Source organism: Eptesicus fuscus, chromosome 13 (assembly GCF_027574615.1).
Source record: "Eptesicus fuscus isolate TK198812 chromosome 13, DD_ASM_mEF_20220401, whole genome shotgun sequence".
Lineage (NCBI taxonomy): Eukaryota > Metazoa > Chordata > Mammalia > Chiroptera > Vespertilionidae > Eptesicus > Eptesicus fuscus.
Genome location: NC_072485.1, coordinates 55207458 through 55270491, shown reverse-complemented (window position 1 = coordinate 55270491; position 63034 = coordinate 55207458). Strand labels below are relative to the sequence as shown.

The following is a 63034-nucleotide window of genomic DNA, read 5'->3' as shown; positions in this document are numbered from 1 at the left end:
CAGTAGAGGGTATGCAGCAGGCAGCCTATAGTTATTTCTCTCTCTCCCTCTCCCTTTCTCTCTAAAATCAATAAAAACATATTTTTAAAAATTGATAAAAATCATGAAGCACTCAACTAAACAATGGGCTTTTCTATGCTCAAGTCCCAAGAACGCTTTCTTTAAAATGAGCAGTTATTCAGGGCTGCTTACATGCTGTCATGGTCAAGGCCCTGCACTGCATTTATTATTTACTTTTTGATGCTTAAAATGCAATCACACCTGATCACTTTCTGCATTTGACTGGCATTAATAGAATGGCATTAATAATAGAAAGAAAAAATCGCTAGCAGAGGTTGTTTCCCATTCCACTTTCAAAGAGAAAATGCAACCCTAGCCAGTGTGGCTCAATGGGTTGGAGTGTTAGCCCATAAACCAAAAGTTCATGGGTTCAATGCCTGGTCAGGGCACATGCCTAGGTTGTGGGTTTGATCCCTGGTCAGGGAGTGTTTAGGAGACAAACTATCGATAATTCTCTCACATCGATGTATGCTTCACTTGTCCAGGGACTCTCACTGGGGTCATTCAGCCATTGAATTCCATCACAACAGCCTGAGGATGTACATTTTACTTTCTCTTCAGAAGTAAGCACAGGACCATCTAGTGTTAATTTGTTAACTTTTTTTGTCAGAGACTAGAGGCCAGATGCACGAAATTCATGCAAGGGGCTTGGCCCTCGCAGCCCCAGCCTCATCCGGAAGGATGTCCAGAAGGACGTCCAGAAGGTCGTTCGGCTGTCTGGTCTAATTAGCATATTACCCTTTTATTATTATAGATTCCCATCATTGTCATTAATTAATAATACCAGCGATTAATTGAACTAAATCCAGTCCCCTTTAACCTGCCTGACTTTGAAAGCAGTACACTACCCTGGCCCTTTAGGAGGAAGTCCCCACACTAGAGACTTGCAGGCTGAAGCTAAAAACTTGTCACCCTTAGCATTACTCTCACCCTTACCCTTCCTTGCCTCACTCTCTAAGCCTCCCTGATTCTGACTCCAAAACAACTCTAGAACATACCCCTCCATTCCTATTCTTTGGTATGTGTTTCAGTCTGCTAGGCTCCCATAGCAAAGTACCATGGATTGGGTGACTTACACAACAGAAATGACATTTTCAGTTTCAGCAGCTAGAAGTCTGAGACCAAGGTGTTGGCAGAGCTGATTTCTTCTGAGGCCTCTCTCCTTGGCTTGTAGATGACCATCTTCTCCCTGTAGTCTTATGTGCATGTGTGTCCTGATAGTTTTTTCTTCTGAGAACACCAGTCAGATAGGATTAGGGAGAACTTGAATGACCTCATTTTAATATAATTAACCTCTGTAAAGACCCTATATCCAAACACAATCACATTCTGAGGAGTGGTGTCAGCGTGGAAGGAGCAAGGAGGAGTTAGAACTTCAACATATAAATTTGGGGGGATGGGTACAATTTGGCCCATAACAGCATGTCATATAAGGATTTTCATGAATTGGCCTTGCATTTTCCTCCTCAACTTACTTTAGACACTGTTCCATATAAGTAAGCTCCACCTGGACTTGAAGACTTGAAGCTTTCCAAATATGCCAAATAGCCTCACGCCGTCATGCTTTTGCCAATGCTGTTCCTGTTGCCTGGAATGTCTGGAAGATGGAACCCCCTCCATCTTAACCCCCTCACCCAACTCCTGAGCCTGGTGAACTCAAAATCACAGGTCCAATGCCATCTCCTCTGCAAAACCTCTGCTAAACTACTTGAGAATTAATCCAGCTCTGATTCCACAGCCAGATATAATACGGCACTTGAAGCCTTGAATTCTCACCTGTCTTCTTGTTAGAATGTGGCAGGCTTGCCTTCACAGTGCTTGACAAATAGCAGGCACTTCACAAACATTTGTTGAGTGAGTGAAATGGAAGAGTGCAGGCAGGACTAAATGCAAATGCTGCAAGAATTTCAGAAGAGTTTACTAGTACTATCTACTGGAGTGAAGGGCCTTGGTATTGGAAAACAAAACAAAACAAAACAAAACAAAACAAAACAAAACAAAACAAAACAAAGACAGAACGTTATTGTGGATCAGCAGTCTTCCTATTTCTCCTCTGCCTCAGGGCACACTGTTCTATTCCGTCTCCCATGCTCCCCTGCCAGAGACTGGGACTTGGGGCTCAGTTGGCTAATGGAGGTCTGACCTCCAAGACCTCCGGGGGAGTCTTCATTCTCTCCAGACTTGTGGATGTTGAAGGCCAGTGGGCACTGAGGCCCTGGGCAATGGTGGAGCCACTAGGTTGGGAAGGAGCCTGGGTCCCTGCATGGAAGAACACCTGCTAACAGCTAAATGGACTGATGTAAAAGGGAGAAATACGCCTTGTGTTAAGCCACTGAGATTTAGGGGATGTATATTATAGCATTAACTCCCTTGACTAACACCCACCTGAAACACTGGATGTTTTATACCTGAGATGTGTATATCTCACTGCTCAGTGTCCATCCTGTCCATTTAAATCACAGGGAGCAGCATCAGGATTTTGCCCAATATTTGTGAAGCTGATTCAAATGTGCTATTTCTGATGTGGCTATACAGACATTTGGGAAAAGAAATGAAGTTAGGGCAAAAGAATCTAACAGTCGCATTCCTCAGGCCCCAAATAACATGATCAGATTTCTTAGCTTAAAAAAAAAATTAAAACAAAACCTTTCTATCCACCTCCAAGCTATGGCCTTCTCCCCACCTTTCAGAGTCCACTTAGTTCGTAGCATCTCAGCATCTCCCCAACCCAGCCCACCCCATCTTCTAACCATAAATTCTCTGGTCTTTCTTTAGTTGTTTTTCTCAACTCTCCTTCGCTCCTGACCACTGAGTGTTTCCTCTTTGAAATTAATTCTTCTCCTTGAATTCCATGACATTGTACTCTCTTAATTATCCTCTTACCCAACCTCCTCCCAGACCTTTCTTCCTCCTCCAGTTCTCCAAATCCATATTCCTCCATGAGGTCCCATTCCTGCCCTTCTCTCTCACACATTTTTTGTTTGCGTTGTCACCTTTGGTCTCCTTTTCAAATCGATGTTCTCATTTCAGGAGGGCAGCTCTCTTTTTCATTCTCATCCCATTTCTCTGCTTCTCCCTTGTGACAATCTCATTATCTGTGCAGATGATGCTGGCCTCTTTCTGGATGCCTTCTAGACTTTTCTACTGGATAACCTGCAAGTATCTCAAACAGCAGGCACCAACCACCAAACTCATCCCCTAGTCTCTCCACCTGTTTTCCTTACCTCTTAGAATATCACTGCCAGCCTCTCATTCACTGGGTTCAACACCTCAAAGTCACCTGTGATTCCTTCCCCTCTCCCCCACATTCACTCAGTAATCTGGGTATGCCGATTGCTTCTGTGCCTTCATTACTTCTAGCCTCGACAGTTATTATAAGCTTATCTCTAACATACTTTACCGGTTTGGGTCCAGTCAGAAAAACAGAAACCACACCAGTTGTTGTTGTTGTGTATAAGAGAAAGAAAATAATAGAGGGAATTGGCTAAACAACAGCTAATATTTTTGAAAATGTAAGGAGGAACACACTGACTTAACACAGAGATAACTGCAGGAAGCAGCTACCACCTCTGGGTGGGGAGACAGAAAACAGGTGGGGGAATCCTAGTTTGGATGCCTCGAGGAGAAGTCTCCCAGGGACTAGGAGTCAGACCTCTGAGGTGAGAGCCCTGCCTGGTTACTGCTTTGGTGCTTCTAAGGATATAACGGACGGCTTTGGGGAGGAAAGCTAGACACTGATTTTCAGCTGTCACTGTCAGGGTGAAGGGCCATTGTTCGAACAACACTGAGAGGAACAGCGGCAAGTACAATGGAATAACTACTTTCTCCCCCTTTTTCTTCCAGTTCACTGTCAGAATTTAATAGAAAGTCAGCTGGCAAGGAGATAGTTTTCAGCATTCTCTCTCTCTCTCTCTCTCTCTCTCTCTCTCTCTCCTCTCCCCTTTCCCAAAGATTTCTAAATAGTCAGCATTTATCGATCATTTATTATGTGCCTGTTATAATTCCAACCACTTTACATGTATTAACACATTCAATCCTCTTAACCACATTTGGAGGTATCTACTATTAGTATCCACATAATACAAATGAAGATACCAAGGCACGAGGATATTAAGTCATTTGCCCAGAGTACAAGTAGCTTGTAACCAGTAGATCCGGGAGTCAAACCCAAGGTGTCTAACTATAAAACACTGATTCTCATACTTTTTTTTTTTTTAACTTTCACACTGTGTACCTGAGGGAAAAGCCAAAATAGAATGGTGGAAAGTAAGATTCCTTAAGTAAAATTAGTTCTCAAACTACAGCATGTGCACATAAGAACCACCAAGGAACTTTGAGAAAATTTGGATTCCAGAATTCACTTCTCAGACACTAATTTGGGAGGTCTGAGATGAGGAATTTAAACTCTGAACACTTGATCCTGGATGTCACACCCCAACCCATGCCCAGCCTGTAATTCTAATGTAAACTGTCTATGGACCACAAGTTGAGAAGACTTACCTGGCAGCGGTTGATAAGAGAAAAAGAGAAGATATAACTTGAAAAAATCCTTCCACAGGTTCCCATTGCTCTTGGGGTAAAAGGTAAGGTGAGAATCAGTCTTCAACTCTTGATCACATCATGTCCTGCTTAAAAACCCTTCAATTCATTCAACAAGCTTATTCCACAGATTAACTCAAATATTTAATGAACACATATGTGTCAGGCAGTATTCTAAGTGACTGGGCCTCTAGAGTGGCCATCCCACTTAGTATCTATGTAACCTTGGAAAAGATACAACTTCTTTAGATTTTGATTTCCTTACCTGCAAAGGCTCTGTGGGAGAAAGAATGAATCTGGTTAGAGTACAAAGCTTGGTCTAGAGTGAGTACAGTAAACAAAATAATGTTCTGTTGTTTATTCAGAGCCTCAGAGGTTACATGAGGATTTTAGCTTTTACCCTAAGAGCAATGGGAACCTATGGAAGGGTTTTCAGCAGGAAAGTGACATGCCCAAGGGTATGTATGTAGCATACAATACCAAGAATTAAAGTCAGTATTTCCTCCAGGACAAGGGAAATTGGCGATTATAATCACACCAGTCTAATATTTTCAGGTTACTAAGTGAAAATAATAATTCATCCTTAAGACTTCTTATGTTCAATTTTCTAAGTAAGATGGAAAACTAAATTAAATCTTGCTTATTAGTGTTAACAGTGATCTCAACTCATGACTAGACTCATGAATCAGTTTGTTTTATACGTATCTTTCCTCAATTTAAGATTTGAGAAATGTTAAGTGTCAGAAACTACAAAAGAACTACAAAAAATTTTTTTATTAAGTGTGAAGCAAAACAGTATATCTATTTAAATATTTTTACATATTTATAGATAAAACAAAGACAAATAATTTATCAAAAATTACAAGTTTAAAGAACAGACTATTTGAAAGAGCCAATAAAGTATCTGAAAATAACACATTTTATCCATAATTAAGTGAATATTATCCCCCCTAAAAGTAACTTGCATTTGTAAAAAATATAAAAGTTTTTTGTTTTTTTTTTAGATGTCAGCCAAGACTGCTCTTGCTAAATCTAAAAAAGTATAATGCCTTTATCGATAACTTCTGTTTTCACCAAATGGCTTTAAAAACCACCTGTGTTTCCTCTGGGCTTAGGTGAACTCTAAATCTTCACTTTTACACCACAGGGCATGAACATAAACCCAAACACATCAGAGTGAGAGCTCTGGGCTGCTGTGCTTCATACTGAGCGAAGAACTTTCTCCTTGGCTGGGTGAAAGACCATGGTGTATTGTGACGTCCAATCTACTGCATAGGGCTTCAGCAAGCCAAAGCAGCCACACTGGAAGAAATCTGCGAGGTTCTGTGTGAACCCAAGGCTGACAAGACAGGAAGAGAACATGTCTTACTACATTTCCTATGCAGCTCTTGACAAACATTCATTCACACCATAAACATTCACTGAGATTGTACAATGTATAATGTCCTTTGGAGATCCTACAGGAATCCAGAGGTGAATCAGTTACTGGGCTTATGGGACCTTAAAACAGAAGCCTAGTTCCAGTTCTGGAACTGAATCCCTAATATCGAGAGTCCCTGGCTTCTGCCCAGCAACTAAATAACTTCACTTTGGGTCTCCCACTCACTGGAATGGTCACTGCCATCAATAAGTTTCTTTCTTTCCATTCCCACTGCCCTAATTCTCTTCGATTATCTCAAAGGCCAGAAAAAATACAATCAACAAGATGGTTTTTTTCTAAACCTATATAGCTCTCTAAATGATGCCCATCTCAATTCCTTCCAATTCATTTTACATACTGGAGATGGTCTAGTCCTCCAAAACTCTGATGTACTAGTAGTCATAGCCCTTCATCTCCCAAGAAAAACCCTTAAATATTCCCCTCTACTCAAACCCAGTTCTGCATCTTTGTATTGCAGGCCCTACAAAAGGAAGTCCCCAGGTTCCTCAGGTGTCAGCTCCTAAGCTCTCTTGATAAACCACCCACTGCAGCTACTCCAGCTCTGTTTTTCCCATTATCATAACTTCGTGGGCCATTCTTCTACCCTGGAACCCGCACACCTCCACCTTTCCACAGGTAACCCCTCACCCTCTGAAGTCCTACCAGTTCTCAGGGCCTGGGTCAAGGCCCACTTCCCCTTTGGACCCATCCTGTCTCCAAGTTTTCAGCATCACTTTTCCTCCCTTAGTTCCTGAATACTACTATCTGATCTAGTTGTGAGGAATGTGGGACTTATGCACATGCCCTACCTTTCAAGCCTAACCCAACCCCCTACACACATCAAAACACCTCTGTGCGTGAGGATGACTGTGCCGCTGCTGCGGTTCAGTGACAGTGGTCAGGAAAGTCCCGTCGCTATGCAGAAAGCAGATTCCTAGGCAGAGAGCTGCCTATGTGGAATGGACGGGGTGGAGAGACATGCTGGGAATTTAATAGGCTGAGTTAGTGAGTAAAAGTCACCTACAGAAGGCAATCCTTTTGTCTGGGCAGGATTTGAAAGCTAGATTCAAAGTGGCTTAAAGGCCTTACTGTCAGTTCCTCCAGCTCATGTTGCCATTACTCAGCAATTCTGAAAAAGACCCAGCTCTCACCTCTGTGAGACGCTTTTCCAGGGCGGGCATGCCCTTCCTTCCATCTCCATCATGCTCACCCCACAACTTTCAAGGCTCAGCTGAAAATTCCACCTCTACCACAGAGGCTTCCATACTTAGTAAATATTTATTCCTCTGGTTAAACCACTGAGAAAGGGACTTTATTATTATCACTGCCAGTCTGAAACAATCATCACCAGCTTAACACTGCTCTCCGCTCTTCATCACTTTAGCCACCTCTTCCCAATAAAGTCATTTTCTTTCCTCTTTAAATACATATCAGAGTCACATCCCAGGCTCTGATTTCCTTGTCTAACAGCCTAACAGTTTCATCTTGTACCACAAATGTGCTTTAAAATAGACTGCTCATGAGATATGCAGTGAGTGCTCAAATCCCTGGAGGACTCTGGGTCACCTCCACAGCATTCCCAGCCTCCAAGACCCCTATACATGTGACAGGGAGATAAGCTTCAAAGCCTGATCCTTCATATCTTAAGATGACGACCTTCCTATACAAACATTCTCATTTTCAACTGAGGACAAGTTTTATACAACCAACATTCTATGAAGAACATACCCCAACCTCAAAAGCTGGCTTCTCCCAGACACAGGTGGGCACCTTAAACATAGGGCTGAAATAATTCCTGGTGATAGAAAGCCAAGTTGAAAATCTTGGCAAAGCTCACAATCTAACGCTTTGTACAGACAGCCTTATGGCTGGCTTTCTCAGCCACATGCTTAATTATCTCACATTGACTTCATGCCAGCAATATGCAACCTTGTGACCATGTGGCTTGACTGCAGAGATTCCCCATCTTGGCAAAACTTCACAGTCACTTATTATTTGTGCTGAGTCCAATAGACTAAATCCCAAATTCTTACCACCTTGGGGCTCACGACCTTACCACTCATCTCCTGTCACTGAGGCTTCCAAGAAAAAGAGGGTCAACTCTATTGATAGCAAGTCAGAGGACAGCAGCATGGCCAAGGGTGGTGACACTGGATTGGACAACCAATGGCTAGGCTAGCATCTTCCTTAGGATTCAGTAGAAAGAATAGATCTCACTTACTTGTATGGTGTCCTCCTGAGGGACAATGGCTGCTTCATATGCCTGCTCTGCTTCAGCAGGCTGTTTCTCTCATGGGAGGTCAGGCCCAGAAAAGCAATCTGAAAAAGGTTGGGTGGTACATGAAAACTACCACATCAGGGCTCCATCACTCTTAGCAGTGCATCATGGGAAACTGGGAAATATGCAGTACTCCCCTTCCCCCAAAACAATATCACCTACTAGCAGCCTGTTTGCACAAAGATTCGTGCAATAGACCTTCATTCACCTGGCTGCCTGCACCAGTTTTCTGCCAGCACCAGGGACCCAGGCCTTGGCTGTGGCCACTGCCTTCTGCCTTCTTTCAGGGTCGGGGCTTGGCCCCGGGTGGCGGCCTTGGGCTCGGCCGCACCCAGCGTCCCTGCTACCGATCTTAGGAGCCGACCCCCAGTGGTTGCCTGCGATCCCTGCAGGCTCCCCGCTGGTGCTCAAGGCCACACCCCATTGTCCCTGCGATGGTTTCCTGGTGGGCGTGGCTGGTGGGCGTGGCTGGTGGGTGTAGTGAAGGTACGGTCAATTTGCATATTACTCTACTATTAGGTAGGATACTTCTAACCAAGGATCAAGGTGAAGGCAAAAATTCAGCAGCTCTAAGTAGACTCTCCTATGTAAATCTAATAGCTGGGCTTTTTAAAATTATTATTATTATTATTATTATTATTGTCTTATTTTGTTAACCTTCAGGAAAGCACAGTGCATTGACTTAATAAGATCATGAAATAATTACTTTAGTAATTACTTCAAGCCAGGTCTTATGGCCATGTTTAGATTCTCAATAAATTCAGCATGCAACTTTTAGATAAATAATATAAGGTCCATATCAGTGCAATTATTTCGACTTGTATATTCTTCTTAGTATCTCTTTGAAAATAGCCAAATGAAAAAGTTAATAATCTTAAGTAAAGAATATTTAAATCCATATATTTGGGGAGAGGTAAGAATTAAGGTAACTTGAAAACTCCCATGTCATTAAAAACACTACTATTGCCCAGCCGGTGTGGCTCAGTGGTTGAGCATCGACCTAGGAACCAGGAGCTCACTGTTTGATTCCCAGTCGGGGCACATGCCCAGGTTGTGGGCTCAATACCCAGGGGGGGCGTGCAGGAGGCAGCCTATCAATGATTCTCTCTCATAATTGGTGTTTCTATCTCTCTTCTTTCCTCTCTGAAATCAATAAAAATATATATATTTTAAAATACTACTATTTACTGAGTTATCTCATTAATTTCCCAAAACAACCCAAACATCAAGTTCCTGATCTTTAAAACAGATTACCATCTTCATTAGATTGTTTAAGGGTTTGAGATAATATATTTAAAATACCTAGTGCAGAGGCTTACAGGGGTGAAGCAACTGGTCCAAGGTCCCACAGCTTAGAAAGTGGCAGAACTGGGACTGACACCTTGGTTAGTGTGAGAACAGAGCCCATGGTCCTAGCCAGCAGTCAATAGTCTCAGTGTGACTGGCCACAGTCAAAACCATAACTCACCAGAGCCCTCAGGAAATGAAAGGCTTCGAATAACTGAGTTGTTTTGTTTATTAAGAAAACTTTGCTCTGAATTCCTATACTTGAAACTACCTAAAGCATTGAGTCCATTTTCTTACCTTAGAAAATATATGCAAAACATATTAACCTTTTCTTTAAATTTAAGATTATGGTCTCCCATACTTGTACTTGTTCTAAGAGTCCAGAAAAGGAAGATGAGAATGAGCATTGATACCTCAAGTTTTGGATTCTACATCTAACTCTCTTTCTAGCCCTAAGGCCACAAGCAAGGCATTCAACATCTTTAGGTTTAGTTTGCTCATCCATATAATGGAGAAGATACTACTTTGACACAGTCTGCATCTCAATTGTTTGTGAGGAAACAGATGAGAAGGTGCTTTGGAATATATAAAGCAAGTATAAACATTAGGTATTATAAATGACAGTAATTACTGTTAATAATCGCTGATGCTGATAACCATTCTTAGCGCCGAAGTCTATAGATATTGGAGTGATAGGAATTTAAGATGAATGTTCAGAAACTTTAGTTCAGTCAGTATTATTAGCTTAATTCCCTTCCTTAGCAATTTTCCCTTTTAAATTTTTCTTTATTATTATTGTAGAATTGATTACTTCCCCATAAAAATGGAAAGTATTTTGCTTTCGTTGAATAATGCTCTAATTATCTCAAGTCTTGCAATAAATGGCGCAGACTGATCATGGCTGTCCATTCCATACGGGCAGCCATAACAACAACGAGAACCAGGTTTTGCTCAAGGGAAAGGCAGGCTCCAGCGAAGGGATAGAAACGCCACAGAAAGCTGAAGATGACTACTGCCCTTAATGGCCATGAACTTCTCTGGAAGTGCAATTACCATGTCCATTGGTTAGTGGTGTGTATTTCATTTCTCCCCACTTAAGCATTGCATAATAATGACAACAAACAGGGTTGGAAAAGTGAGGGAGAATAATCGCCTCACATTTGCATGCTTTACGGTTTATACCATGCTTTCACACACCATGTATTTTAATTGCATGATGGACAAAGCCCTTAAATGGGACTGTCAGAAGACCTAAGTTTCCCATTCTGATTTTCCTACTCATTGGATGATCTTGAACAATTCAATTCACCTCTGTACCTCTGTAAAATAAAAGGTTAGATTAGATAATTCCTAGGGCCAACACTAACAATTTATCATTCTAACATTTAAATCCTGCTGTGAGAGTAGACAGGCATTATTATCCCCATTTCACAGACAAGGAAACTGAAATTCATGAGTCAAATAACATGCCTACACCCACAGAGAAAGTGACAGTCACTAGAAACGAAGTCTTCTGATTTGAAATTTAAGTCTTTCTACCCTAATACAGGTTATTGGAAATATTACCCAAAGGCATTATAAGAAGAGAAATAAATACCTGAAAGAGTTGATTTACTAATACAAATGTTGACCATGAGTAATGGAAAGTTGCCAGCAGGAAGATATATAAAACCCAAGGGGAACAAGCCACAATCTGATTGAGGTAGGTCCATAGTCCATCTTCTCTGAATGTTGTGGCACAATGACTTGACCAATCTGTGAATTCGCAAAAAGGAACCCATTATTTAAAAAGGCAATAAATCAGTGATCATTATGCAGGAAGATTAAAATCACTGAAGTTTTTTTTAGGGAAAAAAAAGGAAAGGAAGACATGATGGCCCAGATCAGAACCTGACTTCAAGATTTTATCTTCCAAATGCCAGCTCTCCTAACACAGATGAAAACGTACCTCACTGTTAATTGCGGCTATGATAACAATGCATTGGTAGTCAGCAGAGAAGAATAAAAGCAAAAAAGGTCCACGAAGCCATCATTAAGATCAGCATATTCAGCATAAAATGCACTAGCCAGAGAAGTTAATTGTTCAAGAACTCAAGAATGATTATATTTAATAAATATTTGTCTTAGAGAATTCTCTATCTTATCCATGTTATAGCAAGATATGGGCCATCACAGAACTAAATATAAACTCTTATTAAGGGTTCAGATCAACAGGCCATTGCTGTGGGCACAAGAAATCCTGTAAGCACCTAGACACCACTGGAATACACACTAAGGGCATGCAGTTTCCGAGCGTACTTCTGCATTGGCACCGTAATTGATCCTGCGAAGGGAGAAAGGTCAGGTGAGGAAATTCACGAGAAAGATACCCCAGGAAAAGTACAAAGAGAGAGCAAGACTCATATGATCACAGCTCAGTTTCTCCCCAGGAGAATTTATTCATATGCCAATTAAAAGAGAAGACTTCACTATGGTCTTCAGAAAACTAACCCCTAACCCATATAGCTAAGACAGCAGTGAGGTGAATGTAGGTAGGGAGCAGGAGAAACAAGGGAACAGACCTTCAAGGTTATATACTGAGTGGCCAGATTATTATGATCTCTGAACGCATAATAATCTGGCCACTCAGAGTGTGTGTGTGTGTGTGTGTGTGTGTGTGTGTGTGTGTGTGTGTGTGTGTGTATTAGAGGCCCGATGCATGAATTCGTGCATGGGTGGGGTCCAGCCAGCCTGGCCAGGGGGAGGGGACATGGGTGGTTGGCCGGCCTGCTGCTGGTCGAACTCCTGGTCAAGGGGACAATTTGCATATTAGCCTTTTATTATATAGGATATACAATGAGTGGCCAGATTATTATGCGTTCAGGGATCATAGTAATCTGACCACTCAGTGTATAAAGCCAATGACTTTTTTACAGGTACCATGACTGTTAATAAAGGGCAAACTATTTTTGAAATGAGAATTCTGTAGACTTATACCCTGAGGTTTCATAAATGCTTCTGACAATTTGATCAGCATTTAGACAGTTTCCCAAAGCAATACTTAAGAGCTCCTGGGACAGGAAGGATATATGAGTCCATGACTTCACTATCAACCAACTCTCCATTTTTGTCCCAAATATCTATATATATTTTTTGTATCACTTAAGTCCCAGCTATCTTTCATGGATATATGCCAGAAGCATTCTAACAGCAATCATCACAGAGCAACAATCAAGGTAACAAGGCAAATTACACTCTTCAGAGCTTCTCATTGGGACAGCACAGAAAGAAGCATCCCAGGCACCTGGTATGACATAAGAGAGTGTAATTTCCACCAGCAGGCAGCAAAGACAGTTGAGTAGAAAGAGTATTGACTTTCTTTCAGCTTATGGATTTCCACTGCTCTCCTCTGGGAATTATTTCAATAACACAGCATGACCTCAAACTGAAGTTTCCATAGAACTGATTTCAGATTTAATACCAAAGATATGCTGTAAGTGGCCAAGTACATTATCTTATATGCAATATAATACTTTAATATGTACTAATACATTCACTGGGTAATGTTAGGGAACTCCTACTGTGGTTCCAAGCCAATTGTTTTCATCGTTAGATAGCTCAGATAGTTAGAATGTTCTTTCTAGCAATAATCTAAGATCTTTCTCCCTGTAACTTGTACAATGCTGACATGTTGAGTTACTGTCCACCCTGAAAACAGACCTCACAAGACGCAATGGATGGTGCCTGTACAGAGCCAGAGGTAGCTGCAACTGGATCACATGAAAGAGGATGCACAGCAACAGGAGTGTTAATGGTAAACAAAAAAGGTGGGAAGACAGGGAGGACGCATTAGAAAAATGGAGCACTTTTTTTTTAAATTCATTTTTCCAGTATGTGAAATAATGATAAAAGATACAATGTTCTCATTCATTGTAAAAAAAAAAAAAAAGAACTGTCAAAATATAAATGGGATAAAAGTAACCAAATATGTTCAGCTAGTTGTAAGTGAATGTAAAGGTGAGACTGTTCCTAAGAAACAAAACATTATATACAAATTCGTTCAGAGCCAGAGGATACAGACAAAGAGGAGGGAAGAACTAATGCATGTCATAAGAAAACAACTTGGAAAGAATGAATGTAATGGAAAATCACTTCTATCCTTATCAATACAGTCTTATGCTGGACAGACACACCAAACAAAGGGGACTATTTTTAGTGACGAGAGAGAAGGGGGGAGAGACAAGAGTGGTGTAAAATCTGGCTCCTTTTCCCTAGGATCAAGTCCAAGGCACAAGCTGATCCATGGGCCAGCTTTAAAAGGTTTTCCAGGAACATGCTTTAATGTCAGGCCTTCAAAGGGCAGCCCTTTCAACAGAAAGAAGCACTGAAAAGGTCTTTTATTTTCTACACCATAGGACATAATCTAAGAAGTTTCAAATTCCAATGTACAGGATTACTGATGGCCTTTGGCAAGAACTGAGATCAGGGATCACAACCTTCTGACTATTAGATCCATTTGAGAAGGTGACAGTTACACTGAGCTACAAAAGCATTCCCTAGTGATGTCAGGTGGGAAAAGGGCTGGCAAGGTAATTGAAGTCCTCTCCATGCCTACAGCCAGGCAAAAAACAAACCATTTCATGTAGATATTAGCAACCTCTAAAAATGAAACCCCAGACCAAACAAAACTTGTAATACTGAATGTTTCTGGGGAGGGGAGCTGGGAGGCTGGGGAACAGTGTAGAAGAAACTGTCTTTCAAAAACTAAAAATTTAAACTAAAGAAAACCAGAGGGCAGGGGGGACTCAGAGAGGGGTGGAGCATGGGATGATAAACGAAAAAGAAAAAAAGGTAGGAAAAAACTTTCCTAATATCTTCCTGAATCATTCCAGATTTTAACTCAAGCAACAAATTAGTATTTTATTGGCAAAATACAAGACTTGAGCATAAAGATAATAGGAGGGGGGATGGAAATAGAAGCTTTAGAGCCAAACTCTCCCAAAGTTTTCACAATAAGTAAACAACAGAGTGAAAATAAACTATAATAATAAACAATAAACAAATAATAAACAAAGTCAAAATAAACTACAAGCACTATAGGTTTTTCCAGTAAGGTAACCTATTCCAAGGTTTGAAAAGCAGAGTCATGCATTCTTAGGAGATACCAAAATCCTTGCTATAATTTAAATGCTATTCTTAGTTGATCACCTTGCAACAGCTGGCTGTCACTCGCTACATGAAATGCCCAGAGATAGCTTTTACACTGCTACTAAAAAGTCATTTTCCTTGCTCAGGAATGCAAAATAAGTGATTTAATATTTTCTTCCAAGTTATTATTTCCAATCTTTCAATGATTGATACAGTTATAAGTTGTGACCTGAGATATATCAAGGAAATGAGCTTTGAGTTTTGTTTCAATGTGACAACCTTCTAAGTCTCCCAACCTCTCTACCTCCAATCTCCCCCTGCCTCCTTTTATTTCCTTACCACTCCACTTGCTTTTGTACCTGAGCAGCTGATTTTTCCTCCTTTCACTGGGTGATAAATCTGTACTTGCCTTAAATTTATATTTTTGACCACTTTTCTAATTTATCAAGGTCATTTTAGAGTAAAATCTTTTCAAAGGTATTGACAACTAACCTCTTGTAGCATTTCCTGCAGCTTCCCAATGCCAAGAATCTTACCGGCATCCATTTAGTTTTTATTAGGGTTTAGTTTATAGTCACGTAGCCCAAATGTGATATAGAAGAGTTCACAAGGAAAAGTGTATGTAGATGTGGGTTCGTGAGCTTGCTGTAAGAAAAATTTATACTTACACATGAAAGATTCATATATAATCCAGTTACACACAACGGAAAGGAAAAATAAGAAGAATACGTAATAGCGATGGTTGCCGAAACCTATATAAAAGAGAAAAGCAACATATTTAATACTTTCCTTACAATTATGTTCCAGACCAAGAGCCTATTAACCACTTTCTGTCCAAAGTAAAGAAATAAGCTGTTGCTTTGCTGTTAAGTACCATTAAACCAAAACCAAACACTCTAATATGTCATGGTCAATTGTCCATGTTAACTGAACTAATATTTATTCAATACTTAAAAGAGGTGTGCTTTTTGTTTTTAATACAACAAAGTTTACTAAACATATACAGCTCTAGGATGGCTTATACTGTGCTGGAAGGAGAAGCAGGCAGGAATTGGGGAAAATCATACCCTGTTTCTTCCTTCCTTCCTTCCATGTGATAAGCTTATGCAGGTATACCTTCTGGACATCAAGGATTGACTTGATCAGGGAACAGAGAAAATGAATTTGAGGAGCAGCACTAAATAGATATGTTGCAGGAGACTGGACATAGCAAAAGAGGGGCAACCTGCAGCCCGGGAAAGGCTTACTAGTATAGAAGCAAAGAGGGGGTGAGGCTGCCAGGAAACCAAGCTCCACTCTTCTATGTGCTGCCCTCTGATGTTGGAGATGGGAGCATCTGTTATGCTAATGCCACAGAAGTTCCTCAGGTACCATCGCATTCCCATCTTCTCCACAGGCAGCAAAGCCCAGAAGGAGCAACACCCATTGGAATGAGACCTAGGTTTATGAATGACTAGTTGCATGACTATAGGTACAACATTCCACCTCCCTAATCCAGTGTTCTTACTTGTAATATGGGGATAATCTCTCTTTTGGGAAAGGGGGTAGGGATACTCTCTTGTACTTTACAGGCCCGAGGCAATCAAAGAGGATGATGCATGTGAAAACACCATGTTAAATGTAATGTGATAAAAAATATATGGACTCATTACTATTGTTTTTCCACTGCCATTCAAAGCTGCCTGTTATAGTGCCAATCATCTCATCTTTAAGGTGGGATGGGGTCCATGAAGTTTGGGACCCCAGAAATTATCTCTTACCTGTTCTCTAGGAAAAGTAAAGAGCATCAAAATGCACCAAGGAAACCTGAGTGAGCGGAGGCATCCTTTTGTTTATCAAGACCATGGAAGCATATCTTCTCCTAAAAACCCATGACCACAGTTCCTCATAATAAACCCCTGGCTTTTACTGTGATGGCTTGGAGGAAACCCAGGGCTGCAGATCAGGAAAACGAATGTTCCCTGGGTGGAAGGCAATCCCAGATCTCCACCATCTCTTACCTGAGCCTTTAAGAAGGCAGGTGAAGAAGGTGAACAAGAGAGACAAGACACAAAATATAGAAAGAACATGGTATTTGGAGGAGAAAACTAATACTACTAAAATGACTTCAGGCAAATAATTTTTTACCTTTTATATTTTTCAACTCTAAAATGGAGATAATAATACCAACCTCATAGCAGTGGTGTTTGATGATCAAATAGGATATGATATATGAAAGTGCATTACAAATGCTAAAATTCTATATAATGATACTAGAGGCCCGGTGCACAAAAATTTGTGCACTTGGGGGGCGGGGGAGTGTTTCCCTCAGCCCAGCCTGCACCCTCTTGCAGTCTGGGAGCCCTTGGGAGATGTCCACCTGCCAGCTTAGGCCCACTCCCTGGGGGATTGGGCCTAAGCTGGCAGTCAGATATCCCTCTGGCAGCCCAGGAGTCCTCAGGGGATGTCCTAAGCCATTAGTCGAACATCTTTAGCACTGCCATGGAGGCACCACTGATGCGCTGCCCAGCCATGAGCCAACCTCTGGCTGAGTGGCACTCCCCCTGTGGAAGCGCACTGACTACCAGGGGGCAGCTCCTGCATTGAGTATCTGCCACCTGGTGGTCAGTGAGTATCATAGCAACCAGTTGTTCCACAGTTGGGGTCAATTTGCATATTACCCTTTTATTATATAGGAGGATTATCATCAACATCAAAAACAGATTTCCAAAAGTGTTATATACCACAGAGATGATTCTCTGACAAGGAAAAGCTACAAAATGGATCCCTTCTACTTTTTCTATGAGTCACACACATAACTAAATATAAGCTTAACTTCATGTGGTAATTGAAAAATTCTCACCTATGCACCGTCCAGTCCACAGGCAGTGTTGATCATATCGAGCCACACAGGAGTTGCACACAGGGCAGTGGAGTGACCTTAATGGCTTCCTTACCTAAGTGAGCAATTAAGAGAGGCCCAAGCAAAAATCAGTCTCTCAAACTGGTAACAAATGGCAAACAAAGTCTTATTCCTAAATCATAAAGACAGTGGCACAAATCATCCTAAATATCAGACCATCAATTCACAGAGAGGCTCTGGAATGCCTTAGTAATATTTACAACTGCATGACCATTTTGTCGAAGCCATCACTAAAGGGGACCTGAATTCCGGGGCTACCAGCACTGACTAACGGGATGAGGCAGTACCATACAGCACAGTGAGTACTGAACTGAGGAGAAGGAAACCTGAGGTACATTTCTGGCTCTGCCAATAATTTGGGAAAAGTTACTTGCCCCTTTAGGCTATGATTCCTCAACTGCAAAATGAGAAGTTTCACTACGTGGTTCTTGGGTCACCATGAGCCTCTGGCTCCAAGTTAGTTTTAACATATGCTTCGTGGCAGGAAAAACCAAATAAAACATACAAATAGATTTTTAATCACAGGCAACGTCAAGAGATCATAAATATCATTCCCCATATGTTCAAGGCAGAAAATTATCCTGACAGTAATGCAAAATTAGAACCTGGTAGAAACAAAGGTGTATAAATATACTGCAAAGATTTGATAAATGTTTACATGAGCAATGTAACCAAGAATTTGCTTTTACTATGGGAAAAAATTATAAAGAAAAGGCTCACTCACAAGACACGATGTACAAAATGTTCTGAAGTCCAGACAACCAGTCTCTGCGAGGGTGATGATATTCTGAAAGATATGCAGTTTGACCTTGCGTTTGCATTTAATAGGGAATGTATAATGCATGGTCATATACCATAATCACAGCTCTCTCTCCAAACTGAGGTAGCTAGCAGAGCAATTTGAAAGATTTGCCAACACATCATTCTGTGCCTGAAATAATGTGATTTTTTTCAAGGCTGCGTTTTCAACCACAGCCAATAAATTAGAATGCACAAAAATTATACCCCCTTCTCTCCATCAATGGCAATGACCTCCCAGTTATAATCTGCTGGAGAAAAATAAACACAGACACTCCTAAAAAGAAACAAAAAGTACCAGCATACAACAGAACTGATGGTTATAAGCACCAAGAGCTCAGTCTTTGAGGAACAAGGGCTTTAGGTAACAAAGATGACACTCTCCCCAATTTCTAAACATTCACAGGCAATGGAAGACACGCCATGTCATCTGACAACTTCACATCTTAGTCAATAAGGAGGAGGACCCTCCTGCCTGCTGGCCGCGCTTACCTACTCCATGTATTAAATGAGGGATTTTAAGTTATATGATCATTTTCTAAGTGTTACTGTAAAAAAGCAGAAGACCATATATGCTAACAGGAATTACATCTGAAAAAGTCTTGGTGAGGTATTACTTTAAAGAAATTTAAAATATTTTTAAAATTTTTCATATAAACAAATGAAAAAGTATGACAGTAGAGAGATCTCATTTTGCTGATTCATACATTCCACATTTAATATTATTAGGTGCCAGGCACTAGAGACACAGTCATGACAGAAACCAACATGGCTATGATCGTCTGAAGTTCACCCTCCTATTTTAAAATCAGTAACATTACAAAGAAAGCTCACCGTTTTCCTTTCTTCTTCAGAAGCCTTAGTGAAGCCTGGATCCGTTGCCCAAGTCTTATAGAAAAAGTAGAGGAAGCCTATTATGCTGAAAATAAAAGCAAAATAGAAAGGAGTGCCTGCTAGATGTTAAAGCCAAGTTAAGGAACATATCATACCTCCCATAATTACGACACAAGCAAATCTCATCATTGGTGCCTAAGAATCTCTCTGCATTCTATCCTCACCTTCCCTGATGTAACACATCCTGCCCCCATACCTGGCCCCATCCTATGTTCTAATCCTATGGGAATTTGGTCATGGTTGACAAATTAATCCCTCCTCAATAGTTGAAACCCACATGAAATACTGATAGGAAGAGTTGCAATACATGAAGAGCAGCCTGAAGAATGAAAAAGATTCAAGATCCAAATGAATTAATCTCCAATGGTATAATGTGGTTCTCCTGAGAGCATTCAGAAAAATATTTTCTGATCATTCTAACCAAACCATTCAAAGAAAAAAGCCACTTGGTTCAGAGATTTCAACTAAAATTATTTTTTATATATTAAATGCTTGCAAAAATTTCCTACTGCAAAGTTTAGTACCTAGTCATAACGGACTTAGGCTGAGTTAATTTAGAAATGAAAGAAACTGCTCTCCCTAAAAGTGATTATAAATCAAATATTATTTGGGAAAGGCACATGATACAAACTGAGATAAAAATTGTTTCAAGGATAAATGAACAGTTCCCACTACAAATTCTTTGTATAAAAGGTAAAATTTTAAAATTTTGTGCAGTAATAAATCAATACGCCAGTAATAAACCAATGTCCTTGCCCAATTTAAATCATTATTGACACTAACTGTATTTGCCTTCCAGGGTGTTGCCAAGATGTCTGGTGCCAAACTCCAGAGTAGAAAAGGTGGCCATAACATAAGACTCTAAACACTTGTTGCTCAAATTGTGAGCCATGGACCCACAGCAGTGGCTTTCTTTACCTGGGAGCTTGTTAGAGGCAAGAACCACACACCTCACCCCAGACCAGCAGAGTCACTCTGCTATAACTCACAGAAACCAGCACAACCACATCTGGTTCAGGTTTATCTGCAGATGGGCCTGGCTTTAAGAAATAAATAGGGTCCAGAAAATTGTGTGAAATTGAATTTTAACAAATATGCTTACTTAGAATTAATTAAGAACACTATTAAAAGGTACACAAGACAGAGCTTTTGTTAAAGAATCACATCCTTTTCCTCCCCCTCTTCTCCAGAAAATCGTGATCAACATATATGACACATTCTAAAAAACACACCAATGAATCATGTGATGATCCCTCATGTTAAGCTGACTTTCTGCTCTGAATAACTTACAACTCCTCTCCCTCTAAGCAAAGTGAATTGCACTCTATCCCCTCACATAAAAGCCAAACATTCCTTGCTTCCACGCCCTTGCTTTGTGTGGTTCACTGACCTCAAATGCTCCCCATCTCCACCACCGCCCCCTTCCCCGTCTAATTATAAAACCACACTTTTAGCATGTCCAGGTTCTAAACACCTTCCAGACCTAACTTATATCCCCTTCCCTTTGTAGATCATTCCCTACAGAGGATTCTCCTCTCTTATCTGAATCTAAGGATGCTTATTCTATGGCACTTATACCTCCAATTATAGTTATTTATAGACATCTCAACCTTTCCAGTTAGCTTGTGACTCCTGCAGTCAAAAAGTTTCTCAACTTGGACTAACTGGACTTTATTTCCTTAAGTATTCTTTAGATATTTCAGCTCTACACGATAGATCTACACAATAGCTGTCCTTTAGATCTACCCTACAGAAGCCTATTCCTCATTTGTTCAGTAAGCCTTTCCTGAGTGCCCATTCTACACAATGCACTGGCTTCCAAATGTCAGACTTCCAAACACTTAAAATGGGAAGGTAGTGCTCAGGCTAAGCAGCAACATTATTCTTCATACAACACTGTTCCTTAAACAACATTGTTCCTGGTCAAGTTCCTCTGTTTATGCTCCTGCCTGCCCTTGTCTCTTTTAAAAGAACAGAATTCAAAACAGAACAAACACACTTCAGGTGTGTACTGAACAGTGCAGAGGACAGTAGATTGCTGCTGTCCTTTGCTTGGACACTCAAAGCCTTGTAACCCTATTGGAGAATACACTGGCTTCCGTGACAGCCGCATCACTACCCAGACCAGGCTTTTAGTCAAAGCTCCTGTTTTTTTCTTTCACTTGACCTGAAACTATGTCATTTTCACATGTGCTTGTACATATTCTCTGAAACCCAGTACAGGACTTCACATGAGTTTATACCTCTTAAACTTAACTCAGCTATAGCCAGAATTTTTAATCATTAGTCTTTAATCTTACTTCCCAACTTATCAGTATGATCTTACCTCCTTTACTTGATACTGTCTCATAAAAACCATTATTTGCTGAACCAAAATAAATTGATCATCTGAGGAGCTAACCTAGAGGTGCCCTTAAAATTAATTTCAACATGCAGCCTTCTACATAGATTTTATTTATAAGACTAATTAATTAATAATAATAGGTATTATTTACAGAATTCCAATTATGTAATGGGGACCATGTTCAGCAATTTGCAAACATCATAGCACAGTAATCCTTGCAGCCACCCCACTATTATCCCCAATTTATAGAAAAACTGAGACTCAGTGAAATTAAATAACTTGCCCAATGGTATTTAATAAGGAAAAGCGTCAAAACTTAAATTCATGCTGGTTCCAAAGACGGTCCTCTTTCCACAGTGCCCCCAGACCCTCTTCCTATATGGCAGCTGTAGAAGCAGAAACCCCCACACAATCCAGACTTGGCAACCTGAGACGAAACTAGTATAAACACTCAGGATGGGCCTTCACAGGGTAGCGCTTTAGTTCATACCCAAGGCAGTTCAAACAGCATTTACCATTCAGCTTGAAAAACACCGATCCGATGGCAAAGTGTGCCACCTACTGACTGACATTCCCTCACCAGTAACATGCTCATATGGATCTAGATCAAATGGCTTTATGCTGTACATGTGAGTAAAATATCCCATCTCGTCAACTCCAACATCTTAAGATTCTGCCTGGCTATGGAAATCAGTTCTGATATAATGACATCTTCACAAACAGTGGACAGTTTGTAATTAAACTCAGCTGCACACTAAATTCTGCAATTCAGGTTTTCAAATTATAGTGGAATTATAGTGTTGTTAATATTGATTCTATAAAGCTGAAATAATTGTATATAATAACTACAATACTTTTTTGCGCAAAATTTAAAATAATGTTAGTTGCTCACATTTTAAAAATTCATCAGGAATCACAATTTTAAAACTGTTTACTCCAATGCCTCATGGGTTGGTAAACAAACAAACAAAATCAGCCATCCCTTTTCAATATCATATCAATTACCCTAGAATTTACCAGCCTTGGGATCTCACAAAAGATTTTTATGTATCTTGTGCTGTTACTTGATGGTTACGTGTAAATTTAATTATTTTTATATCACATAATGGTATCATCCAAGCTTTCATTAAATGGTGGTAATAAGGTTAGTGCTTAAAAAGCTGCCCCTAAATCAGTAATTAAGAGACAAAGGTTAAATGTAATAAAGTCAAATGAACTCCATGGTATGCTGTACCATTCATTTAGATTAAAGGCATCTAAAAATATTAGTAATAATGCTCAGAAATAAGAAGTGCCATTAAAGTAGAAACATGCTATAATGAAAGCAGATGTATACACTTTAAGAGTTCGTATGCCTCTCACTTTACATTTACTCCTATGAAAAAATGTTCTTACATTTGAGTGTATGAATCTCTCCCATAAATACTACACTTCCTTTTTAAAATGCCATTACCAGAAATAGAAATAATAGACAAGTTAAAGGAATATGCTTAAAGGTGCATTTCTATCCACCACATTCCTTCTTCTCCTACCTGTAAGGAAAACAAGTTTATAATGGCTTTCTAGAATCCTTGGAAGGGAAAAAGGGATCCTGGAAAGAGGTCGGAAGATGGAAAATTGGAGGAAATGCCTCTCCCCTACTGGTAGCTATAAATAACTATAAACTACGAAGTAACCCCTGTTCCCACTTCTAGGTGACTAGATTTGGTCAACCCTAAAAGCACAGCACACCCCTATGCTGGACTTGGTCTGAGCCCTGCTCCTCAAGTGATAAACCTACTAATTAGGTGAGTTTTGTTGTTGTTGTTGTTGTTTTTAAACCATGGGCTGCCATCCATTAGTAAGCCATGAAAGAATTAAGTGGGCTGTGACCAGCATGTTTTTAAAAAAGAAATACAATAGGATAAAATAAAATTTCAGAGTACTGGTAAAGCACATGTTAAGAATACCATTTTCTGAAATGTTTGCTTCACATGTTTTGGGTAGCAATGTGTACTTATTTTTATTGTGAACTGAGAATCACCACCTAGGATAATAACACTGAATTGACCACTGCTGAGGAGGCCACATTTCCCCCAAACCCCTCCATGTAAGTCTCCTTGGTACCCAGATATATTAATCAACCATAACTGCTGACCAAATTAAAAGATCCATCTGCCCTTGAAAAGAAACTCAAGGCAACACAAGAAATTTTTATGGATCCAAATAAAATAGTATTTCATTCTACTGTTTCCTTCCAATGAGTAATAAATACTAGACACCTACTATTTCCACTGTGTGCTCTGAGATTATTTTCAAAGTTGAACAGATTTTCAACACTAAACATCTTTAACCAAAATCACTAACTGAATACAAATGTGAGTTGCATTCCCTGGATCTCTTCTAATATCTAAATTTCTAACAATGGCATTACTATTTTTTAAAGGCAAAAAGAGACAGACATTTAAATTTAAGCTTGAAGGATATGAGGGAAGAATAAGATGAACCAAGTCACAAATATCCAAAAAATGGAACTTAGCAGGAAGACGGTTGGTAAGTACACAAGGCTCTTATACCCAAACAAGAACCTAAAAGATAAAAAGATAAACATGAGGTATTAGTGAAAACAAGTATGACTCACATTAATTTTAGTTCTAAATTCCATTAAATAGTAATAGTGATAATGATTCCCTTAAATACCAACAACAGCTTTCACTGCTTACCATGTGCCACTTTCCACCTGGTAATGAGCTACGCATCAGCATCACTCTGTTCTACTCATGAGAAAACTGAAGCACAGGGCTCTCAAGAAGTAAATGTTCTCCTTCTTACAGCTAACTTATACATTGCTTCATTCCCAATCACTTTATATTTTCAATGACTCTTTTATTTCTATTGAGACATATCATATTTGTATTTCTTTTGGGGGGTCACATACTTCAAAATGCAAAATTTTAAATACTTGGAGATTCACCTTCCCATCTAACAAGCTTTCTTCTAGAGGCTTGCAGGCTATTTCTGAAACATACAGATGCACATAACCTGAAGCCCTTTCATCCCACAACAGCTTGAGAAGCAGCCACTGGACATAAAAAGATACATAAAGGTTAAAAGTGGCAATAGTCATCAGAACACCAACCATCTCACTTGGATATAACAAGAAGCTTGGAAGTCCACACAAAACTTACTCAAATTTTAATATTGTAGTTTCAAAATAAAAAAAATAAATAAATCTGTCTTTCACATTAAATACTCAATATTGTAAATCTATGCATGAATATAGTTTACCTGGATCTGTTTTTAAATTTATATCAGGAAAAGACAACAGTTGATGATAGGCATGAAAAGGGTTTTTAAAAAGCTATCAAGATCATTAGGATATTATGATAAAATATTTGAGAACTAAAATCCCAAACATAATATGCTGCCAGAATAGGCCATATGGAGCCCATGTAACCTCCAGGGCATGACGTGACTGAGATTTTGCAGCAAAAATGTGTTTGAACTAATTAAGTAGTACAGTGAACTACCTCATTTGTAAGAGACTGTTTAGTTCTGACAGGCATCACATAGCAGCCTAGATCAATAAGGAGCTGCCCCTGGAGCCTAATAATGGAAGTTTGCAGCTGCTTACCTCCACGAAATTGGGCTCTACAGAGGAGTGTGAGAGAAATAAAAGCAGTATGGATAAAGTGGCCATATGCATTTGTCTCCCATTTGAATTGTGTTAATATGTCAAGCCTGACATATGAAGCCCTCAACCCACTGTTACCAAAAACAAAGGCTTTCATATACATTTTTTTATGATGTAGGCTTTTATTAAAATAAACAAAATCTCAAATACCCCTATCCAAGATCAGTAAATACTGCCCTTGCCTTCTCTCTGGAAAAAAACAAAAAAAGTGATGATTATGATACCTGGTGATTTGGCTTAAATTTTGTTTGGAGACTGAGTCAATCCACTTAGTGAAAAATGCATGACTATCTCTAAGTTATAAGTTTTCTGAATAGCAGACAATTTAGACACTTTGCTTGTTATTTTCCAGAAATTTGAGCTTTTACTTTATTGCTTAAATTCTAATTCATTTCCAGTCAACTGTCCTGCTCTTGAGTGACTACATGGTAAGATTCCTCTAATACTTTGGTTTTTCTTGTGACAAAAGTAGCATATGCTTATTCTAGAAAATGCTGGCAGGCATAAGAAGGGCACAGGAATCTCATAATCACACCCTGAAGAGAGCAACACTCTTTCCTTTTAGGTCTTTTCCTATGGATCATCATTACAGTTTTCTTTCACTCAGGAGAGGTTTCCTACTGGTATGGGCCTTACATTCCAGGAAACAGTGATTAAGTGCTATGAAGAAAACAAAATGGGGTATGCGGGAAGGCCTCACTGAGGAGGTAGTATAGGAACTTGAGCCTGAATGAGACATCTCCAGCTATGCAACAATCAGAACATGTCAGACAGAGACACAAGTGAAAGCCAAGGCCCAGGGTGGGAGGAGTTTGATGTGTTCTAAAACCAGAAAGAAGGTTAGAGAACAATGAAGGAAGGAGATGAAGTCAGAAGGGAGGAAGTGAATCACATATTACCTCCTAGGCAAGGAGTTTTGATTTTATTCTGAGTACAAGGAAAGCCCATGGAGGGCTTTAAGCAGGGGAAAAAGACAGAACCTGATTTGCCTTTTTAAAAGACTATACTGATCGCTAAGTGGGGATGAGCTGGGTGGGGGTAAGAGTTGGAGTCAGGAGGCCAGTTAGGTTTGATGTAGGGTGCCAGTTGTGGAGATGCAGAGAACAGACCCGATGTAGGCTGAGCAAGAAGGACTTGGTAATGAGCTGGATGTGGAAAGTGAAGAGAAGGAAAGAATCAAGAATGGCATTACTCCAAGGATGATACCCATTCTTCAACGTGAGAAACTGGAAAGGGAAGAAGAGATGAGGGTGTGACAAAATTATTGAGCATTGTGTGTAAGCCATGGTTCTAACCATTGAATGCGTGTTGACCAGGAGACAGGCATTGTCACAATTATTATCCTCATTTTATACACGGAAAAATTAAGGCACAGAAAGGTAAAGCAGCTTGTTATATGAATCTAGGCAATCTGACTCTTAACCAATGACTATATGGAACCATGTATAAATATTTTCCTAAAAATAGAACCACACCATAGTTACTATTTTATAACCTCCTGTGATTTAACTAGGTTGTTGCTACTAAATAACATTAAGAACAAAAATAATTAGTTCAAAATGAATTTCGATTTAGAAAAGGAAAAAGCAAAATTTCTGAAAAACAGGCAAAAATGCTTCAGGATGCAAATTAGTTACAAAAATCTCCCCATTATTCACCAAAATTATCATTTCAAAAAGTGAGCTAGGATATTTATTTTCAACCAGCTGCCAATTCAATTAAATTACTGTGTTGACCAATTAGCTTTCAGTCCAATCATGTGCTACCAAAGCCCTTCCTTCCCAGCAACCCTGAGGATGTTTCTATGTGGTAACAGAGCTCAATAAAAATCTGTAATTTCAGCCAATCAATAATAGAAACAAGCAATCAAATTGGAATGCAATAATCAGCCTTGCAAAGACTAATATACACACCTTGGAAACAAAGATGCCAGAAAAAGCAATGTTATTAGAAGACATCCTTTTAAAAGCCAAGAATCTGAATTGAAGTCCAGTATGTATCCAACAGCCCACATGGTAATCACAGAAAGCATCAGCAGCAGGAAGAGCTATTAAGAGATTCAGAGTTTTAGAACTTTATGGATTTTACCTCCTAAATATCTAATAATAATTAGTTCATTAGAAGAACTACTTCCTAAACATATAATAATAAGTAATACAATAGCAGAACACAGAGTTTTCCTTCAAAGTTGCTGATTGATAAATCTGATGTTTGAGAAATTACATATCTTGGAAACAATCTTGTAAAAGCCTTACATTTTATAAAATGTTACTTACACATATTTTGTTTTGCTTTCCTCCCTGTCAAGAAATGTTGGTCGTTTAGAAAAGTGTTAATGATAACTGACATTTAGAAAAACAATAATTTCTTTCAAACAATATATGCCAGAAAGCATAAACCAAGACAAAAAGGCCACACAAAAATCAATACACCCAAGATTTAATGAGGAGAGTATAAGAGTTCCAATCTGGGCACCAGATGGTGCCATTCCCTAATACAGAGGGTGAGAAGGAACAAGTTTTCAGAAAAGATGAGTTTAGCTTAGCACGTGGAATTTTAGATGAATGTGGACATCTAGTGGATATCCAGGAGGCAATCAGAAAAGCAGGTTTTCCAGTCAGGAGGAAACCTGGATACATCAGCATATAGGTGGTAAAGCCATGAATGAACAACATCCCAAGGAATGCGTTCATGTAAAAGGGGCAGAATCTTGGCCAACACAAACAATTAAGGAAAAAAAGCTAAGTCCTCAGAGGTAACTAAGAAAGAGTGATCAGTGCAACCAGAAATGCAGGATGAGAACCAGGAGAAAGAAAGGTTCCCCAGAAGCTAGGGAGGAGTTTCAAGACTGGAGTCATTCTTGGTGTCAATGTCACACGGAGGCCAGAGACTAAAACATGTCCTCGCAAAGTTAAAAGAATGAAAGCCTATGAACCAACAGTGTGACTACCTGCACTGAAGCTGGCACCACATTTTTACAATGCATCATACATCAACATACATGACCTTGGAAGCAAACGGAGAAAAAAAATATATATATATATATATATATCGTCTTTAATTTTTACTTCTCTGAGCTATATTCTAAGGATGGATAATTTCAAATGGTATCAAATCTTTAAAATTTTTCCAAATTAGATTGCATAACACAAAATGAGCAAGTTTAATTTTTAAACAAAAAAAGGTAAACTTAGAATCTACAAGCAATTTAACTTCAGAACAGAAATAAGTATTAAATATGGAGCTCAATATTTTAACTCCAGGTGTAATACTCATACATGAGCCACACTATTCACTTATTCAACAATTATTCCAGCGCATATACAGGGTGGGGCAAAAGTAGATTTACAGTTGTGAATACACAAAACAGTTTACTTTTGTATTATTTATTATTGTATTTTCCATACAAACAACTGTAAACCTACTTTTGCCCCACCCTGTGTATGTAGGCACTATCCTAAGCACCTCAGATTAATCAATGAATTTAGTATCTTTCTCTCATGAAGCTTAAATTCTAGCAGGGGGAGACAGACAATGTACTAAGAGAATTTTATAAAACATAAAAAGCTCCAGCCCTTGTAAGGACTTTGGGGCCTTGTAAGGACTTTGATTTTTTTCTGGGAGAAAGGAAGAAACCTAGGATTCTGAGTGGTGAATGATAGGATCTGATAAACGTTTTAAAAGATTCATCTGGCTGCTTTGTTGAGAATAGACTAGAGGTGAGTCAGACAACTGCAATAATTTATATGAAAGATAATGCTGGCTGGACCAAAATGCCATTGGTGGAACGGTGAGTTGGCATTAATGGATGTAAACTGAGGGCAGACTCGCCTATACTTTTTTCTAATGGCCTAGATACATGGTATGACTGAGAAAAGACAAGGTGATTGGAAAGCTGGAGTTACCACGTATAGAGATGTGGAAGGCTATAAATTGAATAGTTAGGGAGGGGTGGGGAGAAGAGGAGGAGTTCAGTTTTGGATGTTGTATTGGAGATGCCTATCAGACACTGAACTGGGTAAGTTATACAGGTAACTGGGAGATAGGAGTCTGGAAAGGTCTGAACTAGTGAAAACTTTGGGAGTTACCAATAAATATATAGATGGCATTTAAAGCCATGTAAGTGCATGATCTCACCAAGGGAATGAATGAATACAAATAAAAGAAGTCCAAGGACAAAATCCTGGGACACCCTACTATATGAGGTGGGGGAGAAGCAAAGGAGTTGGCAAAGGAGACTGAGGAGTAACCATTATTTATCTCTCTCCCTCTAAATGCAAAATAGTGTAGTATTCATGATGACCCTCTCCACGGAAATCTGGTGTTAGTTAATTTAGAATCATTCTGAAAGTATAGTTACCTCGAATTTCTGCAGCCACCTCCAAAGTCTGAATTTTTTGTTAGCTCTCATTTTGGCTTCTGTTTTTAGCATGTGAATAATGAGTCGATTTTTATTTTGTAGAGCCATTTCAAGAGGTGTTTCTCCCTAAAAAAAAGAAAGAAAAAGCTTAATCACATTTTTTATATAGTATGGGTACTAGACTTTTTTTTTTTTTTTACTGTATAATTCCATTTTTTAAAAAATTGAATTTATTGGGGTGACAATGGTTCACAAAACCATACAGGTTTCAAATGTACAACTCAATAAAACATCAGCAGCACACTGCATCATGTGCCCTAAGCCAAATCTCTTCCCATCCCCATTCCCCACTCCTTACCCATCTCCACCTGGCCTCCACCCCACTGGCTATCACCACCCTGTGGCCTGTGTCTCTGTGTTATATATACGTTTTTTTGGCTAATCCCTTCACCTTTTTTCATCCAGTTCCCCCACCCCACTTCCCCCTAACAGCTGTCAGTCTGTTCCATGTATATCCATGCTTCTGTTTCATATATATATGTGTGTGTGTGTGTATATATATACACACATTTTATGTATATATATATGTATATGTGTGTATATGTGTATGTGTGTATATATATATGTATGTATGTATGTATGTATGTGTGTGTGTGTGTGTGTGTATACACATTTTTTATTGATTTCAGAGAAGAAGGGAGACGGAGAGAGAGAAACATCAACAATGAGAGAGAATCATTGGTTGGCTGCCTCCTGCATGCTCCCCACTGGGGATCGAGCCCGCAATCCGGACCGGAACCGAACCTGGGACCCTTCAGTCTGCAGGCTGATACTCTATCCACCGAGCCAAACCGGCTAGTGCCATGCCTCTGTTTCTATTTTGTTTATCAGTTTATTTTGTTCATAAGATTCCACATATAAGTGAAATCATATGCTATTTATCTTTCTCTGACTGGCTCATTTCACTTAGCCTAATAATCTCCAGATCCATCCATGCTGTCACAAAAGGTAAGAGTTTCTTCTTTCCCATGGCTGCACAGTACTCCATTGTATAAATGTACCACAGCTTTTTTATCCATTCATCTACTGATGGGCACTTGGGCTGTTTCCAGATCTTGGCTATTGTAAATAATACTGCAATGAACACAGAGGTACATTTATTCTTTTAAATTCATTTTTCAGATTCTTAGGTTATATTCCCAGAAGTGCGATCTTAAAATATATTCCCAGAAGTGAGATCACTGGGTCAAAAATCAGTTCCATTTTTCATTATTTGAGGAAACTCCCTACTGTTTTCCACAGTGGCTGTACCAATCTGCATTCCCACCAACAATGCAAGAGGGCTCCCTTTTCTCCACATCCTTGCCAACACTTGTTGTTTGTTGATTTATTGATGATAGCCATTCTGGCAGCTGTGAAGTGATATTCATTGTGGTTTTAATTTGCATGTCTCTGATGATTAGTGATGTAGAGCAATTTTTTAAAACCTCATCAGAATCATAGACTTAACATATTTGTTCTGAGAGTAGCCAACTATTATTGTTTACATCTATCCTGTAATAACTGAAGTCATAAGTACAGCTTACCTTTATGTTAATTTATTAATCTTCTAACTGAAGATATAATAAACTAATGAAGATAAATACCTGGTCATACCTTAACATTTCGGATATCCAGGCTAGAACCAGCTTCCAAAAGTTTAGCAACTGCAGTAACATTTCCTGCTGCCACTGCCCAGTGAAGTGGGGTGTTTTGGTGTATTTTATCAACCACATTGAGAGAAGGATTAAACTTTAAAAGAAATCCAGTTGGTTCTGGCCTGTTTCAAAACAATAAAATACCAAAGGGTATTAGAGAGATGAATGATTTGAGGGGAAAATGTAAATAACCTATCTTTAAAACTAATATATCAATTAACAAATCCAAATTCTGAAAACTAAGAACTTCTTTGTGCAGAGTTCTATTGTAGTTGCTAATAAGAGAGATGCACACTCCCCCAAAAAAGATATCTATTATGTGACAATATAAAAAATATAATTTTCACATCAATACAGTGAAATAACTACTTGTTTCAAACTTTTACTTTCATGTTGTTATTTTATTAACATTTTCTTTTAAATTATACATTTAACTTTGGCCAATATTAAATTCTATCTTATTCATCTAATTAAAAATTAAATGTACAATATTATATTTGAGGAGATAAACCAAAAGCTAACTTCACATTTTCCTTCTAACCTATTATTAAATAAAGCTGGGTGTAAATAATATCCTAAAATATGTGTTTATCTTAGAAAGTTATGGACTAGAAGGCAGAATTCAATAAAATATTGTTTTATCATCAATACCTCCCTGTCCTTCATGACTACTTGAGATTCTTTTAATAAAATAATATTCTCCTTAACTTATTCTACCGAGATCTTTAAACACTGTATCTGACTTCAGAGTTATCAGCATATAACTTCAGAGTTACATGACAAAAAGCTTTCTAATAAAATTCTACCCCTACCCCACCATTCCATGAACGAAAAGGAAATGACATCAGAACTAACTCAGTTCCTAGGAGAGAAGTCTAAAGTAAAATCAAAATCAGAAATTAAGTATAACCTTGGAAATAAACTGACAAAGGGAAAACTAAAGCATATATTTGAGAGAAGAAACATAGAACTTGGACTATATGCTGGTCATTAATCATCTATACTAATAAAAGGGTAATATGCAAATTGGTTACGACACCCTCACAGTAACAACCAAACAGCAAGCTGCGTGGGGTGACAAGGCTGGCAGGGGGGTTAGCAAGGGACGACCGAACGACTGACCAGCAGGCTGCGTGGGGTGACCAGGTCGGCAGGGGGGTTAGCGAGGGACGACCAAACAGCTGACCAGCAGGCTGCGTGGGGCAACCAGGTCGGCAGGGGGGTTAGTGAGGGACGACCAAACAGCTGACCAGCAGGCTGCGTGGGGTGACCAGGCTGGCAGGGGGGGCAGTGAGAGGTAACCAGGCTGGCAGGGGTGGGGGGGCAGTGAGAGGTGACCAGGCCGGCAGGGGGGACAGTTGGGGGCGACCAGGCTGGCAGGGGGGGCAGTGAGAGGTAACCAGGCCGGCAGAGGGGGAACTAAGGGGCACCAGGCCGGAGGGAGGGGGGCAGTTAGGGGCAACCAGGCTGGCAGGCAAAGGCAATTAGGGGTGATTTGGCTGGCAGGAGGGGCAGTTAGGGGTGATCAGGCAGTCAGGCAGGTGAGCAGTTAGGAGCCAGCAGTCCCGAGTTTGTGAGAGGGATGTCCCCCAAGGGGTCCCAGTTTGGAGAGGGTGCAGGCTGGGCTGAGGGGACTCCCTCCCCCCATGCACAAATTTCATGCACTGGGCCTCTAGTGTGTTTATAAAAGAAATACACAGAAAAACTTAAATATGCAAGTACTTGATGTGAACATATACACTATTTCCACAGGTCAGTTACAACTAACATTTTCTGAGCAGTCATCAATGTTGGAGATCCTCAACATTTACTGTGTTTATCATCTAGATTTCAAATTATGAGAACATTTAAACATGTCTTTTTTATGCACATATATATTTTTATTGTTAACAGTATTACAGATGTCCTGAATTTTCCCCCCACTGCCATTTTAAAAACATGCAAACTAAGAAACATAAGTCATTTTAATACATATATGCTATCAGGGGAGGTGGGAGGTGGGGAAGAGATCAACCAATGAACTCATATGCATATATGCATAACTCATAGACACAGACAGTGGTTGAAGGCCTGTGGGGGAGAGGGATTGAAGAGGGCAATGGAGAAAAAAAAAGGTACATATGTAGTACTTTCAATAATAAAGATTTATTTAAAAAATAATAAATATATGCTATGGAATCTCTACCTGTTTTATAAAGAAATTATCCTATATAATAAAAGGCTAATATGCAAATTGTCCCTTCAGGAGTTTGACCAACCGGGAGTTCAACCACTTGATATGACGTGCACTGACCACCAGGGGCAGCACGGAACAAAGGAAGGCCCCAGCCAGCAGCCGGCAGCTGGGGAAGGAAGACCCCTTTTGGCCCTGATTGCCGGCCAGGACTAGGGACCCTACCCGTGCACAAATTTCGTGCACCTTGCCTCTAGTTTTCTTACAGTAGCTTTCAAACTCTTCCCCTGGTCTATCAGAAAAGAGAAAATTATTTCAATGGTGCTTTTCTAAATATAACTACATGAAAAGTCCATATCACAATCACAGGGTGGAAAATCTTATTTTTATTCTCCAGAATATAGTATAATTTCATATAGATTAAGATACTTAAAATTATATACACAAAAAAAGAAATTGTCAGAAGCAAGAATCAGAATGAGACAATTCAATTAAACTCACTTACCCAAGTACTTTGTGAGCTGATAACATGAGAGGTGTCTGCCCATTTAAATCTGTCATATTCACACTCTGTTCAAAAAGAAGTCAATCAGCTTAATTGTAGACACAGTCAAAATTCTCTTTTTTTTCTTAATAGAGGTAGCTCTTCAATACATTAGCACTACCATTGTGTCTACAAGGAGGGTTCAAGTATCATTTAATAAAAGAATGTTCTGCTTCACAGCTATAGGATAAAAGTTCATTGATTTATAGAAAATATTTTTAAAATGTATATCTGAATATATGATTCAAAGTGTTATATAATATGAATGGAAGAGAGCTAAGGGAAAGAGAAAAATGATAATCACCATCAAATATAAAAGACTTTAGAAGCAGAGACCCTAGAAGTCATCTAGTTTTAGACCTTAACTGATAGTACATGCATTGGTACTATCATTTTTTACACAAGGTCATTCAGTCTCTAGTGAACAACTATCTTCTGAGGCAACTCATTGTATTTTCTTTTATTTATCATATTATGTTTTAAAAGGTAACACATGAAAAATTCTTTTCTATTTTTCTAGAATATAAGAAAAAAGAAATCATACCTCCTTTTAATAAAATGGGCCCAGGTTCGAGGTATACAATAATGGTTCCAACCAAGCCAAAGAAAGAGTTTCAATTATTTAAGATTCTTATGGGCCTTGGAGGAGTACAACATGGGAAGGAACCCAAAGAGAAGCAGGAAGGATTCCTCCTCAAACATCTTTCCCAAGGAGGGAAAGTGAGCCCAAGGAGGTTATAATTATTCTACTTCGATTGGCTAAGTCTGAGAGAAAGTGCTTATTTACAGAGTACACAGTCATTCCAACAGCATTTGTGCAAACATGTGTCCACGCCTGTTATAGGCGAGTCTGCTAATACATAAACTACTTTGCTAAGAGAAAGCACATCCATACAACTATAGCTGACAGTGAAACTCCCACTGCCAATAACCTATAATTTAACCTGTGCCATAAATGGATGCCTCTTAAGGCAAGTCATTTTTCATGGAATTACTTTAAAGAACAATAAGAAGCATACATTCAAATTGGTCTCCCATTTATACTCAAACAATGAAAGCAATGATGGGTTAATTCAGTGATGTGATTACCATTTCTACATTCAACCAGAAGAAAAATACAGGCTTTGAAGTCATGTTTTTGAAGTCTCTGCAAGGATCATAAGGAAAACTATCACTGGCTTACAAGTTTAAAAACATCTATTATATGTTACTGAGCAAAATGACCTGTCCTTTTTGCTCCAATGAAGCTAGAAAGGAATTTTCAATAGCTAGACTTACTGAGGCTAATATTTGAATATCTGGATATTTTTTGCTTTTACTTTAAAAATGAGAACAGACTACTAATCATCTTCCTAATCTCTTCAAATTTATAATAGCTGTTGTATAAGATACGATTCAAAATATACCTGTCCCTTTGAGATGAGATACGCTATAATGGGCATGTGTTGAAATAATACTGCCAGGTGGATGCTGCTGAATCCTTCTCCATCGATGAGAGTGGGGTCTGCACCATACTGCAGTAATAATATGACCATGGGTAAATGCCCTTGTCTGTAAATAAAGAATAAGAAGTATAATGTATTCTGTAGCAAAAAAAATAAAAATAAAAAATCCAGGGAGAAATTGATATCCCTGAGACATGAGGGATTTTAGTTAGGTATAAAAAGTATTTCCTAACAATAAGGTTTTTAAAACTCTGGGGATTCTCTAAATGTCCTTTACTTAGATGTTCCACACTTAAAACTATCTGGACGGTCCTTCATGAGGGCAGGTAATAATCTTAATAACCTCCCAATCTACCTTAAACCTTATGTTGCTACCATGTATAAATAATAATGTTACATAACTAATGCTAAAAATGTAAACTTTAAAACCAGTTAGACTTCACTGTTGCTACTTTAAAATAATCATGAGCCAGATACCCTGCAATATAACATTCAGACTGCAGGTATACTGTAATATTATTCTTAGGAACTAGATATTTTTACACTTGAATATGGATCATTTTCCATATGAAGCTTACATGTGGATGAGTTCACCCTAGATTCTTCAAATTTAATGGCTATGGAGAAAAGATTCAATTCCTTGCCTTAAATGAACAATTATTCACTTTAGTTTCAGGTTCATGGCAACCCCAACAACCACAGAGAATGGAGTTAAGATGAAAAATTAAAAAATTGTTAGGTATCAAGACAGGCCTTAACTTCAGCTTCAGATGGCTAATACCAGAGGAAAAAACTGATTGAGTTTACAGTTCACTGAACTATCACTTTTAACCTTGTGATCAAGTATAAAAGATATGTATTTTAACTACATAAAAGAAAGTATAAGACACACATTTGAGTTTGAGCATTACATTGGAGGCCCAAGTTAAACACACAAAAAAATCTGTCTTTGGAAACTCCTTAAAGCTACATTTATTTATTAGTCTGTTTATTTAATGAAGGAGGGGAGGAAAGAAAGCCCTTCAAATGGTCTCTAACTGCAGTTTCCAATATGGTGACTACTAGCTACATGTGGCTATTTGATTTCATATTGGTTAAAATTAAATAAAATAAATTTTAAATTAAATTAAATTTAAAATTCAATTCCTTAGTTATATTAGCCCCATTTCATATTTCACATATGGCTAGTGGATATCATACTGGATAGCACAGAAGAGAACCACAGAAAATTCTAGTGGAAAATGCTGATCATTAATGTTCAGAAAATAAACTTAAGTCACTTGACTTTGAATAGCAATGTCAGTGTACAAAAAACCTTTACCTGATGGCCCAGTGAAGAGGAGTTGAATTTAAATCTCCACCCAACTGATCTACCACAGCACCTTTTGAAATATAAAACCTGTTAAAAACAGACATAGATAAAAAGATTTAAAACTTAAAATTCATACTGAGAAAGAAAACTTTATTCCTAGTAATAAATGTATTGGAAAACAGAAATTATAATAAGAACCCTCCCTAAAACCTCACAGATCGACAGAAGTCTGAAAGATTCACACAACAGCATCAAACAGAACCCTAGTGAAGTATTCATAGCATAGAAGTAAATACTCCTGGTGTCATGAGCATTCAACTATAACTTACATACTAAGCATGTGATAACTATTCTGCATATTCTAATTACCACAACACTCTTGAAAGGTTTATATTTAAAAGGTTCAGGATCACACAGATATTCTACTTAAATGGAAAGAAAAAGTGAAATTATGTCACTTTAAACAGCTTAAGATTAAAATTACTATGTGGAAATGAATTTTAAAAATAGTAAAAAAATAATTCAAAATCCTTTTAGAAAAGTTAGACATTTTGAATGTTTTGCTTTCTATTTGGGGACACAGATATGATACACTGATGTGTGTAACACAGTTTCAGGTATTCATTCATTTACAATAAAGGACTATGGATGTTTCAACATTCAAAGTTGCACTTGAAGAAAACACAAATGAAGGAAAGGTCTAGAATGATAAATACACAATTAATACACATATATCCCATCTTACTTTACAAGATCCAGTCTGTTGTTAATAGCAGCCCAATGAAGAAGCGACACATTTTCTTTGTCTGGTTGCCTGACATCATATCCTGCTTCTACCAATTCTTTACATCGTTCAAAAATCCCGTATCTCAAATAAGAAAAAAAAAAAGGACATAATTGATACCAATAAAATAATTTCAAATATCAAAATTTCTTTCTTTTACCAGGTTTTATCCAATCTTTCAGTCAACACAGAAATACATTAACAAAGATATATATCAAGAGGCCATATTGTAAAGCCAAACAACATCCATTTGGAGTTAAACTTGATTTTCTTAAATAAACTTTAACATTCACATTTGCCCTCCTTCAATAAATTTCATTAGATTCTCCACTATATGCCAGGAATGTATGGTGCTGATTCCTGACTATAATCTCATTCTTGAATCAAACCAAGCCTATGCAATGACCTCCCAATTAAGGAGAGAGACTAACACTTGGGATGGGATAAATTCAACAACAAAATATAAACATAGTATAAGGTATGTATGGCAAAGGAAGAAATGATTAGACATTCTGGGGGGAATGAAACATGGAATATAGAACTAAGTTTTGAGGGCTGAAGGGAGGGCATTCCAGGCAGAGGGAACAGCATGTACAAAAATCTGAGATGTGAAACTGCACAGATGTTCAGAGAAATATAAGCAATTTAACACTGAAGAAGGATAAAGCTTACAGAAGAGAATGGTAAGATATGAGGATAGAATAGAGAGGCAAAGACTGCATGGGCCTTCTATGCCATGCTTTGAAGTTTATACTTCATCTATTGTTCAAAGGGAAACTACTGAAAGTTTTAAAAAGGAAAGCTCTAGGCTGGTCCGAGTGCAGTGGTGCCTACAATTAATTGATCACAGCCAGTTACAGATTTCTTTGTTCCTTCTCCACTCCCACTGCTTCACTTGACTAGCCTAAAAAAAAATTAAAAAATAAAGAGGAAAGCTCTAAGACTCTTAAGAAAGATCGCATTAGTGGCAGTATGGAAACTAATTTGCAGAGGATGAAGCAGAGACCTAAAGACCAGTTTAGAGACTCTTGCAATAAATACAGGTCAGAGGCAATGAGAGCCTAAAGTGAGGGATGGACTTGAGGAATATTTAAGAGAGTTATTTAATTGGCTGACTATAAGAATGAGAAACAGGAGAGAAGTGTATATTTTAATCCCATAATAACTTTTAAAATAATTCATTAGCAATATTTCTTTTAATAAAAAATATTAAGTCCCAAAAGAACACATTTAATATGCTATAAAATTAAATCATTTCTACCTCACCAAAATGTGTGTGTCCCCCTATCTGTCTGTCTTTATGGCATTTTTAAGATAGAGATAACTGTCTTACAATGCTAAATGAAAATATTAATAAAAGTAAATTGTTGATGATATATTTTTCATCTTTTAAATGTCAACTTTAACATTTTACTGGGAAAAAACACTCCCTTTACATGAGAAATATAAGAGTACATACTAATGAGGATTTTCGTGGTTTAAAAAACACAAACATACACACACACTCTCTCACTTTTTATTTATTTATTTATTTATTTTGCCTTCCCACATCTACCTAAAGATCTTCCCTCAATGACTTAAGAAGGTCTAAGACCTCAAAGGAAGGTTTAGGAATGATATAAAATGTCATATATATATATATATATATATATATATATATATATATATATATATAATTTCAGAGAGGAAGAGAAAGATAGAAACATCAATGATAAGAAAAAATCATTGACTGAGGTCAAGCCTGCAACCCAGGCATGTGCCCTAACCAGGAATCAAACGGTAACTTCCTGGATCATAGGTCGATGCTCAACCACTGAGCAACACTGGCCAGGTTAAAATGTGAGTTTTTAATTTCCTGTGTGCATAGCCTAATTTTTCACATTTATCTTATAGCAATTTACCAGTAGCAGAGAAACATTTAAATGTTTCCAGTCTAATTAAAGCTAATATTTATCTTAAGAACATTCTCCTCTTCATATAAATATAATAATATAAATAATATCAAATAATATTCTTGTAAAGTAGTGGTTCCCAGGGCCTCGAGAATTCATATAAATTAATATTTAGAATATCCAAATAACTGTCAATTATTTTTTAACTAACATAAATTATATATTAGTCTACATTAAGGTCAAACAGGCTAATTAATCAACAAACATCCTTGCTTTTGACAAAAATTATATCAAGTTAGTGTGGCAACATTAGTTCCTTTCATGCTGATTAGAAGCTCTGATGGTCAAATTTATATTTGATTATTAAGAAAATGGATTAAAAATAATGTAGCTTGATGGACAACATATTTCAAAATATATCCAATGGTAAGAGATGGGTGGATGTTAATAATCAATGAGATTCATGAGGATAAAAATGTTGGAAATTATTTAATACCCACATCTGGAGATTTTAAGGATCTCCTTTCAAAACATACTTTCATTTTTGGTGCAAGCAAAAGAACCCACTATGTTTCAAGTGGTCAGGAAGCCTATTTCTACTTTACTGACTTGCTTCTAGTACACAATACGTACACAGAAAGTACTCAATAAATAAATGTTTAAAATAGCCATAATGGTGTGAGCTGGTATTTTTCCATTCCACCTATATATTTTGGTTGTAGTACATTTTAAAAGACTCAGATTTGTGTTTCAAACTCAAAGTCTAGTTTTAGTTTCACTTAAAATGATTCATTCATTCAAGCCAGAAGACAAAAAAAAAAGCATTTATTGGGCACCTAATACAAGGCAGGAACTGTGCAAAAGCAAGGGGTTACAAAGATGAAAAAACATGCTTTTGCTAAGAAGCTGCTCACAATCTAATGCAACAGACTAGTAATAAACAGCTAAGGCGCACTGTGTTAAAGTGATCTAATGCTGCTATAACAAACATACTAGCAATGGAGTAGGAAGTGAGTTGGGTATACACTGGATGCCATGAACTGCACATACATTATTACACTACAACAGAACATAAGGGTAAAACAAAGAACTGGGAAGACTTACTGAGTAGCTTTTACAATGTCACAGTTACTAGAGTCCTCTATAAGAGGAAGAGCTTCTCTTGCCTTGGCAAGTTCTTTGTTTTCATGTGCACAGACTCCATGTCGACCAAATCCTGAAGGGTGGGGGCCATGGCTGTGATTCCTGCACTGGAGAGTAGGAGTAATTTGACAAAGCACAGGAAGAGAATTAATGTCACATTCAATTACATAATGAAGAATTGGTTACTATCAACAATATCTATGTTATTAAATTTAAAATGTTTTGAGTCTTAAAGTTGTATACAAGGGACGATTTTCATCTTAATTCTCTTCATGAGGATTAGATGCTTAATATTAGAAAATTCCAAATTATAAGTATGTTTTATCATACAACAAAGCAAAGGCACACAAACAGAGCTTGGTACTTGTAGTAGGTGGAAGGTCATAGCTATTGACATTACAAATAGGAAGGCCGCCATGCCTCTGTTTTGGGAGTTGTGGCAGATGCACACTAAAGAGATCCCTAATGAATCAAGTTCTTGAACATGTATAGCTTGAGTCTCAGAAAAGGAGAGATATTTTTAAATATTTGACTCAACAATAGCCAAAAATCTGCCAAATTTAGTGAAAATTACAAACCCACAGCTCCTAGAAGCTCAAAAAAAAAGCAGAATAAACCTCAAATTCTCATACCAAGGTATATCATAATCAAATCACTAAATAATCTTTTTCTAAGGAAAAAGACACATTATGTTCAAAAAACAAAGATAAGAATGAATTCAGATTTCTCATCAGTAAGTGCAAGCCAGAAGACAAAAAAAGCACAATAGGTTTGAAGAGTTGAAGGAAAACACTGTAAACCTGGAAACACCAGCAAAAATATTCTGCAAAATCAGGAATGAAATATACACTTTTTCAGACAAAAGTTAAGGAAATTGCCATTTTTTAATTGAGCTGTTTTCTTAAAATTTTGAGAGTTCTTTATATTATACTAGAGGCCCTGTGCACAAAATTTGTGCACTGGAGGGAGGGGTCCCCTCAGCCCAGCCAGCACCCTCTCCAATCCAGGACCCCTTGGGGGATGTCCGACTGCCGGTTTAGGCCCAATCCCCAGGATTGGACCTAAACCGGCAGTCGGACATCCCCCTCACCATCTGGGACCACTGGCTCCTAACTGTTCACCTGCCTGCCAACCTGATATCCCCTAAATGCCCCCCCTTGCTGGCCTGGTTGCCCCCTACTTTCCCCCTCCCTGCCAGCCTGGTCTCCCCTAAATGCCCCCCTGCCGGCCTGGTCACCCTTTACTGTCCCCCATGCCAGCCTGGTTGCCCCCAACTGCCCCCCCCACCAGTCTGGTCACCCCTTACTGCTCCCCATACCACCTGGTCGCCTCCAACTGCTCACCCCGCCAGCCTGGTCACCCCTCACTGCCCCCCTCTGCTGGCCTGGTTGCCCCTCACTGCCCGCCCTGTGGGCCTGGTCGCCCCACACAGCCTGCTGCTCGGTCATTTGGTTGCTCCTCACTAATCCCCCTGCTGGCCTGGTCACCTCACGCAGCCTGCTGCTTGGTCGTTTGGTCGCCCCTCACTGACCCCCCTGCCGGCCTTGTTGCCCCACGCAGCCTGTTTGGTCATCCATTCGGTTGCTATGGTCACTTAGGCTTTTATATATATATATATTCTAGACAAAAGTCCTCTGTTAGATATGTGATTTGCAAATATTCCATTCTTACATTACCAGAGATCTTATTATTAAGTTTGAGGTATCCTTTGTCATTGTGTATATACTCTAACATATATAACATTATCCAGTATGTGTGTATATATATATATATATATATATATATATATATGTGTGTGTGTGTGTGTGTGTGTGTATGTATATATATATATATATATATATATGCTTTTATCATTTTCTTCTTAATATTTATTTCTTAATAACAGTGGGATCACATTCATCAACTGCTTGTCTCACTTAACCATGTACCATGTATAGCTCTGCTGGTCAATAATAGTTGGATATTATTCAACTGTATAGATGTAGCATAATTTATTCAACCACTTCCCTATTGTTAGTTCTCTGGGTTGACTTCAGTCTTCACTTCTACAAATAATCCTGTAATTAACATCCAGTACATTCTTGACAATCTGATGGCTAAAATATAACACCTTGTTTTTCATTTGTCTGCCCCTCATAGCTAATCAGATTTTTGGTAGTATGTTTGTTATGTTGACGAGCTCTCATAATTTCTCTTTGGTGGACTGCCTTTTCACAGTCTACTGTTTTTCTAGTAGATTGTGTATCTTTTTCCATTAGTGTGTTAGGAAGATTAACCCTTTGTTTATATACAGATTTTTCATCACAGAAAATTTACTTTTTCTAAAGATACAAATTTTTTTCCTCTAATAATGCCTTAAGGCATTAAGGACATCAGCTTCATTTTTTTCATGCAGGAACTGAGGGACGATTACACATGTCAATGTAAAGAACATGGACAATTAAGAGCATTTATTTACTTATTCAACAATTAATTATTGTATACTTATGATATACATGGCCCCCACCCTATGAAGACATAGGTATTTATCCTCTAGGAGTTTAAGTCTAATAGTGCAGGTAAGTCAGAGATATAGTGGAAGGCAACATGTGATTAAATGGCAAAAATCGGTGGTAAAGACGAGAGAACAGGAGGTGCCTTCTATTCATGTCATCATTTTTTTTTGGGGGGGGGGGGAGCCTAAATCCAGATCAGAGTAAAACCTAAAAATGATTATATAAATGCAAAGCCTGCTTTCAGAGTCAATGGTCTCCAAAGTGAGGCAAGTGTGCACAAGGCTGTATATGCACTGACCCATTAGGTAATGTGGAAAATGTTAAAGCTTCTATTCTATTACAGTGCCTTTGATCTTTATTTTTAAGGGAAAGCTGCAAAATATTATAAATTTGGCCTCTTTAAGCTTTACTAATTTGAGCACTATGTTGCCCTCCCAAAATGAGCAAGTGAGCTAAACTATAAAGAGGCCATAAATTGAGATAATAACAGCATAAGTGCTACCCACAAACAAGAATACGGCAGAACTGACACTTCTCTTCAGAGCAGGTAATCTTCATTAGTCCACAAAGTAAAAACAAAGACAATCTAAACAAAAATGCCAGCTTCCCTCCAAAAATATTCAAAATTATCAAAAAGGGTGACTTGAAGCAAATTTATATTTACTATCTTTAATTTAAAACTTTACCATGTGTATATGTTGACCTACTAATGAATGAATATAATTTAGAAATATATTGTCAAATCTTACAATAACATGCCCCATGACAGTATGAATTTGTGACTGACCCCTGTCCCAAGCCCCCATGTACATCAAATAGAGGGGTGCTGAACTTTTTAAGTCCCAGACAACCATATAACAGAGAATTATCCCCATCAGTGCATACGGGTTAGAGTTATCCATTGCCAACAAGTGATGATAAATTGCAGTCAGCGCCTGGATGATCTGTACTGTGCAGCTGGATCCCTGAGCTCCCAGCCAGCTTGCAGTGCAGGCTCCATTCATCACTCCATTCAGCTCATAATTAGTGATAGTTTACAAAGATGAAAATTTTGGATCCTACTTTTCACATTATAATAGTGTTTTATTCTAGGGGTGCAAGTTCAAAATTGTTTTACTGATAGGAGTGCATGATCAATAAAGTTTAGAGACTACAGCTCTAAGTTATCCCCTTTGCTCTAGATTCGATCCTTCCAAAAATTTTCCACAAGAGCTACAGGTGAGAAAGGAGATGACCTGCTTTGGGAGAGGTTAACTAACTAGAGACAGTCCCATAAAGATGTTTTTTTTAAAAAAAATCAACCATATATTCCCATCACAAAGATTAAAGCAATTTATGTCATGATACGAAATCCTTCTTAGAGATTACTCTCTAGTTATCAAGAAATTATTTTTATGGTATTCTCTAGTTGTTTCATTTTTACCACAGTGAAATGTAAACTCCTTGAGAACAAGGCCAAAGTCTCAAATTTCATGTTGACTGTATGATGGTGGCTAATTACCCCATTTTTGGCTTCAGCTCCTACATTTGTAAAATGGAAGGAGCAGGTCATATAGCTATGAAGTTCCTTCCAACTCCATGTTGTATGGTTCTAAGAGGAACTGTTACAAGAGTCATTTATGGCATGTGCACTGGTAAAGACTTCACCGCACAAACAAACATCCTTTTTGGCAGTGGAAGCTTAACTGCTACATGGCTACCTACAATGTTAAGGTAACAGAACAGACGAAGCAAAATCTCAGGAAGCCAGCAAATTCCTGAGTTTTCATTAATCATTTATTCAGGGAAATGTAAAGAACGCCTACTACCTACCAATCACAGTACTAAGTAACTAGGTAATTGAGTAAGACACAGTTCCTACTACAATCCATTCATTCATTCATTAGGTATTAACTGAATGCCTACTATGTGCCAGGCACTGTTCTAGACACAGGATATGGCAGTGAACACAACAGACAATATTTACAAAAAGGAGGGGTGGGATACCAAGAAAGAGACACGTAGCTAGCTGACTACTCTCCTCCACGGGGATAACATGATACTATGAAAATCACATCTGGGGTGATTTTTATAGCAAAGCCTCTAACTTCTTTGATACTTCTCCATCAAGAGGAGAGGGTCCATGTCCTTCCTCACAGAGGAAGCTCTATGGCTCTCCACCACTAAATACTGCAGAAGTGATTCCCAGGCCTTAGAAACTAGCAGCTTCCTCCTTCTGTCTCCTGAGATGCTCACTCTTGGAACCCAGCCACAATGCTATGCAGAGGCCCAGCCACATGTAGGTGACCCTGCTGAAAGTCAGCATCAACTGCCAGACATGTGAGTGAAGACAGCACCAGCCCTAGGTGCTGAGTCATCCCAGCTCACGAGTCTTTCTAGCAGAGGCCCCAGATAGGGTGGAGCAGAAACAAACCATTCCTGCTATGCCATGTCCAAATTCCTGACACAGAGTCCATGAGCGTGGCAATAGGTGGTTTACACCACTATGTTTTAGGTTTACACCACTATGTTTTAGACTTGTTACACAGCAATAGGTAACAGGAACATCTTTAAGATATAAGGGGTCATATGATATTTCCTGAGATATCACGAATCAAATTTTTTTACTAAATAGTAAATACATACATTTAAAGTTATAATGGGCATTCATTTTAGAGAAATCCCAAATCTACAAAACCGTATGCAAACTCTGATGAGGGTCACTGTTCTGCAAGATTATCAAATAAAACAAAAAGAGAGATCTGACTGATAACCTTTAACATTTCTCAAGACATTAACAGAACTACCAGAGTTCAGTTTCCAAGTTCATTCATTGTACAATTATTTACAGAGTACCCACTAGTGCTAGGTACACAGCAGTGAACACAACAGATAAACATCTCTGTCCTCAAAGCCCTTCACTCAGTGGAGGGAAAGAGACAACAAACCAGACACATAAGTATGCTAAATGGTATGAAATGCTGAGAAGAGATAAAAGCAAGGAAGGAGACTAGGGAATGTTGCTGGTAGTGGTGATACTGGGGAGGGCTTGCCACACAGAGGTGACATTTGTGTCAAGACCTAAATGAGGTGGGGAAATAAGCCATGTGGGTATGAGAAAAGAGTATTCCACACAGAGCAAATAGTAAGTGCCAAGGCCTTGAGGCCAGTATGGCCGGGGTTAATTGAACAAGCAAGAAAGGAATAAAAAATGAGGTCAGAGAGGAAACTGGGGGCCGGATGGTACAGGCATACCTTGGAGATACTGGGGTTCAGTTCCAAACCCCTGCAATAAAGAGAGTATCTCAATAAAGCGAGTCACGTACATGTTTTGGTTTCCCAGTGCACATAAAAGTTATGTTCACACTGTAGTGTAGTCTATTAAGTGTGCAATAGCATTATGTCTAAAAAAACACTGTACATACCTTAATTTAAAAACTCCTTATTGCTAACAAAGGCTAACCACCATCTGAGCCTCCAACGGGTCGTAATCTTTTTGCTGGTGAAAGGTCTTACCTTCAATTTGTAAAAAAGCAGAATCTGCGAAGCACAACAAAGCAAAGCGCAATAAAACAAGGTAGGCCTGTATTGGCAAGTTCTGCCAAAAAAAAAAATCAGTTCTCAAGTTGGAACCAGAACCAAATTCCACCAGAGCAGGAATGTTTTTGTCTGTATTGTTCTGATTTATCTCCTGCACCTGTAACAGTACCTAAGTCCCAGTAGAACAAATGAAGTCTTGGCTCTGTTACTTCACAGCTATTAGACTTTTCACAGATGACTTCAATTTGTTAAGCCTCAGGCCTAATCTCTAAAACTAGAATCATAATCCCTCCCCACCTCACGGCGTCACAGTGAAGATCAAGAATGGAGGGAATATTTTGCAAACTGTAAAGCACCATAGGTAGGTAAGATCTTTACACAATTACTGAAAAACTTAGTAGCAACTATTATTAACAACAATGATATCTCTACCTTGCCCCACTACTTTCAACCTCTGAATCATTCTCTCCCTCCATCTCTCACGGAACTGGGGCAGGGCTATCTTCCCTTCAGCAAGAGGGAGTGAACTTTTAGCACTTTACAGGCTTTTGTAAATGAGTGGCAGTAATTAAGATATGATAGTTACTCCTGTCAACTTTCCCTTGAAACTCTGAGGGGGGAAAAAATGAGACCTAGTTCCCATGTGAAAATTCTACACTCTTTTGTAAAATCCAGTCTGCATGCAAACCTTTTTTTATTTTTGTCTGTCAAAATCCAAGAACACCTACTAAGAATGCCTTGACAACTCCCCACGTGCCTTGTTCCTCACGTAAAACTACATCAGACTGTTGAAAGAAGGAAGGGAAAGGGGGAGCATGAGAAACACTCTCTAGATTGGACTTTTTTTTAGAGGCCAAGCAATCCAATCATCTCAAACTGCTTGAATCCTGCTAGCCACAGAAAATCCACTACCTAACTCACTCCAACTGGAGACAGCTTCAGTTTTCTCATCTGTTTCTAGAGATTGTCGTCTTCTCAAGGATGCGTCAATTCTGGAATAAAATAATGCCTATAAAAGCATTTGGCGCATGCTAAACACTCGCTGAAAGTTGGCTGAATCTGGGTATTCTCCATTTAGTCACCATAATGGGACCAGCTACAATATGCATTGGGAAAGGGCCTTTTTTATTTATTTATTTTTTTTTCAAAAAAGGACAAAAAATCTTGTTCTCTTGGAGCGAACAAGTACCTCCTGTAACGTCCCCCACTCGCCCGTTCTGTTCTCTGGAACTACATCTGGCTTCTGGTAGTACCTCCACAGAATAGAGTCCTTTGGGGTTCTGCAGGTAGCTATGACCCTACCTCCCTTCCCAGCCCCCTTTCTCCAGCCTAAGCAAACAGCCTGCCTTCTTTCAAGGAGTAAGCGCGGGTGTGGGAACAAGAGCTAAAACAGGGCTGGGTGGTGCGACGGCGGGTGCCCAGGCGCCTCGGCCAAAAAGGAAATCAACAGAACCGCACTGACTCCAGCCCAAGGTCAAGACCGACGGGTCCAACTCAGGTGTGTCACCTGACACCTCTCCCGGGAACAGCCACCCACCCCCTCCAGGCCCCACAGCGGTCCCTGCCAGGCACAGGGGGAGTACCGATCCCAGGGGGTGCTGTGGCCCGAGCCAGGAGGCTGGGAGGCTTGGCGAAGGCGCTCAATCCTCTGTCCAGGCCTCCGCTTCCCGGTCTCCTCCGAGGAACACCAGCATCATTCTCGGTGTTTCCAGGCCCCTCTGGGAGCTTCCTTAAACCCACGCCCTCGCCTCCCCACAGCCGCCGCGCCTCGCCTCGCCAGTTCCCCAGGTCAGCCATCCCCGGCCGCACTCACCTGCGAGCCTAGGCCCGGCCCCTCCATCGCCCCAGCGACTCTAGGGACTCCGCGAAGCGGCGGATGCAACCCGCTGGCCAGCGCGCCTCGAGCCTCCCGTATCCCACTTCCTGCTCGCGGCCCCGCCTCCGCCGCAGCCCCCGCTCACGCCTGTACCCGTCAGTCGGCCTCGGGAAAGCCAATCCCTGCTCTCCTCTCGTCTGGGGGCGGGACTTTCCTGCCACCAGGGAGGCTAGTGGGGAACCGCGAGTTGGAGGCCCCGCCCCCAGTCCGCGGTGAAGTTCCAGCCCCGGGTCAAGACTGCATTCTGAACTTGAATCCCAGCTCCAGCACAGCCCGAATCCCCCCCGACCCTCCTGCCCCATCCGGTAAAGCCCGCTGCCCCCGTCCCTCGCCAATGTCTGAATCTAGTAAGGAATCAACAAATGTTAACTGAAAACATTTGCCACTCTCTACTTCTGCGATCTTCGGCAAGTCACTCCCACCATCTGGGGTTCTGTTTTCTTCATAGAACAGAAAATAGATGAGTTCCACAGCTCAGGCTACAGGGGGATTGGGCAAGAGGCCCCCACCTGCACTCCCCACGCCTCTTTAAAGTCTGCACTGAAGGAGCTGGCATCTAAGATCTATTCAGCTCAAAGGACAGCTATGAAGATAGGCTAAGCCTTGGTCCCTGGCCTTGGGGAGCTCCAGTGGTGTGCAATGGGGCTCTCCTACTCAGTCCCCAGAAAACTGGAGCTTTTCTAGCCCAGCACTAACACAGTCTTTGTCATTATTTTTTCAAATATCTGTTGCTAGGCTAAACCAGATTAAGACCTTTAGGAGTTAAATTGGAAAAGAACTGAAAGTATTATGATTCCTTTATTCTAAAAAAGCAATACTAAATCATAATATAAATGTCTAGAAATCTAACAAAGTACTGGTTTTTTCCCATGATAAACACTATAATAAATAAAATTGTTAAAATTTGTTATTGTTTTTATTATAACACCCCTGCCTATTGGGCACACCAACCATGAGTTGTCCCAAAAGCCCATTATCATGCCCTTTTAGGGTGGGAACCAGGAGGTACCCATCTCTGAATTCCCAGTGCCCATCACAGCCCAGGGATATGGAGAATGCTCAGTATAATTTTATTGAGTGGAGGAGTACATGGATAGGTGTGTCATAAACTTCTGCGATACAAGGAAGGACAAACTGAGTGACAAATGTGAGTGCAGGCGACTTCCTGGAAGACCCAGAGGAGCAAGCAATTAATTTGGTCAAGCTAAGATAGGGCAAGGCTTCACGGAGGAGTCTTTGGTATGGCCATTTTGCTTAGCTAATAAGAACACTGTTTATTTTTATTTATTTATTTATTTTGAATTTGCTCTCCTTTATTTGTTAGTTACAAAATCTCATTTTTGACTGGACTCAGACTTAGAGGTAGAAGCTCTCAGAGAGGACAGTCTACGTCTCTTCGCAATCTGCTCCTGGCGTTTTTCTTTGGCCTCCTTCATTCTCTTAGCCAAAAGTTTAGCATATTCTGCGGCCTCTTCCTTGTTCTTCTTAGTACGTTGTTTTTTTCAGAGCAATACGCCTGCGTTTGTGTTGCAGGACACGTGGAGTAACAAGACACTGAATCTTGGGTGCTTTAGTCCTAGGTTTCTTACCTTCTTTGTTTAGAGGCTTTCTCACAACATATTTTCGGACATCATCTTCTTTAGAGAGATTGAAAAGTTTGCGGATTCTGCTGGCTCTTTTGGGCCCCAGGCGACGAGGCACCGTGGTATCAGTGAGACCAGGAATATCTTTCTCCCCTTTTTTTACAATGACCAAGTTGAGAACACTGAGATTGGCATCCACAATGCAACCCCGAACAGATTTGCGTTTTCTCTCTCCGGTCCTCCTCGGTCTGTAACAGGAGTGCCCCTTACTCAGCAGCAGGCGGACTCGGCCATGGGTCAAGACACCCTGCTTCATGGGGAAACCTTGTTTGTCGTTCCCACCACTGATTCGAACCACATAACCCTTCCATTCTTCACCCAGAGCGTTGGCAGCAACTTCTGTGGCCATACGCTTCTCATAAAAGGTACGAAGTTTGCGTTCATCGTCCACTTCAATGAGTTTCTGGCAGCCAGTGGCTGGGAAAGAGATGTTGAGCTTCATCCTGAAGCAGCCGACAGCCTCAGCGGCGCCATGAAAAGAGCAAGAACACTGTTTATTGATCACTTCCTATGCATTGGCACCCATGACAGTGTTTTCACATACATTATGCCTAATCTGTAAGATGAGTGTTATTTTTCCCATCTCCCAGAAGAAAACAACTGAGGTTCAGACTGATATCATAAATCCCCAAGTCACTCAGCTGATAAACAGTGAGAGAAGATTCAAACCCAGTTCTCTTACTGCAAAGTGCTTTGACTAAAGTGGTTTGGTCATTTCACTTTCAAGGACTGAATTAGAAGATGGTTTTGAACTTGAGGGAGACTTGATATCTGCTATTTCAATGCTTTCGCATTAATATCCTAACACATCAGAAGGTTCTGGGACAAGTAAGTCCTAACACTTCCCTCTGCTTCTTTTATGCCTCCACTGAGCTACTTCAGATTGGGATAAGTATATGCATAACTAATGGCTATATGAAATCAAACCCAGCGAGGCCTGAAGTGCCATCATTACCTCTCGTCTTTGAAAATGCTTTTGGCTTGTAGACATACCACAGTAGACTAGCATGATACATGGAAGCATGTTCCTGGAAAAGACTGCATGAGCCTGAATCCCAGCTCCAGCACAGAGTATCTGTATGCTCTTGGGCAAGTTGCTCAACTTCTTTATGCTTCAGTTTCCTCATCTGTACTCAGAAGAGTTCCTGATATATGATAAGCACTATATATGGATTAGCTCTTATCATCATCGCCAGCATCCCCAACATGAGTGGATGTGGGGGAGAGCACTGAGTGGACCAGCCAAGTGGTGTCATGCAAAGAGTTTAAGATAAAAGATAGAGATTCAGCAGACCTTTCTTCTTGTCCTAACTTTGCCTCTATTTTACTGTATGTACTAGTATTAGTCTGCTAGGGCTGCCATAACAAAGTACTACAGACTGGGTGGCTCATAGCACAAATTTATTTTCTCACAATTCTGGAATCTAAAAGTCCAAGATCATGTCTCCACAGGGTGGTTTCTTCTGGGGCCTCTCTCCTTGGCTTGTAGATGTCCATCTTTTCTCTGTGTCTTCACATGGTCTTCCTTCTGTGCATGGTATCTGTGACCTAATCTCTTCTTATAAGACCACTAGAGGCCTGGTGCAAGAAATTCATGCACAGGTAGGGTCCCTAGACCTAGCCAGTTATCAGGGCCAATCAGGGCCTTCCAGCTGCCAGCCAGGGCCTTCCTTACAACTGCTGGCCGAGGCCTTCCTTCGTTCCACACTGCCCCCTGGTGGTCAGCGCATGTCATAACGAGCAATTGAACTCCCAGTCTCCTGGTCAACCTCCCGAGGGGATACTTTGCATATTAGCCTTTTATATATATAGACTAGAGGCCAAGTGCACAAATTCATGCACATTGAAAGGAAATTAATTAGAAGAAATATTTTAGAGGCTGGGAGAGGCCACGGGAGGTTGGCTACAGGGCGTGTCCAGCCCATCTTGCCCAGTCCCTATCAGCCAGACCCCAGAAGCAAGCTAACCTACTGGTTGGAATGTCTGCCCCCTGGTAGTCAGTGCGCATCATAGCGACTGGTTGAGCAGTCCACTGAATGGTTGGACACTTAGCATATTAGGCTTTTACATATATAGAAGATAAGTCATAATTAATTAGGGCCCTCTCATAAACCTCATTTTAACTTACCTCTTTAAAGAGCCTACTTCCAAATATAGTCATATTCTGAGGTACTGGGTGTTAAGGTTTCAACATGTGACTTTGGGAGTGCAAAATTTAGGCCATACCGCTGTTACCCTAGGCAAATCACTTTCCCTCTCTGTGACAGTTTCCTTATGGGGCGGAGCGTAGCAGCAAAAACACTAATCTGGATGGTCCCGCTCAGCTTCCATCATGTGATTTCCCCAGCAGAGACTAAGCTCTACCTCTCCAATCCCCATAGCACTATTTTTTAAATCTCTTTTCAATGACATGATTTTCTTAATTCTGCAAATGTATAGTATTGAGTTCCTAGTATGTACCAAACACCATTCAGCACTGGGGATTTAATACTGAGCAAGACAAAAACACCTATTCCCTGGCTTCCTGGGGCTCACTGTCCAGCAGCAAGTGACCTACTTTAATCAAACAGGCTCACAAACACCAACCTCTTCAAGTCAGCCTTGTCATTCTTGGGTAGGTCTTCTTTCCTCTCCTAGACCATGGGCTCCTGATGCATATCCATCTTAAGGTCTCTCACCATGCTTTGCACAAGATCTGGCATGTGCTAAAGCCTATAAGAAGTGCTGTCGAAACAAACAAACAAATGAAGGAATACAGCTTAAGCAATGGTTTACAAAAGGACATCTAAGGCAGTTCAGCTCACTAAGTCACTCTAAGAACTACTGACTTCACAGTGCTTAACAATCTTTGGCTTTGAAAAAATATTCCCCATCAGGGTTTGCTAATCCTTCCTGTCACACTATGGATGGCAACTGAGTTCGGTTTTTTTTTTACTGAACTTTTGATTCTGGCCTTGTTTCTTCCACGGCCCTGGAAAGGACATGGGCTTTTTTTATGGAACAGGGGCTTTGGTTATAATTATTTCAACATTGGCATCAAAATGAGCATTTGAAGTGTAAAAACACACAGACAGACAGACAGACACACACACACACACACACACACACACACACACACGCACACATCTGTCAGGACAAAGCTTCTCACTGATCCCAGTGAGGAAACCCCCCTGCTCTCTGGTACCACACTAGCAGGGCTGGGGTGAGGATGAGTGTTCGCTGGGAACACTTCAGGCAACAAATAGTTATTGAGCTCCTAATACATGCCAGGTACAGGCTAAAACATGTAAGTACAGTCTCTATTCTGCAGTTTCTGCATTTCAAGTCTTTTGGGGAGGCAAATACTGATAGAGATAGATAGGTGTGTGGTTTTGTGTGTGTGTGTGTGTGTGTGTGTGTGTGTGTGTGTGTGTGTGTGTGTGTGTGTGTGTTTAAAGAAATAGAGACAATGATAAGTGCTAACAAGGAAAAGTACCAAGAATATAACACATTAGTCTGGGGGGATAGTTAGGGTAGAATATCTTGTCATAATTTATAACACTAGGTCAAAAGGGCTTTTCCAATTTCCTCTGTTTATAAATGGGAAAACAGGCTCCAGGAGGGAAGTGACTTGTCCAAGATCACCCTGTAAATTAGTGTGCAGATAGGATTAGGACAGCAGCCCTCAAGCAGCCTCAGCTTTCTAACTATAACCAACCTCATAGATTCTCACAGCTGGGGGGTTGCAAGATGGTTCCGAGGTAGCTTAGAAGTCTTGTGCCATCTCTTACCTTCTATCTATGAAAAGATTCACAGTTAAAAACCAAGGTCTGGTAATTAGATACTCTAAGAACTACAGTTAATTTGATCTGGGTGTGGAGATCATGGTGCATACCTCCTATATTTTATTTTATATTTTACCTGCCAGATTAACCAGATTCTTATGGGTGTGTGCAGTGGGGAGGGAGAAGGCAGGGAGAGGGATGGAAAAGCAGGAAGTATTCCTACTATATTTTGCTGGTTGCTATTTTGAGTCTTAGTCACCTGCTTGCAGTCACACATTTAAATACCAACTCCTACGGAAAGTTTTCTGGATGTGTCCAGATTGTGACAGCAACACTCCAGGCTAGGTAATAAATCTACTTTGACTCTAATATACGTTTTGAAAGAGTCTTTTCTCTATCTTCTGTATCCATCTATCATAGTTCTGTGTTTATTGGTTTATACACTCATCTCCCCCTGGCCTCTATACTCCTATAAGACATTAAATATCATTTCCTCAGGAAACCCTTCCTAGATTCCTAGACCAGGTTAGGACCCCTGGTAAGTGTCCCTATCACCTGTCCTTCTCCTAACAGTACCATAAAACATTATTCAATTCATGTTTTGAATATCTGTCTTCTCTGTATACCATAAGTAGTCTGGTCCTGTCTCAGACACAGATTAATTCCTAATGCATAGCCAGTACCTGGCCCATAGAGCCACTCAATGTTCAGTTGTTGAATGAATATACAACCCTATGTTATTCATTTTTATTTATACCCCTATTGCCCTAGCATATTTCTCAGCCCAGGTTAAGTGCTCACAAAAAAGTCGACTTGAGTTGAAGAATCTCATCTATGGTTGTTTACAGTTTGCAAAACACTCTCATTTCATTTAGATTGAGACTCATAACATCCCTGTGAAGGAAGCAGAGCGTGGATTGGCATCTCACTTTATAGTCTGTGGCTCAGGGAAGCTTCAGCAGTCGCCCCAGAGCATCAGGCTAGAGAGTGGAAGAGCCCAGGCCCAGAATCTCTGATGACAATGGCAGGACTGCCTCCTGTGTGACAAGGCTGTGGCCTTGCCAGTGCTGTTACTGACAAGAACCAAGTTCAGGGCCTCGGAACTAGCTGCAGGTTCAGGGTCTTTCAAAACTTCATACAGGTATTTTTTCCAAAGGTATTTTCAGATTCCTACCTGCTTGAGGGAATCAAGGTGGAACGTGAGTTTTAGAAGCTCACTTTCTGTGTATACTTAGAAAGAGACCTTGCCACTTTGAGCCTCCAGGCTCTCATCTGTAAAATGGGAATAGTAATAGAATCCACTTCATAAAGTAGTTGTCAGGATTAAGTGAAAGAATGCATGTAATGTGCATACACTAAGTGCTGTATAAATGTTGGCCATTACTAGGAACAAAGGCATCTGAGAAAAACTGAAATATTAGGGGAAACATGGCCTTAACATTGATCAGAACCCAACGTGGCCTTAACATTGATCAGAACCCAACTCTGGAATATTCATGACTTTATAGGAAATATAATGACCAAGGTTCCACTGGCCAAAATGTATTCCAAATTTCAAAGAGGACTTTGGTTTGGGATATTTAATAGGAATTAGTGTTCTCTCTCCACCACCCTGCCCTACACACTATATATTTGTGTTGATGAGAAAAGCCACATGCCCCTCACTTCTGCCATCACCAGAGGACAAGACACTGGTTAAATCTGCTGTTAGCTATTGCCTGTCGGGCTCCAATTATAGCAACAGAGTGGTGTCCATGGTAACTAGCCACGCTGGCTTGCTGTGGTGCAAGATGTTCAAAAATATAGAAGAAAGGGCCATGGGAGGCCAAATTGGTTAACTGTCATCTGTTTCTAAAGGAAGAAAATCCACACTGTGCTTTGGATAGATCCAGGCAACATATGGAATCCCCAAGCTAAAGGCAGTAAGGTCATTCCTAAGGCCACTGAGTTCCTACTGAATCTGACCAACGGGGGAGCAGATTGTCAGCAATGGCAGTAGATGAGGTGGCAGGAGTGGCAGAACATTGAATGAAATGATAGGGTCAAATTCTGCCACTTTTTGGACCTTCTCTGTCTCCCTATTGCCTACTGTAAAGTTCTTTGTGGGACTGGAGTTGAGCACTGAGACACCTTGTTTAAAAAAACAAGGTAGCCATGGTCTGTCTCTATTTCCCCTCTTGTGTCTCTGTGCCTCTGGGCATCTGTCCTGTTCTCTCTTTAATGCAGGGCCTTCTGCTTACTAGTGTTTTCTGCTTACTCACAATTTCTGCTTGCACATGCCATTGACTCCAGCCTTGACTTTGTAAGATTTTACAGACCCAGCTTTGACTCTGTAAGATTTTACAGTGACCTGCTTGTCACTGTTTCTGTGCCTCTTCACTCAGACTATTGAAAGAGAGAAGCCACTTGGCTGTTATTAATTAGTGGCTTAGATGGCCCTCGGTCACTTATCTACCCTGACCAGTCATCTGTGATGGAGTGGCTTGATTTTGCCATGATCACCAAGATATTTCGCAAGCACTGTAGGTGGGGACAATTCACAGAGAAGGGTACCTACATTACCTGAAATGCTATGAATCAGAAATTCATTTGCGCTTACAAGTAAACACATTCAACAGGATGTATTAGTTTCCCAAGGCTGCCGTAACAAAATACCAAACTGGGTGACTTAACAGAACAGAAATCTATTCTCTCACAGTTCTGCAGGCTCGACTCTAAATCAAGGTGTTGGCAGGGGCACACACTCTCTGAAGGCTCTAGGGGAAGATCCCTCCTTGCCTCCTCCTAGCTTCTGGTGGTTGGTGGCAATCCTTGTTGTTCCTTGGTTTGTGGACACATCGCTCTCCAATCTTTGCCTCCTTCATGGTATTCTCCCTGTGTGCCTCTCTCTGTGTCCAAACCTCCCTCTTCTTATAAGAACAGTCATTGGATTAGGGCCCATCCTGATCCAATATACTCGCATCTTAAGTTGATTACATCTTCAAAGACCCTATTTCCATATTCACAGGTGCCAGGCGTTAAGACTTCAACATATCTTTTTGGGGGACACAATTCAACCCACAATAGAGGGTAAGAGCAGTCAGGAGAATTAACTTAATCCCAGTGCATCTGTCTGAGATGTCCTGAGAAGACAGCAGTTTCTATTTGGGAGGAGGCAGACTTAAACTAGAGGTAATTCTGGGACTTGAGGCACTTCCTGGAGGGAGAGGCCAGGGTAGGGTAATGACAACGAGGAGGCAGTGACGGGAACTGGGTTACTCAGCGGTTGGGAAAAAAAGCATCAGGAAATGAGAAAAGATAGACCTTTACTTATTTCACAAACTATGGCCCAGGACCCACTGAGAGGTCACAGGAATCCAGAGCCAACTCGCAATAACACCTAAGACAGTGTCTAGTAAACAATAGGTACTCAGGAGATTTTAGTGAGAGAAGGAGAGAGAAAGGAAGGAGGAAAAAGAGGCTGAGGAAGAAGAGAAAGATTGGCTGTACTGTACAAGGGCTCCCATGATACCATTCTCTGCATCCACGGCACTTTCCAATGCACCTCTCTCACTTATCGTAACCTCCTTTTACCTGTCCGCCTCTACCTTCAGTCTCTGACTCTGAGTCAAGGGTGTGTATCCTGCACAATTGAATATACAAAGCAGGTGCTTCATTGTTTTTCGGATGTGTTGGGAACAATAAATGATGCCTGTTTTTCCTCCACCCACGTTCAGAACACATTATGAGTGACACACACAAAGGTCAGATACATAGAGATAAAAATGTCAGCTTTATTAGTGACAGAAACTATTATTAGAGAAAGGGGTTTAGGTCTGCTGGCCAATGGGCTTCCAATACATCACCTAATACATTATCTAATACATGAGAGACTTACCCAGTCACAATTCCTGGTGGTCCTGGACCACTGCAAGCATTGGGGTGTCTGGGTACTTGGTTTAGAGTAGAAGGGGTGCTCCTTGCAGGCAGGCAGTTTCCAAAGGGAAGAACAAGAAGCTGAGCTGAGTGTGCAAAGTTTGGCTCCCAAACTCTCTTGATGGATAAGTCGCTCCTCCCCTCTTCCGGATGGGGGAGGGGAGTGAAGAGGGAGGAATAGAGAGAAGCCAGAAGTATTATTCCAACCTCCCTCCACATGAAAACACAAAGGCAGGGGAAGGAAAATTTCCAAAAAGCTTGGTTGAATAAATTAATCAACAAATAAATGCTTCTAATGCTGTTTATTCTTCATCTACTATTTACTTGTCTGCCTCAGCCTTCAGTCCATGATTCTGAGTCAAGGGTCCATGCTGGAGAGTCTGGGACTGTTGCAGGGTAGAGACCCTCTGCTATAAATAACCATCCTCACCAGGCCTGCCACCAAAGCCCAAAGTGGGGAGAGGACAGTGGACAATAGTATGTTAGTCACTTGCTGAGATACGCCTCAACTGCTGAATTGACTACAAAAGATCCTTCCTAAGCGGCTCCAATGTACCCAGCTGGCATGGATTTCATTGGCTATACCTCCCCAGTCTCAAAAACAGGATACCCATTCCCTTGCTGGATAATATATTGCATTTGCTCAGGAGGGTGTTGTTGGGTGGTAAGGAAGGTATACGATGCATCAACTCAAGTGGGATTCCTTCAGGCTTCTGTATATAAAGACAGCAGTGACTAGAGATAATGTTAGGCTACAATTTACTTAAGCCCTGGTTTAACTGAAGGGCTACTGAAGTCCTGCTCATTCTTAGCTCTTTGGTGCCCCAACACAACTTGACCTTGATTCCCAACGGTAACTGGCAGAGGGACTAATAAGCCAGATCAACATACTCTAAACAGTACTTTTTTCCTTACCCAGCCAAGTATGAAATGGCCAGATTTTTAATCCCTCTCAATAAGTGCTTGTTAAAGATTACCTTGACTCAGCAAGTGCATAAGGAAGGCTGGAGGTCAGGCACTGGCTTCGACAAGGCAAACAGTGTGTGTCCCGGGAGGCAGTATGGTCAATGGGAAGGGGCAGAGGCCTAGGAGTAAGGTTTCTACCACACATTAACTTGCTACAGACCACTGAACTTAGGTTCTCTAGGCCTCAGGCTCCTCATCTGTGAAATGGGCTGGGGAAGGGCTGGGTTCAATGCCTTCAGCCCAAGCAGAGCACCTAGACTGCTGGCTGGCCACCAGGGATGTCCAGCCTGGTGAAAATCTTTTGACAGTAATTTTTCTGACTGCTCTATGTTTTCTGCATCTTCTTGCAGCAGGTGTTTTCTCCTGAGTGTGGCGTGTGTAGAATATTTACAAACAAAACAAAAGTGGTACGGTGACTCACAATTTAATATTTGCATTGTGATTATCTATGACAGCTGTCTTCTGAATCCTCAGATATTAACATTCCAAACGTCTCCCAAACCATATTTCATAGCCGCCCCAACGCACATCCATCCATGAATAAGATTTCATTGTTAAGAATTTCATTTCTCATAATGGATTTTTTTCTAATTTAGGCTTCATGAGCAATGCGCTGAGGTGACATGATTTATTGCTTCCGGGTTGCTGGCTTTGGATACTAATTCTGCCTGTGTACTAATTATATGGCAGGCTGAACTTCTGCTTCTTCATCAGCTTCTCCAGAAAGGAGGAAAAACTGTAGCCCTAACACCGTCAAAACCAACCAACCAACCAACCAACAACAATAACAAAAAACCTAGAATGTAGAGGCAAACATTTCCTTAGAATGAAAGGGTCACATTTGTTCAAAAGGCTATTATCCCATCCATGGGCTACTGAAGATGGACAGAAGAAAACATTAGACGAATAATTGTTCTAGTAGGAAATGGAGCAGACTGATTAATTCTTAATTAGGGTCCATGTCGAATAAACATTCTTGTATAGTAAATATCTAAGCAGTCATAGGCATTACATTTCTACTCATAATGGAGGTCTTTCTTATCAGCAATGAAGTAATATATATGGAAATGTGTATCATTTGATAGATATACATATACATTTCCAGAGCTCAGCAAGATTGTGAAGAGAGGGAAAATTAGCACTTACTTAGGGTATTGGTTTCCTGTAGTTTCTATAACAAATTACATAAACTTGGTGTCTTAAAGCAACAAAAATTCTCTCATAGTTCTGGCAGCCAGAAATCCAAAACCAGTATCACTGGGCCAAAATCAATGACCCTAGGAAAGAATTCATTCCTTATCACTTCCAATTTCTGGTCCCCACCAGCATTCCTTGGCTTGTGGACCCATCTCCAAGTCTCTTCTTTATCTTTGTACCATCTTCTGCTCGATATGTATAAAATCTCTCTCTGCCTTCCTCTTATAAGTGTGCACATGTTTGCATTTAGGGCCCAGACAGATAATCCAGAATAATCTTCCCACCTTAAAATATTTAACTTAATCACATATGCAAAAATTCCCATCCCTCCCCACTTTTGCCATAAAGGTAATGATTAGGACATGAATATCTTTTGAATGGCCATTTTTTTCTTCCTACCATATTGAGCATTTACTCTGTACCATTTCCTAGTGCTGTGTTCTATGAGCAATGTCTGCCCCGAGCACAGAACTTAAAGGGTGGAGGTTTCCTCATTCCCAGCCCAGGGTTTTTTTTCTACTGCATGTTGCTCATAGATGGCTGTAGAAGGAGGTGCAGGTATACAGACACAGGTAGGAAATCAGCAAGGATAGCTTGAAAATAACATCAAGAAGCATGTAAATCTTGTGCTAGTGTTTTCTTGACTCACAATAGCCATGTGGTATGTGTCAGCCTGAAATCAAGACTTTAGGTATCCAAGTATCCTTCCAGGTATCAAAGCACCACCAGCTCTGTCTGTTCAAATTATATCAACCCTTCAAGAACTATTGAATATGCACCCCTCTAGGAAGTCTTCCCTGATAGGACAGCAAGTGCTCTTTCCCAACTCTTAGTCATTTTGTCATATGCATTTCAAGTTTTCCTTAGATAGGGACAGAAGCAAGTCATCCTTGTCTCCACAAAGGTTTCATGGGCTTTTACCAGCAAGCCTTTAATTCCCTAAAACTCACCTCCAAGATTTCAAAGTTTAAAGCTAACCTTTCCCCACACCCCCAGGATCAACACAGAGAGACCAAGCAAGCTGAACCAGCTTCATCCCCTGTTCTGCCATCACCTCCCAACAACTTGGGCAAGATAAGAGGAGGCTTGGGAATAAGGATAGGGTTGGCTTTTGGAGAAAGCAGCATTTGAAAAGGAGGTTATCTATCCCCTTTGCTCATCTCCCCAAAGGTAAGTGCACAGGACTCTTGACTGGTTTTTCTCTCTGCAGCAAAAGTCCCGTACATTGGCTGGGAATGCATTTGGGTGCAAGTAACAAAAAAGTGACCTGAAGTGCCTTGAGCTGGTGGTTGCTGTATTAGGTCATATTGGGCACGCTCAACCATGCCATCAAAGACACAGGCAATTTCTTCTTGTTCCACCATCCTTGTGTTGGTTTTCATCCTCTAGCTTGTCACTTTATAAATGCAAAAGGGCTTTTTCACTTCCAGGTTTTCTAGTGTTTAACGCAGGAAGAAGGGGGAAAGGCAAAGGACACTCTCCTTGCAGGCTCAGTCTTCTGCCCCTGCTTTTACAAACGTATTGTATGCTTCCATGGCCAGAACTGGGTCACTTGTGGCCTAAAGCATCATCTGCCAATGGGCAAGAGGTTCTATGACTGGCTTTGATGAATCAAAATTCATCTCTTAGAGCTCCTCTCCTGATAACATGGGATCTCTGCCTGTTCAAAGTAAAGAAAGGGAGGTGGAAAGGCTACTGGGCAGGCAATAGACAGTTTCTGCTCCACCTTAAGAAAATCAATAGCAATTTTGGTGTCTACCAAAAGAGGACACTGACACACCATTCCCTGACTGGGCACTTGCCAGGTCCAGTCTCGCTTACCTGCACCAGTGCCATCAGATTGGGACAAAAGGACACTGGAGAGAGCTGGGCAGGCAGAAAGGGGGAGGCAGGCACTACTCCCTGGACTTCCAGATTATCAAGAAATAAGGAAGATGACTCCCACCCATGCCAAGTGCCTCAGGGTCAGGGACCAAAGAGGACAGGTGAGATTGTGGTTATGGGCTGGTTCGTGACCATCACTGATGCAGCAAGGGTCAGCTTGCATCCAGGGCATGAGTGTAAATTGAGGCTGCACGGTCAAAGACATTATAATTTGTGGAAGAAGAAGCAATTTTAAAAGGCTCCACCCTCTGTGTAGTTTCACACAGTTTCCTTCAATGCCTTTCCATCACTTTTTTAACAAGCGCCATGTCAACACCGTACCTTTGTATTCAGGTAGCAACTATCTCTCTTCCCAATCCCCTCACCCTTCAGTCTAGTCTCTAGCTGCTTTTGGACCCAGCCTGATAGGAATTGAGAATATGGGTAATGTGGTTATCAAGTACCCCAACTGTAGTAGCAAGCAAGGGCTTGTTCTTAGAAGTTAACAAGACCCAGGTTATAAGCACGGAAGTCCAAGGTCAGCTCCTTCTCTGCTGAGAGTCTGGCTGCAACACATCTAGCTGATTGTGATGCAAAGCAGACTGAGATGATAATGCTATTTTATAGATGAAGAAACTGGGGCTCAGAGAAGTGAAATGAGCTGCCTGGAGGTCACAGAAACTGTAAGTGACAGAGCTGTCTATCTTGTCCAGGTCTTCTGGGGTCTCATCCTTGGCTCTCTCTGCCACACCATGCTGCCCTGAGACTTCAAGAAAGGAAGAAGTGGTCCCCTCCCCTCTTCCCTTCCCTCCAGTATTTTCTGTCTCTAATGGATTTACCACCTTGGTATCACTGTTCAGCTCACTTGGCATCTCTATGGAGAAGCCAGATCTCATCCTTCAAACCTTTTCCTCCCGAGAGCCCTTATTGCTCATCAGGAGCCTGGGGAGGAGGGAGCAGCTATGGGGGGTTAGGAAAATCTGGGGGTTACATTACCAGAGGTATATAAATTGGTACACATATTCTGGAGAGTGGTAGCAATGTGTATCAAAAGTCTTAACAATAGGGGTACACTTTAATTCAGCAATTCCTACAACAAATTTATCTCAAGGAAATAATCAAAC

The 63034-nt window shown here is 40.2% G+C and overlaps 1 protein-coding gene, 1 long non-coding RNA gene and 1 pseudogene across 3 annotated transcripts; all 3 read right to left on the bottom strand.

Annotated features, from left to right (window-relative positions):
- Positions 1-5464: 5464 nt before the first annotated feature.
- Positions 5465-48579, bottom strand: ZDHHC13 (zinc finger DHHC-type palmitoyltransferase 13). 2 transcript variants are annotated; one of them, XM_054725568.1, is made up of 17 exons: positions 48500-48579; positions 40634-40779; positions 37599-37721; positions 36863-36940; positions 35503-35647; positions 34058-34122; positions 31339-31501; positions 29683-29808; positions 27236-27369; positions 24117-24216; positions 19246-19371; positions 18338-18400; positions 17554-17647; positions 15380-15463; positions 11182-11339; positions 8241-8338; positions 5465-5938 (listed from the first exon to the last, which is right to left on the bottom strand). In XM_054725568.1, exons 1-17 carry the CDS (start codon positions 48524-48526, stop codon positions 5800-5802), a joined length of 1869 nt encoding a protein of 622 aa, XP_054581543.1. In that variant the 5' UTR covers positions 48527-48579; the 3' UTR covers positions 5465-5799. The 2 variants fall into 2 exon arrangements, with proteins under 2 accessions (XP_054581543.1, XP_054581544.1); XM_054725569.1 differs by lacking the exons at positions 40634-40779; positions 48500-48579 and having other exon boundaries at positions 36863-36923; positions 37599-37654.
- Positions 48580-49843: 1264 nt separating this feature from the next.
- On the bottom strand, positions 49844-50670 carry LOC103292721 (40S ribosomal protein S6-like; annotated as a pseudogene).
- Positions 50671-51692: 1022 nt separating this feature from the next.
- On the bottom strand, positions 51693-57897 carry LOC129151354 (uncharacterized). Its single transcript, XR_008558035.1, has 4 exons — positions 57847-57897; positions 53903-53982; positions 52792-52929; positions 51693-51783 (listed from the first exon to the last, which is right to left on the bottom strand). It is a non-coding gene; the product is annotated as an uncharacterized LOC129151354 (long non-coding RNA).
- Positions 57898-63034: the final 5137 nt, after the last annotated feature.

Coding starts and splice junctions, on each gene's coding strand:
- ZDHHC13 (XM_054725568.1), bottom strand. CDS start 48,526: ATGGAGGGGCCGGGCCTAGGCTCGCAG. Junction 34,123..35,502: donor ATCTCATCTCAAAGGGACAG/GTATATTTTGAA, acceptor CTTTTTGAACAG/AGTGTGAATATGACAGATTT. Junction 24,217..27,235: donor CTGGCATCTTTGTTTCCAAG/GTGTGTATATTA, acceptor TTTATCTTTTAG/GTTCTTGTTTGGGTATAAGA.